Raw genomic sequence first — 71,508 nt, forward strand, 5'->3', positions numbered from 1 at the left:
AGGGCCAAATCTGCCCTCATCAGGATGTATTAATACATACAATATATTCGATATGGGACATATTATATCGATATTTTGATTTTTAATTAAAGAGGATATGAAAAAGAAAAAAAGATAATAGAAACTAATTTTGTGTTTGGTTTGATAGAAAATGGATGGTTGCAATGATATGTAGTGTATCAAAAGCAGACCAAGCCAAACACTTAGACCACTTGAATTGGGATCGAGCAGTCAAAATAGTTTTTGGGTAGCTCGGTTTCCATCAGATGCATGTGTTAATAGGTGCCATACCCTTTGGTGTTGATGTTTTATGTTAATTTTGAAGTAAAATAGTTTTAAAAGATATTTTAAACTATATTTTGGTCAAATCTGATGGTTGAACCATTCAAACCATAATCCACTGTCCAAAACGGTTTTACATCCAACCCCCTTCAAATTAATTACTCTATGTACAGTCGTTAATAGAAGACTAAATTGAGTTTTCTTTTTAAATAATTTGGATTATATTGATCGACATACCAGATACCTTAGGAAGACAATAAGATAGTGCTGCCAAGGGATTGGATTTGGTCCGAGTCAAGGTAGACCCAGTACAAACCAATAAATAAATGTGCACAACCAGTTCAGACCAGACCCTTATGTAGAGTGTGTACAAACAGTGTTGTAAGACTTTGAACCAGAATGGTTGAACCAATAACCCTTTCAGGTCTTGGTTAACGATTTATTTCATAGTTTGAACGTGTTAACTGGTAAAACAATGACCCAATGATAGAGGTGTAATATGGGCAGGTTTGCGTTGAGGTTTTGTTAATTAAAAGGAAAATTCCTTATTACTATTCTGTACTTTGTGTACTTTGGGCTTAGTGCTATTTTGGTCTCCAAACTTTAAAATACGACAATTTAATACCCAAACTTTTAAAACGTGACAATCCAGTACCTGTTATTAACCACCCGTTCAGTGGAATTTGAAAAAGGCACAAATGCCTTTCAAGTGTTATTTAATTTTCTTTATCAACCATCTAAACGTTGACAAAAAATTAACAGTCCCAAATTATTATTTTTTCCATTCAAGAAAGTTGGGGTTTCATTTGAGTGGGCATTCTGGTGATTCCAACTTTCTTGAATATAAGAGGTAAGGATTTGACACTGTTAATTTCTTGTCAATGTTTGAATAATTGATAAAGAAAATTAGATGACATTGGAAAGGCATTTATATCTTTTTCAAATGCCACTTAACGATTGGTTAACAACTATTAACAGTAGGTATTGAATTGTCATATTTTAAAAATTTGAATACTGGATTATCGCATTTTAAAGTTCGAGAACTAGAACGGCACTAGACCCAAAGTACAGGGTCTAAATTGGAAAATTTCCCGTTTATATATTTGAATGGGCATGGTCCGATAACATGGATCCGATACATTGTAAAATCTTCAAAATTGATATATGCCCAACTTGGCCCCCAACTTGATTAGTCCAACTCTTACAACATTTGTAACGACAGACCCAAAATGGCCCGGGTCTGATGCATTAAAAGAGTCTGTCATACCCATAATTCACATCTCTGCTTTGAACTTATAATTGGACATCGAGTTTATAATGTTATTTTTTTTTTTTTTAAGTTGACACATTTGGACAATATTATGATAATATTACAAGTACATTACGAAAAAGACAAAATAAATTATTAGAGGCATTTTTGTAGTTGGTTTACGTCTTAATTAATCTGAAGTTAACCAAAGCGGACCAATTATAATTGTAACATAGTACCAAAACCCAGAGCCCACCCTAACAAGGACACATAACACAGATGAAGACCTTCGCTTCGATTCTACTTAGGGTTGTAAATGGATAAAATCAAATCAAACATATATAGGTATCCAAATTTAATTCATTTATATAAAGATATTGAATAGTATAAATAAATTAAACTAGTCCCTATTTGATCCAAACAATCTGAAACCATTTGTCTCCATTCAAACCATTGACTCATATTCATCACTTAATGGATCCTCGAAAATACGAACATGATCCAACGGTCCAACCCCAGCCTTGAAGACTTTGCAACGGGTCACACTTCAATTGAATTCGGACTTGGGAGTGGGAGAGTGGGGGATTAATAATGACAAGTCTGTAAATGGGTCAGGAGAGGATGTAGCAGTCCCAAACTTAACTTACTATAAATCGTTCAATATGATAGATTCATAATTCTCCCAATTATTTTATATATCATTTTAGACATAAAATATAATAAAAATTAGAAAAAATTAGAAAACCTTTATACATTATTTTGGATATTAATTTATTTCAAATGAGCATTTTCTTTTCAGATTTTGAGAGAAGGAAAAGTTGATCAATGGGAATTGGGATTTTGATTCCCAATAACCAAGAAAACGTATGACCTTTTATTAGATTTATATGGGGATTAGGGGAAGTTTATTTTCCTAGATATCTTCTAGGCGCATAAATAATTTTCCCACATAAAAGCCAGGAAAGTTGTCAATACTTGAATGGAACAAAAATATCTCTTTTAATAATAGATTTTTTTATAACTAAAATAGCTATTGACTTATTTACATAAAAAATAAAAAGAAAAGAAAAAAATAAGTGCATAAATAACTCACGGAAGAGAATGGAGCTTAAAAGATAAAAATTGGTCCCAATTCAATAATTAATCGAAACAAAATCACATAACCAAAACCGTCGGATAGAACCGATCCGATCCATAAACAACCCTAATGATGGACAAAAATATAGGTCAGTAGTGGATAGCAAACAAGTAAAGCATTTCAACGTTCCTTGTGAGCTGAAACTTGAAAGGCGACAAAGTACATGAAAAGGCCAAGCCTACGAGCAGCTCGTGAAAAATTTGTCAGCACGTTGATCTTTTCTGATCTTTTGGTTTTGGACTTACTTTTAACGTGTTTGCGTGTACTGCTTACTACAGACAAATCCCATTCTAATGCCCGTCCACGGATTAGCTTCTAACAAACAACCCTTGGCCACATCACACTTTCGTACCACCAATGTTCAAATATTCATGTACCAGCAAGTGCAAAAGCCTATCAGGTACCTAAATGTATAATACTTACTGAGGGCCTATTGGGAGATCTTTTGCAAGGTAGGCCCCCTACAGAAAGCCAAGCCAGGAAGCTGTGTTCGGTTAAAAATTTGGCTTTACAATAAAAACCATTTTCGATAACCTTTCAGAGAAGTAGTTCGGTCAACTTAAGTTGGTCCAACCTGAAGCCGATTCATCCAACCCAAAGAGATTAGGTTAGGGTTAGGGTTAGGGTTAGGTTGCAAACCAAAATATCAATCTGATAAAGAGTTGGATAGGGTTCAAGGTTGATGCTATTAGACCAATGTATCACACATGCAAGTTGTATATTCCTTGTGATTGATATGTGTCAACCGTCCACTATGAGATCAGAAAGGCATTATACCTGAAAAGTTGATAGTCAATCAATGTGATAATCAATCAGCTGGCATTCATCAAAATTCATTAGTGCTATGTTTGGTTCGAAGGAAACCTTTATAAACTTTGTCTAAATTTCCCTACCTAATGGTTGTGATTAGGGATTGAGTATCAAATTATGATAGGGTTAGAATTACTCAGTTATGGTTCATTTTATTTGTTAACCCTCAAAACATTTTATAGGACTAAAACTTTAAAGACTTGAGGACCTGTTTAATAAAAACTGAATTGGTTGAACTGTTGATGACCTACCAGCAGTTGAGTGTTGAGATGGTCACTTGGCATCATTCCAAAAACAGAGGTGTGGGGTTTCCAAACCTGTGTGCTTCACGTGCACCATGCTCCATCCTTAACCTTACATCGCTATAAGCAAGGTTTGGAATATCGAAAAGACCACTAAAAATGACTTCTAAGGGTCAAAATCCCTTAGAATTGGAGCCCGAATCATTTATTCCCCTCGCCTGTTTGGTTCAAATTGAAATCGGAATTCAAACCCAAATTGATTAGAATAGATTCTTATTCTTAGGGGAGGGGGAGGGAAATGGCCATTCTTCTATCAAGATTGGAAATGAAATTCCAATTCCACTCAATCAATTGAAATCAAAATAAATATCATTTCAATTCCGATTACAAACCTTTATTTCTACAAACCCTAACAACTTAAACATTCAAAAGCCCCAAACGTATTTCGGCTTCGGGTATCGGTGGCGTTCAATACTAGCTTCAGCTTCTAGTCTTCCACACCTACGAAACGTTTACTTTGCCATGCACGCCGTTGTTGGAATTGAATAAATGTCAAAAGCAGTTTCAAACAATCAAAGGTGGCCCTACTTTCTCCAAACGGTCGGATTAGAATTCACTTTAAATGGGACAGATCCAAAAACAAAAGGAGAGTCCATAGTCCACACATGAGAATGGGCTGGTGGAGTCACTTTCCCTTGGATGGATTTTTCCACATGAAGATTTTTATAGGCAGGCCCAATAAAGTGAAACATGTTATTAAGGATTGATGTTGCCCATCAAAATGAAGAAGCTGGATTCTTTGAAGAGGAATAAAAAAATTATATATATTCTGTATCAGATCAATAACAATCTATTATATTATTTAAAAAAAATATCACTTTAATTTTAAAACGAGAAGAACATCCCGGCCTAGTCCATGGTTTAATATTCTATGGTGGCTCTTCACTCTAACCACTTGTTTGGCATGTGTCTGTTCAAATGTTTTTTATCAATGCTTATAAAATTTCATTGACCCAAGCGGTTGAATCATTCGATTCAGGATTTAATCATCTTTTCAGGTCTGTTTTTCACCTGATCCATTATTTTGTAAAAAAAAAAAAAAAAAGAAACATTGATTTGGTCAACAAAACCATTTGTCGGATGGTCTAATCATCAAACCGTTTGGCTGATACCATTTTAGATTTTAAATATTTTATTATATTGGTTATGATGTAAAAGGCCGACCAATTCAAACAAGATGGTTGAACCAGAACCACTGACCCAAAACGCAGAGGCAAAAATTATTCTATTTTAAGTCAAATTTTTAATAAATTTTATTATAAGATTTAGGGTTCAGCAATTTAAAATTTTGGGATTTAGAGGTTTAAGATTTAGAACTGTAGGAGCAAAACAAAGCTCGATTATCATCATATTAATTCAGCTCCTCAATATCAAAGAATTTTGAATTTTTTATTTGAGTTGTGCTTCAACAGTAGTAAACCCACATTGACCCGACCCTATCGGGTTATGGTCAGATCATCCCTGACCAAGTTTTGATTGAAATCGGCCTATGTCAAACCCAAGTTGTTGATATAATAGCATTGAAACAATTTTCAATATAACCGGTATACCGATCTGATGAAGGAAGATTTGGCCCGACCTCACTGTTACGTGACATGTGGCAGAAACAACAGCTCGGCAAAAGGGGGCCAAGCCTAAGGCGGGAACAAGGGGACACCAGCGGACCGAACTCCCTACGGGGGGCCCGAACTCACCCTTTACCCAAAACCAGAGTAATCCGAACTAGCCAACCTTGTAACAGCTCGGGATACACCTCACCGAACTGACCAACTTTGTAACAGCTCGGGATACACTTCGCCGAACTGACCCACCTTGTAACAGCTCGGGATACACATCGCCGAACTGACCTTGTAACAACTCGGGAGACACTTCACCGAACTGACCCACCTTGTAACAGCTTGGGATATACCTCGCCGAACTGGCCACCTTGTAATAGTTCAGGATACACCTCGCCGAACTAACCTGCCCTATAGATACCTCCGAGCTCAAGACTTCGCCTCGCTCAGAACTCCACATCACCTTCTGGGCACCAAACCAAACAAGTCGTACCATGCCTGACACTGAGGAAGTCCGTGCCCGAGGGCGCCTCGCCTGACTGACTTGGGATCTGACGTTTGGTGACCGCACTCTAAACGGCCACCTACCACCACCATCTCCAGTTAGAGAGACGGTTAGGCAGTGACGGTTCTGTCCCAGCAGAAAGGACGACGGCCAAATTGACAAGCACAAGGATAATCATACCCGACCTGACAAGGGCATCGGGGCGAGTGCACGAAGTGATTATAAGAGCCCCCTGCCCCCAACAAACAAGGTATGCAAACTTTGCGCTATTTGGTATTATCTTGCTTTTGAAGGATTCTAACTTGAGCTTCGGAGCCTCTACACCGGGTTCCCCCAGGAGCTTCCCCATCTCCTCCGTTTCAGGTTCCCTGCTACTCCGTTCAGAAGCAAGGTCGTGGATAGCTAAGACCGGCCGGATCGCGCTCTATCAATTGGCGCCGTCTGTGGGAAAAGCTTCAAAAAGCCTCCCTCCAAACTTCCATAACCCCTTTTCTTCAAAAAAACCCAACACTCATGGCCTCCTCCATCAACACCGGATGTGGCACGGAGACAAACACCACCGTGGAACAACTTCAAGTCCCCGTGGTGTGTGTTGGACAGTTCACCATCCCCCTTTCGGTGGATGGGATCCCCAGCTTGAACGCGCCACAAGTAGTGGCGCCCGTAAACCTTCCTGCCACAAGCATCCCCTTTCCTCTCCCCATTGAGACAACCTTCACTGAACCGACTGTCGTCCCCCTGGCAGCCAGCCAAAACCGGTTGGACGACCTGATGCAGTGCATGCGGGCAATGCAAGCCCAAATGCAACAGTTCCAGCAGCACCAAGTACTGCAGAACATCTCCCAGTATCACTATCAACAGCAGTTCCCCCAACTGCCACTGAACCAACCACTACTTCCACCTCGCCACCCCGCTCTGAGGCCGGTCAAGGCCTCCCCGCAGGATGGACGCCCCCACCAGGCGAAGGCCTCCCAGCCCCAGAACCCCCCTAACAGCCAGGCCTCATCCCCAGGCCGAAGAGAGAAAAATGTCATCCCTGCCTCGCAACCCGCAGGCGGGTCGGGAACCTCGCCCGCGAGGTCGGCACCCCGGCGCTCCAAGCCCGAGTTCTCACTCACCAAAAACCAATTCGGCACCCTGGCGGCAGACTACCAGCATTCCAGGCCCATCGAGCTCGGTAACACGGAGGCCAGCAGCGCCAGTACAAGGCCCGCTCAGCAACGAAGACGCCAGCGAAGTCGTCGAACTGCCACCCGTGCCTTGTCAAAACTCAGATGCAAAGAGACGAGCTCGGACGAGGTAGGAGCTGCCCCGATTCTCTCGGTTCCTTCCCCCCTCGCATCAGAACTCCTGGCGGTCCCCTTACCCAGAGATTTCAAGCTCCCACCTCTGGACAAGTACGACGGGTCCTTCGACCCCAACGACCACGTTGACACCTTTCAGTCCCAAATGCACCTCGCCAGGGCCAGCGAATCGTGCATGTGCGTGGCCTTTACCACCACCCTCAGGGGGGTAGCCCGCACTTGGTACAGGAACCTGGCCCCCGGGTCGATAAAGTGTTGGGCCCAGTTCGTGCAGGTCTTCACTGCACACTTTGTCACCAGCCAACGGTGCCCCAGAACAGAGGAAAGCATCTTCGGAGTAGTCCAAAGAGAAGGAGAATCCATCCGGGGCTACATCAAGCAATTCAACGAAGCATGCTTGCAGATACCGTGGTTGGACCCCGCAGTGCAGCTCGCGACAGCCAAAAGAGGGGTGACGCACAAAGAATTCAAATGGCACATGGTGGCTAACCAGCCCGCAACCGTGGCCGAATTCCTCAAGCTCACGGATAAGTTCATGAGGACAAAGGAAGAAATCAACCAACGAACCGAAGGTGGGAACGAGAAAAGAAAGAGAGAAGGCGAGCTCTCCAACCCGGTCGATAGAAAAAACCCGACCCGGGAGCCGAAGCCGAACCAGTCGTTCTGGGCTCCCCTAGCAGTTCGGACAGACTACACGCCGTTAAACACGAGGCGGACCGAGATCTTAATGACGATCAAAGACGCCCCGTACGTGAAGTGGCCACCTCGCCTAAAGGGAAATCCGAACGAGAGAAATGAGAATTTGTATTGTAGTTTCCATAGAGACCATGGTCATAGTACCGAGCAGTGTAATAACCTCCGGGACGAGATAGAGGGGCTCATCCGTCGCGGATACTTGAGAAACTTTGTACAGCACAACAATAATAACAATAAGGCAAGTCGACAAGGGGAGCGCGAAAAGGATGCCCCCGAGTCTAACAACAGACCTGCCGAACCGTTGCAGCGACAGCCTCTGGAAGAGAGGCCAGTTCGGGGAACCATCCATGTAATTGTGGGAGGTTCGGTGGTAGCGGGGTGTACCTCGACAGCGGCCCTCGAAGAACGGAACCCCCCAAAGAGATCAAAGACCGAAGAACCATACTTCTTCACGGAGGACGACACGCGAGGGGTCCACTACCCCCATGATGACGCGCTTGTCATTAAGCTAAGAATCAGCGACTTCGAGGTCAGACGTATACTCATAGATTCGGGCAGCTCAATAGACATCATCTTTAAATCAGTATTTGACCAGCTACAGTTACAGAGGAGCGAGCTGAAGCCCGCGAACACTCCCCTAGTGTGTTTCAGCGGAGAGGAAGTCAGGCCCCTCGGAAAAATAACAGTACCTGTGGAAGTCGGCACATGGCCTTGTGCAGTCAGACTCAACCATGATTTCCTGGTAGTCGCGACTCCCTCCCCATACAATGCCATAATAGGGCGGCCGATCACGCACATCCTATGGGCGGCGGTCTCCACCTACTATTTGGCCATGAAGTTCCCTACGGACTTCGGTGTAGGGGTAGCGCGGGGCGACCCGCTCGAGTCCCGCAAGTGTTATGTTGCCGCCCTGAAGGGAAAAACCAAGGCGGCCGACGACCTCAAACTGGAGTGGCTTGCGGAGCAAGGTGAGGAACGAGCTTCGCCCACAGAGGAAACGGTCGCAATCCCGACTTCGGCTACGGACCCAGCTCGCACACTTCAGATCGGAGCTTCCATCGAGGATCCCCTACGAACCAAACTGGTGAGTTTTTTACTTCAAAATTTAGATATTTTTGCCTGGTCCGCGGCCGACATGCCCGGCATTAGCCCCGGCCTGATAACTCACAAACTTAATACTAACCCTGTAGTCAAACCCGTTAGACAGAAGAAATGCAACTTAGCCCCAGAACGCTGGAGGGCGGTCGACGAGGAGGTCGAGAAGCTCCTCGCAGCAAACTTCATAAGGGAAGTCCATTACCCGAGCTAGGTGGCCAACCCGGTGTTGGTAAAAAAGGCAAACGGCAAGTGGCGCATGTGCGTCGACTACACCGACCTGAACCGAGCTTGCCCGAAAGATTGCTTCCCCCTCCCCAGAATTGACCGCCTAGTAGACACGACCTCGGGAAATGAGTTGCTAAGCTTCCTGGACGCCTACTCGGGCTACAACCAAGTCAGGATGGACCCATCCGATGAGGAAAAAACCAGCTTCATAACCGAGTTCGGCCTATATTGCTACAAGGTCATGCCCTTCGGACTAAAAAATACCGGGGCGACTTTCCAAAGACTTGTAAATAGGTTATTTTGACCCCTGATTGGCACGAAGATAGAGTGCTATGTAGATGACATGGTCGTCAAGACTCAGTTTTCACAAGAATTAATACAAGACTTAGATTCTGTCTTCCAAATCCTGCGTCAGTTTAGCATGAAATTGAACCCCAACAAATGTGTCTTCGGCATCACCTTGGGCAAGTTCCTAGGGTACATTATCAATCGGTGCGGTATTGAGGCCAACCCGAACAAAATAAAAGCCATTCTAGATATGAGACCACCTCGGAAAGTAAAAGAGGTTCAGAGGCTAAACGGCCGCATAGCCGCTCTAAGCCGCTTCATGTCCAAATCAGCAAACCGCTGCCTACCCTTCTTCAAGGCAATCAAAGGCAAAGGGTTCGAGTGGACCCAGGACTACCAGCTCGCGTTTGACGAGCTAAAAGGTTACCTCGCTAGTGTGCTGACCTTAGCCCGGCCCGAGGTGGGCGAGGTCTTAGAATTGTACCTCTCGGCAAGCGACGAGGTGGTCAGTTCGGTACTAATAAAAGAAACAGACCAGGTTCAGCGACCCATCTACTATGTTAGTAAAATTTTGTAGGGAGCAGAGGCAAGGTACCCGCAGATAGAAAAACTAGCATACGCCCTAGTGACAGTAGATTGGAAACTCCGCCCATACTTCCAGGCTCACACTGTCATCGTCCTGACTAACAAACCTCTGAGACAAGTTTTATTCAAACCCGAGGTTTTCGGTCAACTGACGAAATGGGCCATCGAACTCAGCGAGTACGACCTCCAGTACAAACCAAGAACCGCTATTAAGGCCCAAGCTTTGGCAGATTTTATCGCCGAGTGCACTTTCAGCCACAAAGCCCCATAGGTCGAGCCCGAGGTCCCCAGTTCGGGCGAACCCGGAGCTCCCGAGCCCATAGAGTCTGAACCCCATGAAGTAGCAGCCAGTGTGGCATCTCTCCTTGTCAGGCGAAGCGCGAACTGGGATGAGGAGCCCTGGATCCTTCACGTGGATGGTTCCTCGAACCGGCAAGGCAGCGGAGCTGAAATAGTCTTGTGCGGCTCGAGCGGCACAAAATTAGAATACGCACTATGCTTTGAGTTCGCGACATCCAACAACGAGGCAGAGTACGAAGCACTAATAGCCGGGCTGGAGCTAGCGCGAAAGGTAAAGGCAAAACACTTGGTCATCTGCAGCGATTCTCAGCTCGTGGTCAACCAAGTTACAGGCGAGTATGAAGCACGCGAGCTCTCCATGATCGCATATTTGGCCAAAGTAAAAGAAGCCCTGCTCAACTTCTAGTCACACTTCATCAGGCAAATCCCGGTTAGCCAGTACAAGTCACAACAACATGAGAACTGTTTACATAGAGGACTTACCTCGGCCTAGTATTCTCGGGGGGACAGAGGAGGTCGCTCCCATCTTGGAGGCAGAGTTGAGCTGGATCGACCCACTCGCGAGCTTCTTGATAGATGGAACCCTCCCTGCAGAACGCAATGCCGCCAAGAGGGTGCAGCGCTAGGCAGCCAAATACGTCATAATAGACGAACGGTTATACCGACGGTCCTACACACTCCCCTACTTGCGTTGCCTGCGACATGCCGAAGCCGAGTTCGTACTCCGCGACACTCATGAAGGCCTATGCGGCGGACACTTGGGGGGCAGAGCACTCGCCCAAAAAGCACTTCGACAAGGATACTACTGGCCAACGATGAAGGCAGAAGTTGTCGACCTCATCAGAAAATGCGACGTGTCAGAAGCACGCCAATATCCACCATCAACCTGCCCCCGACCTCAAATACCTCGCCAGCCCGTGGCCCTTTGCACAATGGGGCATCGACCTCCTGGGGCCATTCCCACCAGCAACAGGTGGAAGAAAGTTCCTAGTTGTTGCAGTAGATTACTTTACGAAGTGGATAGAAGTCGAACCCCTGGCAACTGTTATGGCTCGAAACATACAGAACTTCTTTTGGAAGAACATAGTATGTCGCTTCGGGTTACCTCGAGTACTAATCTCCGACAACGGCAAGCAATTCGAGGATATCAAGTTCCAAGAGTGGTGCCAGAACATGGGGATTCGGCAAAACTTCACGTCAGTCGCGCACCCGCAGGCAAACGGTCAGACGGAAGTAATGAACAGAGCCATCCTGGGCGGACTGAAAGCACGTCTGGATCGAGCTAAGGGATTGTGGGCCGAAGAGCTACCAAGTGTCTTATGTGCTCACCGAACTACCGAAAAAACCGCCACGGGAGAAACCCCCTTCAACCTCACCTACGGCACTGAAGCAGTGATCCCGACGGAAATCGAAGTACCAACATTGCGATTAGAAACATACGACAATCGGACGAACGGAGACGAGTTACGTACCAACCTTGACCTATTGGACGAGGTAAGGGACCTCGCGCACATCCGAACAGCGGCATACCAGCAGCAGGTAGCTCGCTACTACAATAGTAGAGTAAAGCAACGAAGCTTCCGAGTTGGCGACCTGGTCCTTCGTAAGATTATGGTGCCCGAACCCGGCGTGGGCAAACTTGGACCAAATTGGGAAGGGCCCTATAAAGTAAAAAGAGCGCTCAGGGGGGGGGGGGCATACAAACTCGAAACCTTGGAAGGCAAACAAGTACCTCGAGCGTGGAACATCGTGAACTTGAGGCGATACTACCTATAAACCACCAAGCGAAGTGGACGAAATCAGGTCCTATGTGCCACGATGCAAGCCAAGAGGAACTTCGGCGTAACACAAGCAAAGAAGAGCATATTATCAGCTTGGCAAAAAACCAGTTCGCTGCAAAAAAAAAAAAGCCTTCGCGGCATAACAGGTCGCGGAAGTATAATAACTCGGACAAAGTGGCATCGACAAAGAATCAGTTCGGGGAAAAAGAACACTTGGGCAAAAAGACTATCTATTCCATTGCAAGAAACAGGAGTACATTGGCCATCAGAAAAGGACTTACAAAAGAAAAATTACATGCCCGCAGCCACTTCTTTGCCATCAGAAGGCACTTCAACAACACTCGAAGGCCCTGCCTCTCCTTCAGAGTCCGGCTCGCCATCGGCAGCATTGGCCATCTCCTGAGTTATACGCGAAGTGGATATGGCACTAACATCGAGGTCGGGGTACATATTCCGAATCATCCACCTGCTCAATTTGAACCCCCTCCTGTAAGAATCCACCATCAGATCGTCAAAACGCGGAGAGGTAATGTAGTCCTCAACTGCCTTCTTCTTGGCGTCTTCAATGCCTTGGGAAAAAATCTGTGTTCTCTCCCTGATGTCCTCCTGAAGATATTCGACTTGATGCTGCAAATCCAACTTCAAGTCTGCCATATGCTTGACAACTACCCCCATGGCCTCGGCGTCACATTGAGACCTTGCCTGCCTAGCCATCGCGACGCGAGCAGCCTCTTCAGCAGCGTAAGCAGCCGCCTCAGCAGCCCCGGTATTTGCCTCTGCAGCACGGAAAGCTTCTTCAGCAGCATGAGCGGCAGCCTCAGCAGCTCGCGCCTGTCGCGAGCTCCTCTCCACTTGGGCCGCGAGGGCATGAATTGAAGAATTCACCTACCAAAAGTAACAAGTGATCAATAACAGCAGAAGCGACAGAAAATGAAAAAGTCAGACGGAATCTAACTTACCACCATGGCATGTGTTACGGCGCGGCAAGCAACCTGATTCAAGGGAAGATCGGTCCACGCCGCGATCTCCTCAGGGAAAGTAGCCTCCCTACTCTTCTGAAGAGCATAGTTCGGCGTCAACACGCTCCTGAACTCCCCTTGAGCTCCCGAGCCCGAGGGCCCAGCCCGCGTATGAGCGGACCCGGAGTGAGCAGGAGCACTTGAGTATGTAGGAGCGCCCGTATGAGTGGTCTCAGCGTAAGGCACCCCGGTAGTTTCGTGCATCGATGGAGTCACCTCGGGCTCCCTGGGCAGATCCTCCAGCGTGTGGTCTGGGACTTGGGGCTCCTCATCTAGGGGCAGCTCGGTACGGGTTCGCTTGGCGACCCGCTTCCTCCTCTTCATACCTTGGAACAGACGCCCCCCACGAGTTCTCTCCGCGTCCATCACACCTGTAGAAACGAGTTCGACATCAGAAAAAATGAAAAGAACAGAGCAAGCAAGAAATCGCGTAGCTAGAAACCTACCCGAACTCAGGCCAGCCGCAATAAGCTTGGCCTCCGTTAAGTAGTGGTGGCACTTTAAACCTTGTCGTGCCCATTGCTGGAGGCCCTTCACTGTCTCTTTATCGAGGGTCACGCCTAAATCAGGAGCGGCCTCACCCCACCCGGTCTAAAAGGGCCATCCTTGTGCACTTCGCACGTCGAAGTAGTCCCACTTCCACGCCGGGACCTTATTAGGAAGATCGTGCAGAAGCTTAAAACCCTGGCGAGGAGAAAGGTAATATGCCCGTCTTCCCCCAGGAAGAGAACCCGCCTATCTCTTGAGCATCAAGATAGAGGAGAATTTCTCTAAGTCCAAGGGGAAGTTCTGCTCGCAAAAAAGGGAAACTGACCCCACCAGGTTCCGAATAGAGTTCGGATGAAGTTGGCCAATTGTGACACCGAAGTGGTTTATGACTTTGACGAGAAGGGGATGGAAAGGAAGTCGCAACCCCGCAGCGAGCTGCTCACGAAAAATCACAATCTCGTCAAGGACCGTGTTCCCAAGGAAAGCTACCCGAAGGAATAAAATATGTATACCCCCCAGGAAGGTTGTAAGACATAAGTATGGATTGAAGCCCCTCAGGCGTCATGGTCGAAGGACCAAACCTGTCTAGCATCCGACCTCGGCGGGAGGTAGACGCCAAACTGCCCGAAGTGGCTCGGCCTACTGGTTCATAGTCCTCAAGTTCCACCTCAGGTTCACTGAGGTAGTCGGGGGACACGGCTCGGTTGGTGGAACCTACGTCTGCCCTACTTGAAGAATCGTCTGAGCTATCAAAGCTAGACATTGGAGAAAAGATGGATTCAGGAAAGTACTCACCGGAAGAAAGTTTAAAGGCTCCGGAGACTGGAACAAGCCAAAGAACCGTGAAGGCTATATAACCAGCCTTGACACGAGCTGGAAAAAACTTGGACGCGAGCTGAAAAGTTGGACGCAAGCTCAGTAGACAAACCGCATAAGTGACAAACCGACTAGGGTCCCCCACTATTTATAGCTACAGTAACTAAGAATCGACCGTGCAGATCGAAGATGATCCGATGGCCCACGTTTTCACTCACCGCACGTCCCATAAGGTCGAGACATGATTGGCGCACGTCTTTCCGAAAAAAGCGAAACGTCAGCACACGTCTTTTTGAAACCGACGTCGCTTCGACATGCGTCTTTCCGAAACTAATGCGCCGCACGTCTCCCGGACAGTCGCCCGCGCACGTACAGCAGTGGCACGCCTTTTTGAATGACCCGCTGTCACGTCCCAGCGGCGCGAATTTTTGAAATTTAAAACATGCACTGTCACAACCATCAGCATTCTTGAGTAGGCACGTTTCCGGCCATCTCAGAAACCGAAGAACCCTAGCAAAAGCAACTCGCGCAATCAAGATTTGAAGGATGAGACAAATCCACCTGCTACCTCGCGAAACTCCCCGCACCATGGCAAGACCCTTGGCGCGAGGAGTGGGGGGCAATTGATGAAGGAAGATTTGGCCCGACCTCACTGTTACGTGACATGTGGCAGAAACAACAGCTCGACAAAAGGGGGCCAAGCCTAAGGTGGGAACAAGGGGACACCAGCGGACCGAACTCCCTACGGGGGGCCCGAACTCACCCTTTACCCAAAACCAGAGTAATCCGAATTGGCCAACCTTGTAACAGCTCGGGATACACCTCGCCGAACTGACCAACTTTGTAACAGCTCGGGATACACTTCGCCGAACTGACCCACCTTGTAACAACTCGGGATACACCTCGCCGAATTGACCTTGTAACAGCTTGGGAGACACTTCGCCGAACTGACCCACCTTGTAACAGCTCGGGATATACCTCGCCGAACTGGCCACCTTGTAACAGTTCGGGATACACCTCGCCGAACTGACCTGCCCTATAGATACCTCCGATCTCAAGACTTCGCCTCGCTCAGCACTCCGCATCACCTTCTGGGCACCAAACCAAACAAGTCGTACCATGCCTGACACTGAGGAAGTCTGTGCCCGAGGGCGCCTCGCCTGACTGACTTGGGATCTGGCGTTTGGCGGCCGCACTCTAAACGGCCACCTGCCACCGCCATCTCCAGTTAGAGAGACGGTTAGGCAGTGACGGTTCTGTCCCAGCAGAAAGGACGACGGCCAAATTGACAAGCACAAGGGTAATCATACCCGACCTGACAAGGGCCTCGGGGCGAGTGCACGAAGTGATTATAAGAGCCCCCTACCCCCAACAAACAAGGTATGCAAACTTTGCGCTATCTGGTATTATCTTGCTTTTGAAGGATTCTAACTTGAGATTCAGAGCCTCTACACCGGGTTCCCCCCGGAGTTTCCCCATCTCCTCCGTTTCAGGTTCCCTGCTACCCCGTTCAAAAGCAAGATCGTGGACAAGTAAGACCGGCCGGATCGCGCTCTATCACGATCCATTGACAATCCTATATGGGCTTCAATGGACATTACTACCGGAACAGGCATATTGTAGCCTTAGGGTATGATGGGCCAATCAGAATCGCCCACATCAACTTATGTTTGGGAGAATCTTAAATTTCACATAATCACATCATAAGAGTATAAAAACATGAGTGATCTGGTTGCTTTTGATTGGCCTGCCTGGTCTTGGATAAGTATGCTATCATCTCATTTGTCATTAGGGTTGAAATAATATCTCTTTTAAGTCTTATCTTTATGTTTTACCCTATTTGAGCCAAATGCTAATTTTCCTTTAATAGCATAGTCAAAGTTTATTGTGTAACTCTTTTGGTTTAGGGCTTTTTATTTTTATTTTACTGATAATACCGCGGAGAGCCTGCAATAACACGGGCATCTTGCGCCTCCATAATTAGAGGGGTGCTGAATTGGCAAGGAATTGTGAATTCTTAGTTAAGGCTTCATTTGTTTTGGTCTGAAATAGGAAAAATCTTTTCCAAGCCGAAATATTTGACCTAGACTTTTTGGGTTTTAACATCCCCTTCTAAGACCTCAACTCAGATGAGTGGAAAACAAAATTTCTATTGTAAAATGGACATAAATAATAGCTGAAAACAATTTCATCCATTTCCCTATAGGCGGTTGGGACAGGGTGCAATATGTAGGGGTGGAAATTTTTCACCTAACCAGCTGAATCCACCCAACCCTCTAAGCCACCTAACATTGTTGGAAATGGGTTGATCACCTATTGGACCAATTTAAATGGGTTGGGTTGGGTTGGGTTGGGTTAGGAATAATCATTGGATTAACCATTATAGATATAAGTATTAATTCCTTAGCCTTTTTTTTATTTTCTTCATTTGAATGAAATAATTTATAATTAATACATTAATTTTTTATTAATTATTGATTAAAATTAGTTTTATCTCGAATAAATGCACTTCACCCAAATCGACATAAATCCAAATCAACTTCATCTAAATATGAACAGACATGATCACCTTGTTTTGGTTCGTTTGGGTCGGTCAGTCGGTCCAAGTCAATCTGCCATTGACTGAATTGGTTTGATCAGGTTTGGCTAACATAATCCAAATCTAAACGGTTCAACCACCCTTGATGTGATTAGCTCGAAAACAATCCAATTAGATAGTTCAAGTTGGTCTAACCAGTTTGAACCTAAGTGGTTTGGTCAAACCTGAAACCCGAACATAGTCAAATGGTTTTGCCACTTGTGTAAAGATAACATACATATAATGTGATTTGAACATTTACCACTTGTACAAATAGCAACTACTATTACTACCAAGCTATGAGCAATTTATTTGTCAAGAGAGAGTTAGTTTTTTGTTAAGTACATAAATATAAAATTAATGGATTTGGGCGGATTGGATTGGATTAAAGCAGGTATGGGTTGAGCCCAACCTATTTAATTTTATATAAATGTGTCATTAATGGGTTGGCCAACTAAATGGATTGGGTTGAAACTCAACCCAAACCAAATCCAACCCAACCCTCTCAATTGCCACTGCTAGCAATATGCTAGATGCATGTGTAGGCCCATTTGTTTAACTATGTAGAGAACCTATCCTCCAATGGGTTTGAACCTACACCTCTTCCAAGGGAAGGGCATCAGGTGACCAAGTGAACTATGAGCACGGATCTTCTACCCACACCCTATCCACACGACACTACAGTCATACATCAAAAACATTTCTTATACTTTGTTGTCATTCATGGAGAGGTATTCACCGTTTGTGGCTGTAGTGCCTTGTGGGTAGTATGATTAGCGTTCTAGTGGGTAGCAGGTTTGGACTCTTGAATTACATGACCATTGGCAATTTTGCTCGCTTCAAAAAAAACCAAGGCTCAGTTTGGAAAGAATATGTACAATACAAATACATAAAAAATAATATAAATTACAAGATTTTGCACTCTATACATTTACATTCGTACTTCTTCCAAAATAATAGATGAAATATTTCTGCCTGAAAAAAAAATTCCATCAATTTAATGGGTAACATATGCAGCCTCAAAGAAATCAGGAAAAGACAAAGAACCCAAGATTTGCAACCATGTGCTTTGTCCATAGAAAAGAAAAGAAGGTGTCAAAATGGAATAGCAATACAAATTGAACACATTCACAGTAGCATCCATATAATGTATTAATTAATTCACAGTAGATGTATATAGCATTCTTTTAAAATGCTTAAGCTTTGAGGTGTGAGACATACGTCATGAAATGACCTTGAGGTGAGGCGCATAAATTTTGTCTCAAGACTTAAACCTCACAATTTTGATCTGAGTTTTCAGTCTTTGTCAAAATGAAGCATAAGTCTCAAGCTTAAGGTTGAAGTGTAAATAGATGTAAGCCTTAAGCCTCAGTGATTACTTTGTGATTTTATGCAAAAAAAAATGCATTTTTATAATTCAAAACATAATAGAAAAGTGACCCTCTGAAAGTGACCTTAATTTGTCACATGGGGAGAGAGGGTGATATGAGATATGTGAACCCACTTGAATTGTTGGTTGTGGAAATGACCCTCTAAAAGTAAGATTTCACACCTTACCAAATAACAAATTCACATGAAAGAATAGCACTTTCAGGCAAGTTTGGTTTTGCTTAAAGAAAGGCTTTGTCTCTTTCCTTGCAATTGACTGAACTATTTTAGCTTTGTTTGGGCAAACTAAAGGCCATTAGGCAATGTTGATCCCAACTAGGTAAAGACTAGGGATCAAATCCTTGTCACCAGGGTTGGGAGGTTATGGGTATTGGGGTATGGTCTCCCCCCAGTTGTGTAGTCCAATAAACCAACCAAAAAAAAAAACTATAGCATTATTTTCATATTTTGCACAAAGTGACTACTCTTAGGCCCCGTTTGGGAGTATTTATTAGATAAATGTTTGGTGAAAAAAGCACTCATATCAGGGGCTTATTTCCCAAATGCACATAAATGATTATTGATGTGGTTGTGGCTCAAAATAAGTGTTTATTTGAATAAGTACTCCCAAACGGAGACTCAGACTTCAATCAACATTGAATAAAAGAGAAGACTAAAGCCAAGTAAAATGAATGATTGGTCCAGACTCCAGACTGAAACTATTTACCACCTAACCATCATGTTAATTTTGACAAAGATTAGTCATGCTTTAAGTGCATTTATTTTTTTATCAAATCACTATTAAAATTATTACATTTTAATAATATATTACTAAAAGGTTGAAAAAATGTATGCTTTTCAACAGTCTTTTGAACCTGGGTCCTGAGTGAGAGAAAAAGAAAAATGGAAATTTGGGACAAAGAGACTATGAGAATGAGAGGAAGCAACGCAGCCATGACCCATAATCAGTAAAGCACAACACAGTTTTAGGTTTTTGTCTTTTCCTTCTTTAAAGGTGAATGACTCTAACAGATCAGCACTCAATAAATGTGTTCTCTGTTCTTTCCATGTTCTTGTGCAATAAATCTCTCTCTCTCTTCATTTCTTCATTACCATATTGGAGGGTTCAAGTCTTCTGATGAAAGGCTTCCCCATAAATCATGATATCAAAACTGCCCTTCTATTTTTCTCTCTCTTTACCAACTTTTCTCTTTTATGATTTATTCTTTTATCACACTTTGAATCAATTGGTTTTGAATTTGAAAAATCAGACCGGATTGCATCAGTAAACAAAGAAAACTGAGAACTGGGCAGCTTTTCCTTTAGGCTGTGTTTAGTTTATAGACGTTTCTTTACCTTTTCCTTCCTTTCCCTACATTTTTCTTCAAACCAAACACAGCCTTACTGTTTGAATGGTAATTGTTAAACCTTCGAGTTAAATCAGAAGAGGAAGGACATCAGAGAAATAACTCGAATATTTAGGGACCTTTCCGTCGTTCTGTTGATAAAACAGTGTCATTTTAATCGAACAGCAAGTAAAAAACCCAACACAAAACGAGTCTATCGTCGTCAAATTGCGAGTTCTGGACAATTTCTGTAAATCCTGGAAGAAATAGAGGGTAATGTCGTAAACCGAACAAAGAAGCGCCTCTGTTTCTTCGTCCGCCCGCCTGAAACAGCCGTTACAGCGTCAATGGAGTCGTAGGGATCAGAACAGGAAAACGGAGAGTTGAAGAAGCAGAAAGAGGGTGGAACCGGGGAGGAAGAGAATTTTCTTCGAATTCCCTCTCAAATCCTTGGACGATTTCTGAAATTTCTACCTTTTTGGCGGGGTACGTTTCTCTTTATCTCTCTTACTGTGAGCTCCTTGTAGGCCATGATTACAGAGACCGATCTCTCCAATGGTTTTGTTCACGGAACAGAGAACTCTCTGAGCAGACTGAAACAACACGTCTCCGTGCAAAACCTCGAGACCCCAGATGGGAAAATCGGTTTTTCTGAAAAGGGTTCCGATTTTCTGCGAGGTTCGGAGATTGGTCATAATGGGTTTCCGTTAAAACCGTCGAGAAATGGAAATTCAGGTGCTCAGGAGCTGACTCTGAGCTACCTGTGCGATAATTCTAAAATGGATTTTCAAGACAAAGATATTTCTGGGAAGAATTTGTTGAGTTCTTTGGAGAAAGGGAGATATAAGGGAAAGGAAGTGGTTCCGGAGAACCAGACTGAAGAGGAGAGATGGGTAGAGAGGGATTTTCTGCAGTTGACCGGTGCTAGGGGAGCAGGGTCGAGGCGAGAGTTCGAGGAAGAGGAAATCGACAGAGACAAGAGGGAAAAGAAACCAAAGATTGAGACGCTTAATCTCTCTCTAGCTTTGCCGGTTGTCTCACTATCCCTCAACACTTCGAACCCAGCTCCGAAAGCTGACCCTCCTGTTCATCTGAAGTCGGTGAGGAGCACTCATTCATTGGCGCCGTCATCCTCCGATGACTATACGGCGGCATCACGTTCGTACTCTTACTCCCTCCCCTTCTCTCACAACCCCAGCTGCTCACTCACGCGAAACTCGACCGAGAATTATGAGTACTCGATGGGAAGCCACCGAAGAGAGACTGATCAGTTTTGGAATTGTGGGGAGGGGACTAATGGCTCAGTTCACAGTCGGTTCAGGCCATTCGGCGACGGAGTTGGTCTGTCGAACCATGGTGGTGGTTTCAGCCACCCCTTGATGCAGGGAGGCCGCCCGATCAATAAGGACTCTTGCAACAGTCTTTACAGAACTACAAGCTCCGATAACCATTCGTTCTTCCCGTCTGAACTACCTGCGAGGCCAAGAAAGGATACTTTATCAGCCAACTCGAGAGGAAGAGCTTCTGAGCAACAAATAGGTTTGGAGAACTCAGACGGAGGGAGAGCACGTAAATTGACAAGCCCCGAGAGGATTCTACGAGAAATTGTTTCTGAGTCTATTCCTATAATGGCTCAAATACTTCACGAACTTCCTGATGAAACAATTGAATCGACCAAAGAGTGTCTGAAGGGTCTAATTGAGGCGCCTGAAAAGAGAGAGGAGTTGGCCATCTTACAGACTCAGCTTGAGAAGAGATCAGATCTTACTTTTGAGACACTTTCGAAGTCAAACAAGGCGCAGTTGGACATCTTGGTTACAGTAAAAACAGGTCTTGTGAACTACTTATCGGGAAAGAACCGGCTACCAACAGCTGAGCTGGTGGAGATCTTCTTGTTTATGAGATGCCGGAATCCGAACTGCAAGAGTTTGTTGCCTGTCGATGACTGTGACTGCAAGATATGTTCGACAAAGAAGGGATTTTGTAGTAGTTGCATGTGTCCTGTCTGTTTGAAATTCGATTGTGCCAACAACACTTGTAGTTGGGTTGGCTGTGATGTCTGCTCTCACTGGTGCCATGCCATCTGTGGCCTCCAGAAGAATCTCATTAAGCCCGGACCCAGCTTGAAAGGGCCCAAGGGATCGACGGAGATGCAATTCCATTGCGTTGCTTGTGGTCATGCTTCTGAGATGTTTGGATTCATTAAGGATGTGTTTATGCATTGTGCAAAGGATTGGGGAATAGATACCCTGATAAAGGAGCTCGAGTGTGTCAGGAATATCTTCAGAGGAAGTGAAGATGTCAAGGGAAAGGAACTACAAACTATGGCCATGGAAATGCTCTCAAAGCTTGAGAATAAAATCATTGTTCCTTCAGATGCCTATGACTTGATGCTTCAGTTCTTCCAATGTAAGTTTCAGAACTCGGGAATTACTATCCCTTAATTATTTTTTTCCCTACCATTTTTTTTTTCTATTTGGTAGTTATTATCTTTCTTCTGTCAACTGAAAGATTCTCTATTTACTAATCATTCTTACTGAACCAGTTACATGAGCTGTCAATTTGGTCTCAGTTGCATGAATTTTCAGGGGTTCTCTATCCCCAGTGTCACTGTGGTTAGCTTTTTTTCCATGGTCATAGTGTACCTGTGGATAGATGAGAATGGTTTCTTAATATGATGTAAATTGTAGGTTTATATAGTCATAGGCTTTGATTCTTGAAAAGCATTCCTAGTTTTCCTTGATATACCAGATACTGCATGGATACTTCTAGATGTACTCTATAGTGTTAACACTTTTAAATTATGTAAAGTGGTATGTTTTAACAAATTATACAATAAAAAAAATCTCATGTTAGAAATTTAATTAAACTTGGCAAGACATAAGTCTTGAGAAATGACACTTAACTTCAAAAACTAGATAGAAAACACCATGATATAAGCATAGTCCATGGAATTACCAGTGCTTGTATCCGCGTCCTAGATTTTAGGAAATGGAGAGTTGTATCCCGTTTCCCTGTATCTGTGTCCATATCAATATCTATATCGGGGTATCATAGGTTTCAAAGCGTGATGGCAGTTTCCTTGTTAATGTTGTCAAGATTGATCATATTGAAGAGTAATGGAATAAAATTTTAGATGGCATTCTAACACCTAGTACTGTTCTATCATTTATGATTCCTGGATATGCTTTGAATACAAAATGGCTTACCATTCAGGAGTAAGAGCCTTTTATATTGTTAAAACAAATAAATATGACTTGAGCCTTGATTTATTAATTTTACAAGATTGTCTTTATTCAGGTGGTTCCAAGGAACAATTGCATTTCTTAATTTAAAAAAAAAAAAAAAAATCAACTTCTTTTGATATGCAATTAAAAACTTCTTGGTGACAAACTTACCTTACCAGTTACAATCAAAGATTGTATTTTGTGATATTGAAGATGTAGAAAATTTTTGACTGGGAACTAAAGATTCATTATCCAATTTAATAGTAAATGATCAAGGTTCTCTTATTAGGTAATTACTTGTTTCAGTGCTTTTTTCCCAATCCTAGTTGTAACTTGATAATTTGTTATTAAACATAAAATCACACATACTTGAAAATGTTCCTTAATTTTGAAAAGGAATTAAGATAAATTGTTTTGAAGAACATTGAGTTGCTGCATCTTGGTTGTGATGCATTTGCCACTGGCTACTGCATTGATCACTGACCAATGGAGTGATTGTAGAAGACTATGTGCTAGAATATATGTCCTCTTGTGGTTTAATAATTGCATGATGCCACCAATGTCCACAATTGTTCTGGTGCAGTCTGATGGTACATTATGCAATTTAGGTCTTTGCTTGAGCCTTGGGAAGGCTTTTACTATGTTAAATATCCTATTGGTAGATTGGTAACATAAGCAAACTGTAGTATGTTGGTGAATGTATTTTGAGATGCTGTCTTTACCTGCAGATAGTGGCATGGTTGCATCCTTAATCCTTTGAATTAATTGTCTTCTTCATTTTCGGTCAGACTCAGCTTTCTATGAGGAGGGTTCTTGATTTTTGCTTAGCCTTAATTTGATATGGTCCTTCATGGTGGTGATAAATCTAACCTTATGGTCCAAACCATGTGACTGAATTTACTCTTTCCATGTTGGTATTTTTTGTTAAGTGATCACATGTAACCCATTGGTGATAAATCTGACCTTAGGATCCTAATCAGACAGTTAGCACTCTTTAATTGTCTGATAGGGATAAGATATTTGAACATGTTAACTCTGCTGCTACATAAATCCTCTTTCATTGACAATCTCTGTAATATATACATTACAGATGGCAGCATATCAGAGATTCCTGCGTCGAAAGGTTCTTCCCAAGAATTGATGGCATCTCAGTTATGTCAGAGTGATGTTGTCTCTCTTCCACCTCCAACTTCACTCTCCGCAAAGCCTACAACTTACAATAGTAGCTCCTCAATCATAGGAAGAGATTTGCAGCCATGCGATGTTCATTGTAATGGCCTTAAGAGCAATGTCACTGTTGAAAATGAGTTGCGGTCTGGGATGTCATTGAAGGATGGCTTTGACAGCTTGGAAGGCATTGTTCGGATCAAGGAAATGGAAGCCAGAATGTTCCAGAGCAAAGCAGATGAAGCACGGAGAGAAGCAGAAGAGTATCGACGAATAATCCAGGCAAAAACTGAGAAGTTGGAGGAAGAGTACACAAACAAGCTCTCCAAACTGTGCTTGAAGGAGACAGAGGAGAGGCGGAGGAAGAAGCTTGAGGAGCTCAAGCTCTTGGAGAACTCACACTGTGACTACTACAAGCTAAAGGTCAGAATGCAAGCTGAGATTGCAGGCTTGTTGGAGAGAATGGAGAAAACAAAACAGATGTGGGTGTAAACCTTGTAGGTAACCATGGTGATGTCTAATGCGTATGTTTCATGCTTGCAGTGTTGGATGTATCTAGATTTTGGATAATTTCTTTAATTTGTGAAAAAGGAAAATTGTAATTTGTTTTAAAAGTTTTATGATGACCCATTGGAGCATTTTTTTCAGTCTACCAACTTTTTTTCTTTATTTTGCCGGGGGGGGATTGGGCTGAGTTGGGTTCGGATTCTTCCAACCCATGTTGTATCCCTTGTACTGATCATAGATTCATAATCAGGCAGGGGTCAAAACCATAGTACATAGTACCATTGAATATTTCATGTCTAGACTAACCAATGAAACTACGGATGAAACTTAGGTGGGCTGGGAATTTGAATGGGAACCGGGCCCAATGCTGTGTAAATTCTTCAAATTGGATATCCAATTTACACCCCTACTGGAAATATGGGCAGACCCGATAGGTCCAAACCGAACCGATCTAACCATATAGGGTCTGGATCTGCAATTTTTCCATATTAGAATTGAGTTGGGATCAGTTTTGGTTGTTTTGAACCAACTAATGCTGCAGTTTCGGTTGGGCTCAGAACGGGTCCACCTTAACCCGACCCAAAACAGGATTAAGGTTGATCCAACCCTAACCCAATCCACTTACATCTCTAACCCAAATCACTCTAAGGGTGGATACGAACCAAATTTCTCATGAGACATTTGAGCTCAACTCATGAAAAGTTTGATTCGATTTGGTCGAAATTGAATTTTATATGTATAATTTTTATATTTTATATGAAGCTGGACTCACCATCAAGCTCAAACCTCATGTTTTTCTGTCGAACCAAGCTGGAATCCATCCCAACTCCAATTAACAAAAACCAACAAAACATTAAAACTAGTTATTTAGAAACTTTAAATGCACAGAAACAAACACCCTCTTTTATTATGTATCCTTTTCAAATAATTCTTGTATATAAACCAAATCAAAAGGAATCTTGTTCAGTTGTATCAATGGAAATTTCAATTATAAAGGAAAGGAAAGAAAATCCACACATTAGAAAAACACAGAAAAATTAAATCAAATAGTTGATACTCTGACGCTGATGGTGAAATCCACTGCAATGCCAAAGAAAAGGATGGCTAGTCCAGTGAAGTTCATCAGGCGAGATTCAGTGCCATGCCTCAAATTCATGACTGTTGCTTTCTCCATCAGCCCGCTCTCTGCTGTGCACACCGCCATGTATAACAGAGTCCTACCTCCAACCTTGTGCCATGGAAGCATCCTCCCCCTCGTTGAAACTTCTGCTCCGGGTAAAAAGAAGGTGACAAAACTATACAACCACTGCAAAAGTAAGACATCAAGATCAAGATCATCCAATTGATCAAAAGTTTAAGCTGCGTTTGGCGTGCTGCTACAAAATTAGTTATGGATAGGTGCATACGAGGTTCATTGACATTACCAAGGAGAGCCTGCAGTCATGCGGGTTTGATCCCATGCCTCCAAGGGATGTTAAGAGACCATCTTAGGGAATCGGGATTTGCTCCTCACACCAGCCTAATAGAAAATCTCACCATGTATTGGGAACATCTCCCATGAATAAAAACACTAAGTGTGGGAGATGTTCTCGATGTGCAGCTAGGACGTGTTGTGAGGTTGATGTGAGGGGTAGATCCGGGCTCCATCTCAGGCTTCTTAGAATTACTTTATGGAGCTAAATAAATTAGCTCCATATATAGAAAATATTTTCTTAAACAGTGATTCTTGGCTGATTCAGTTGTAGCCACAAGGCATCCCCCTTAAAATGATGCAAAATTTAGCATAGGGTAGTTTAGGTGGTGGTCCACCGTTCGAAAACAAAGCTGAGGTGGCAGCCCAGTAGATTCTCATGTTTTTCCATTCTACCCTATATCTATGGGTAAATTTCTGCCCAACAGCCCCTACCATATATTGTAAAAGGTCCTCCATAAGGGTAAATAAATACTCAATTCAACTCAAAAAGCCTTACCCCAACTAGTGAACTTTTTTTTCTGTGATTCCTCTCTGTTCTACTGTGTTAGAGGGTTAGAGTGTAAATGGTATTCAAAAATTTGAGTTCAAATTTGAAATTTGACGTAAACTTGGCTTAGTCGGGCTGAACCACCCACCTAGTCACCTACCCCCACACAAGGGCAGGTAGGTTTTGACTGGCTGGCCCAACCACCTTACAATCCATTGATTATCCCCTTCTTTTCAGGGTCATTACCCAATATTGGTCCCAACTATTCAGGGTCTTGAAGATGTGGACTAAATACAAACCTAATCTTTGGCATGTTATTCATAAAGCAGCTACTCTCAGAGTCAAACCCAAATTCTCACCCTTGGCCCTTCTCTTGTTAGAATTCTCAAAAGATCTTCCAATGAAGCAAGGGAACATGAAATGCATTTTATAAACAGAACCAATGTTCAAAATATCGACACTCCAATACAGCAGAAGGGGTGTATCAGTACTTTTCACCACACGCACATCATTTTTTTAGTTATTTTTTTCTCAAAAATAGGGAGAGGGGTAGGTTTAACCGTTTAAGTATTACTTCACATTTAAAACAGTCAGTTTTGGGATTAGCCTTAGAAAAAGGCAGTCGATACAATATAATACACCCGATATGAAGTGTATCATGTCCATACTTTGAACCTTGGACTGAACACATTCAGAGCAAGCCCAAAGTCATGTTCATTTCACTGGCTAAAGGCCGATATAAACCCATTTGCTTCACTCTGACTATCTCAATTCAGAGCACAACCTTCAGCAAGCATTAGATTAAGCCCATCTGAATTCTGAAAGTGCCCATTGGCCAGCCTACCCCATGTGCATCAGTAATTAATGTTCAGGAACCAGACTCAATCTAATCCACAAAACAAGACAATTCTAATTCAATCAGTTTCAACCCAAAATCAAGCAATGTTCACTATGGACCCCTGAAGTTTTAAGGCTGTTACCTGCAAACAGAACAAGCAGAAGGTGCCCATGCCTAGCCATGAATGCAAACTATACATGTTTGGTATCCCAACCTCATTATGAAACTTGAAGGCAGCATTGATTCCCACAATTCCCAGAACAATAGCAACAAGGTGAAGCAACATGTGAATAAACTTCCGAACCTTCTTCTCCATGGGGAATGTTTTATAGGCCATAATTGCTACTCACACAACCAACACTGTCAAATTTATGGACTTATAATTAACCAACTACACAGACACAAAATCGGATTCTTACCTTCTCCGGCGAGAAAAACAAATCCGGCATACATTAGAAATGGATGTACCTGCAGTGTTTTGTTCCACAAGAATTATGCCAAAAATTACAATTTTTTTTTCTAATGCCAGTGGAAAATCAAACAAACAGATTTCTAAGGAGTGTTTGTACATTGAAAACTTTATCCTTGTTATCCGAATCTAGATCAAGACCGCCACGAAAATGCAACAGCCAGGTGAGCAAGAGAATTGCAGCCAACACGCCGAAAAAGTGTCCAAATGCCGTGGCACGGGAAGGCCGCCGGCGAAGGCTGGATCCCTCTATGTTGTCCATGGAGGGTAGGAGAAGGGAGCTGGGGTGGAGTGAATGCTGTAATGAATGTGTGAATGGGTTTGTTTAACATTGCATTTAGGGGGCGGGGGGTATTATATGTGAAGGTTCAAGAAGGTTGCTTGGTTGTTTCGGTTTGGTATCATACAAGGAAGAGAAATTTAGCAAGGCATCCTATGAGTAGCAGCATCTACAGAACCAAAGGCTAAAGCAACTGTCCAAACTCCTGAGCCCTGAGAGAATAGTTCTTTTCTTTATGGGATTACCTAGCTAACCATCCTGTCCAAGTACAGACATATCCATCAAAACCATCAATTTGTCCTTTCATTGAACAATCAAAATCTGGATGTTTAACTTATTCACCGAGCTTGATCACTTCCCATGGCTTTATTGATGGTTGACAAGCAGTTTGAGAGATGGACCTTGGATTAGATAGCTCAGATCAAGAGAGATGACCCTGACTGATAAAGATGGTTTAGAAAGGATTCTTCCTAGGCTGTTATATTCCTTGCTTTGGAATCATTCCCATATTTCTGTCCATTTGCCAAATGAGTCGGGCTTTTCGTACACAACCAGGCCATAGCAAGAGTTGAAGAGAAACGAATAGATGAAAACCTGCAGAAGGTAATAGTGACAGATGATAAAAGAGTTCTTACGACAAAAGCCTTTATGAGGTGAATCACTGAGCTATCTAAACAGACTTAAAACTTTTGATGACAATTATCTAAGCTAAAAGGAGTTGTTTTGATCCTTGATCTATGCCTAACTGCCTATCTTGGAGGTGATCCTTGAAACAAACATGAATAGAGATATGTCATTTGAGGATTATGTACATCTGGGTTATTAAATTGGATTGGACTATGACATGGAAAAGATATAATATCAGAAAAACAACTGACCAATAAACTAGAATCATAAACATGGAAGCGAATCATGTGTGATTTATTAAAATTCATGGGTGGATTTTGATTGGTCAAAACTCTTTCCATATCATAGATTTTCCCTATTAAATTAATAATTATCAAAGGGGTCATCCAATAGGAGGGGAAGGAGAAGAGTTTAGGAAAACAATGTTGTGAGACTCAGAGTAGACAAGATGGTCGGACCATTTGGACCAGGAACAGACAGCAAAGGCAGTGTGGGTTGCACAGGGGTGCAACTTGGGTTGGCCCGAGTCAGCATTTTACACTCCTTCAGGCTGGGCCCATTCAAATTTAACAAAAGTCTAACCTGAGACCACCCAATGTTATCAGCATTTTACCCAGTGTTGGGTATCTAGGAAGTCTTTGGGAGGGGTCGAGTGAATGCGGAACTATACCTTTTGGCAGCTTTTTTGCACAAACCTTCTCACTCAAACCCATTTTCTCACTCTTGTCAGCATGAAATTTTACCATTACATCAAACAATAGACCCAATTTTTGGGTTGCCTATTTCTTACAAATGTCAAAGGCTGGATACGGTCCAAACCTGCCTTTTTTTTCTTTTCTTTGTTTTTTTCACAAAATAGCCATACTCAGACCCAAGGTTTTAAAAACAACTCGGAATGGAACCAGTTTCCAGGTCAACAGTTCAACCACCTGGGTCAATGGATCACTGACCATATCAACAGTTTTTGGCCAAGGATCAGGTTGAGGGTGAAACGGCCCAACCACCCGGGCCACGGGTCCAACTGCCCAGGTCAACGACGGTTTAAAAACACTGCTCAGACCTAGACCTGCTCATATATATATATATATATTTGCATTTTTATTCAAGTCAAATGGTTGAACCAGATTTTTTTTTTTTTATGTAAGAATCAGACAGTTAAACCATTCAAGCCATGACCCAGTGACCAAAATGGGTTTATGCCTGCTCGAGTCTGATAACATTGTACTAAAAAGTTACAGATCATGAACCATGTGGTTTTAATGTTAATCAACAACTTAGCCCATTCATTGGATGAGCTTGATTGACAAATTCAGCACCTGAGATTAGAGACTTCCCACAAGACCTAAATGAAAATCACTCTAAAAAAATAATTGAATTTATTTGATATAATAAAGTTGAAGTAAAGAATGTGATCTTGGAATATACAGAGCAGAAACAGATCGTTCCAATAAAACCCTTAGCCCAGATTAGCTTCTTTCAATCCATAATTGAACAAGTTACTCGTACTTCTTACCTGAAAATGAAAATCATCCTCACAACTGAGCTAAATAGGGCCAGTTGCCCCACACAGCAAATGCAAAAAATTTATCCAGAGGAAATCTGTCTTCAGTTATTTTTTCCCCGAGTACAGTGGTAAGCCACTTTGGATCTGCTACAAACAAGGCGTGTGCAACAGGCTATGTAACCCAATCAAGAATGAACACACCAGTGCGCTGTACAACTGGCACCTGTACGGATGACTGACACAAACTCTTGATTGGGTTACGTAGCCAGCTGTACACGTCTTGTTTGTAGCAAACCCTTCCCGTGTAAAACACAAAAAAGTAGGCCTACTACTGCATAAAAGAATGAGATCTATTCCTGCCTAATATATGGTGAGGAGCTAATTTCTGTACTGTAAAATGAATCTTCTCCATTAATAACATATTTATCATCCTTCTCATCTTCCCACTTAAGAACCTCCCTTGTATACTTGAATGCATCATCAACAGTACTTCGCTCATGGGCCCTGGTCTGTGCCACAAACAGCTTCCCGTTAGTGATAGAGGTATAGAGATTCTTAAACTTCATGGCAACATAGAAGTAAGCCTGGTTGGCTAGAGATTGATTGTTGTGATGGGGCTTCACTGGACTGAAGTCCCCAAACCACTCACAAACTGTTAAAGGAACCCGTTTGATCTTTTCTTCAAATGCATCATACTTGTTGAGGAGGAGAATAAAAGGGGTATCCCTAAAACAAGGGTGTCTCACAACACTCTCAAACAGGTCCCTGCTTGCCAACATCCTGTTGCACACTGGACCCATGCCCTGGGCCCGCAACTGATCATAGTCACTTAGGGCAACACAGAAGAGAACAGCCCTTACATCTTCAAACATTTCCAGCCATTTGCAGCCATCACCTAGTCCCTTTGAATTTACTCGAATTAGTTGGTACCTTTGGCTGTAATGGAAGTCGGAAAGAAGAAAACAAACAAGATCAGTCAATGACAAACACTAGTAGAAAGCACTAACAGAAGGATCATGAGGTTATATCATGTTAGTAAAAAAGTGGCACTAGCATTAAGCCACTTGCTAAAGTTTCAGGCATTATATAGTAAAAGGTATATCAGAGAGAGAGAGAGGTTTTACTTTGTCTGAGGGCATTCAAAGTTTTCATTGTATATCTCTGACATGGGACTATGATCATCCAGCATGAATTCAAGAAAGGCTACACCATTGCTCTGCGTAACTCCTTCAGCATATAAAATGTCTTTCTCAGATGGTTCATACTCATTGCTTGATATCTCAATAGCCTGCAAATTTACCAAAATAGGAAATCAGAAAACATATATGATTGTGCCATCATGGTAATTAAACCCCTCCCACTAAAAAAAAGAAAAAGAAAATAGAATTTCTTTTAATAAAGATCATACCAACACATCGATCGCTGCATGAGTGGGGGCACATATACATGCATGGCTATGCTATCTGAAGGCAAAGGATAATCAAGAAAGAAGTAACAATGCAGTTCCATAAATGCAGACCAAGCTGTGAAAGATATGAATTTCCTATGTATGTGGGGGGAAATATGAATTCAGATCCTAAGTGGACCTGAAAATTCTCTCTTGCCCTTATGGTGGTGTGGCAACCAAAGGAACTTCTTGGATTGCAGTCCGCCAGACCACTTTTCTCTCGGATCTAGGCTGATTTCCTTAGATTGATTTTAACGGTCAAACCAGTATCTAATATTACTTTCAGTCCTAGACTACTTGATGCAGGAATTCATTTCTTTCTCTACTTTTTCTTTTATCAGTCTTCCTACTTAATGCACTGTTTATGAAAAGGAAACTAGACATAAAATATTTGGGTTTTTCTTGACCGATACCAAATGCTGGAATGGATGACTCTCTGCTTCAGCAGTTTCACCATTCAAATAATAAAAATTTAATGAAAATAAGGAAAAGGTTACAAAAGGGACGAATAAAAATAAAATAAACCAAAAAGTAACAACTTCAGTATTTGATGAAAACATTAAAGGGTTTCTCAGACTGGATATGAACCTAATCTTTGAAATTTTTTTGCATAGTGCTTTCTCAGACTCAAACCCACATTATTTTTTTTTGGAAAAGGTAAAGTAATATTTATTGAGATAAGAAATACACAATGGAGGCTGAGATCAGTCCCAGAAAAGGCCGACTGATCAAATCAGCAATTACACATTCCACCAGAAACTAGAAAGAAAAACAGCTGACACATTACAATTTCTGAAATCTTCAGACGCAGACACCCAAGACATCAGTTTGCCCACTGTTTTCTGAATTAGCTCTTCCAGACTTAAAACCTTGTTACAGAAAATCCTTCTATTCCTCTCAGACCATATGCACCAAAACATAGCAATAGGAATCATCTTCCAAACAATCTTCTTTTTTCTTGCTCAAACCCATGAGCTTCCAGCAACACAACAGCCCCGTAACTGACCTCGGCATGACCCAACTCAAGTTCATGGAGCTGAGGAAATGACTCCACAGCTGAGCAGAAAACAGGCAGGATGCACAAATGGTCAGTGGATTCAGCACTACTCCCACACAGGCTGCATGACAGGTCCAAAACATAGCAATAGGAATCATCTTCCAAACAATCTTCTTTTTTCTTGCTCAAACCCATGAGCTTCCAGCAACACAACAGCCCCGTAACTGACCTCGGCATGACCCAACTCAAGTTCATGGAGCTGAGGAAATGACTCCACAGCTGAGCAGAAAACAGGCAGGATGCACAAATGGTCAGTGGATTCAGCACTACTCCCACACAGGCTGCATGACAGGTCCAAAATCTAAATGCCCCTTCTCACAAGGTTAGCTCTAGTAAGACATTTATTAAGAGCCATAGTCCAAACTAGGAAGTTAGATTTAGTTGGGCTGGTGGGATTCCACACTTGACGGCAAGGGAAATCAGGAACACCCCTACTACAGAGGTTAGAAGCCAGAGACTTGACAGAGAACACACCATCTGAGTTCCACTTCCACTGTCACTTATCCTCTGAACAGTAATCCAGCTCATGATTCTGAAGACAGGTCAACAGATTCAAAACCTCATCCACCTCCCAATCAAAAAAGTTCCTTCTAAATGAAGGAGACCAAAGAGCTGAACCACCAGATACGCTATAGCACTCTGCAACTGAAGCCTCTTGATTCAAAGCACACTGGAAGAGGAGAGGAAAGGAATCAGCGAAGGGTTCATCCGAGCACCAAGAGTCCTTCCAGAATTTGGTCCTAATACCATTGCCAACTTTAATTGAAACCCCAGCAGCAAGAGCTGAAAATTTCTTCATTATCCCCTTCCACAAAGAGTTACTCCAATTGGGAGGAGGGTCCCTTGTTCTCCAATTACCCCATTCCACACCATATTTGCTAGCAATGAGCGATCTCCACCAGGCATCATTTTCTGCAGCAAATCTCCAAATCCACTTGCAGAGGAGAGCAGAATTAAAAGATTTCAATTTCCTTATGCCTAACACCCTTCATCTTTGGGGAGGCAGACTTGCTCCCAACTCACCAAATGCACTTTTTTCTCCTCCTCCCAACCTCTCCAAAGAAAACTCCTTTGAAGCTTTTCAAGCTGATTTGCAACACTGTTTTTTGATCAATGCTGATTTGCAACATTGTTTGGGATATAGAAAAGAGACAGGAAATAGGTGGGTAAATTGGAGAGAGTAATCTTAATCAGAGTCACTCTACCCCCAAAGGAAAGGTATTTTGCCTTCCAAGAGGCCAACTTTCTCTCAATTACCGAGTCCCAAATTGCAGAAGAACCACAACTCACTCCTAGAGGGGGCCCCAAATATTTGACTGAAAGGGACTCGATCTGACAAACCAAGATTCCAGCACAATCTGCTAAATTGGAAACCTGACCCACTGGGATAATTTGACTCTTGTTCCAATTGACTAAGATCAGAAATCACTTCAAACCAAGATAAGATCCCAAGAATTAACTCCACCTATGAGGGGGAGGCATCCACAAAGCATAACGTATCATCTGCAAATTGGAGAATATTCACCTTCTCACCCCCTGGAGCAAAATTGCAAAACCTTCCCACTCATCGGAAACAACAGCCTTTTTATAGAATAAAGTGAGGATCTCCATTACACATATAAAGAGTAGGGGAGACAGGGGATCACCCTGTCTAAGACCCCTGGAACTATCAAAGAAACCTGCGGACTGTCCATTAACCAAAACTGAGAACTTTGGAGAGGTGATACAAACTTTTACCCAGTTTCTCCATTTCTGCCCAAAATTCATCTTCTGTAACACAAGATCAACGCATCTCCAATTGACACGATCATAGGACTTTTCAATATCAAGTTTGCAAATCAGCCCTGGGGAACCTTCTTTTTTCCTGGAATGTATGAGCTCATTAGTAATGAGTACAGAGTCCAGCATCTATCTACCCGGAACAAAGGCACTTTGGTTATTTGAGATGACACTACCTAGAACCTCTTTCATTCTCTCATCAAAAACTTTAGCTAAGATTTTGTAGAAGCTATGCAGAATACTAATTGGCCTGAAATCCTTGATATTCACTGCACCTTCAATCTTTGGAATGAGGGTTATAAAGGTAGTATTCAAACTCCTCTGCAAGGAACCACTTTCATAGAAGTTCTGGAAAACATTCAGAATATCCTGTCTCACAACATCCCAACATTTAATATAGAATAGGTTTGTAAGACCATCAAGCCCTAAAGACTTCTCATCAGCCAACAACTTGATTGTTGCTTTTATTTCCTCCTCCGTGAAGGATCTTTCAATAAGAGATGACTGCACATCACTCAACTGACTAAAGGGAAGGGACCTAGGAAAAGGTCTAAAGAACCAAGGCTCCTTATAAACTTTTTATAAAAGTTGGTTGCCACTAACTTCATATCTGCCTCAAAGACACCCACCCTGCCCTCTCCCTCCAACCTGGTTATTACAAAGGCTCTAGCTCTTGCATTTGCCATTTTGTGAAAGAAGTGTGTATTCCTGTCCCCCTCTTTCAGCCAAGCCACTTTATCTCTTTGCCTCCATTTAATTTCTTCCGACACTGCCAATTTATCAAACTTCAGATTTGCTTGAGATGTTTTTAGTCTATGCTCTTCAGAAATAGGACCCAACTCTTCTGCTGAATCAATTTCCTTTATGATAACTCAGGAGAGCTTTCTTTTTAGTGTCTAAACTCATATTTTTCTCCAATTTCCAAATCTTTAATCTTGCTTTGATGGCCCCCAATTTTTTTTCCAGAATGAAAGAATTGGTACCCAATACCTGCAGATCATCCCACACAGACTTCAACAAAGGAACAAGAGTGGCATCCTCAAACTAGAAACCCGTCCAGTCTCACAAGAGTGGGGTTGTCTTGGTTGTTGGTCCAAGTAAACTGGCTACCATGAAGGGGTAAGTCTTGAAGCTCAAATCTGTTGATGAAATCGGCAAACTGAACCATATCCCTGGATCTTCTCCCTCTAGAGCTTCTCTCATCAGCAGACAATGTGACATTAAAATCACCAACAATAACCCAAGGGTAAGATAAACTTCCCCTCGCCACGGCCAGCTCCTCCCACAGACTTCGATCATTAGGACCATACACATTAGTAATTTGACAAACATTACCATCTGCAAACTTCAAAACTAGGGAAATTGAGAAATTTCCAATCTGATAGGAAGCCAAACTACAAACCGTCGGATCCCACATACTCAGCAACCCCCCTGCACTCCTGACTACTAACTTCTCCCTCCCCCCAGATGCTTCTAACCACTGCAGCCTCAACACTATCCAACTTGGTTTCTTGGAGCAACAAATTTTTTACCCTGACTTCTTCAGAGACTCACACTACAAGCCTCCTACCCGACCCCAAACCCCTAACATTCCAAGAGAGCAATTTTAACTCCATTACAAACCCCTGAAGCAAAAGAAAGCTTGGCACTCAAGACTTTCTCCTCTCCCCCTCACACTCCCCTCACTACTGCCAGCTTTGTCATTTAAACTCCATGTCAGTCGCATCATTTCTCTGCTTTTCTTAGATTTGTTACCTCCCTTCTTTGCTGCAACTTTCCCCCTTGCCAAAAGCACTCCCTCCAAATATTTGATTGTCTCCTCTTCCAACCCTTCTAACGAAATCCCCAGAAACTTACCCAAACCCAGCATCTTTGATGAGACCCAAGAAGAGGCACATGAACTCACTAGTTGTTTACCTACCAAACTCGACTGAGCCAACACCAAACTACTGATCTCCTGCGTCTGAACATCTATTTCAGTACCCACAGTAGTAGCACAAAACTTACTTCCTTCCGCCTGGGATCCAACACCGTCTTGATCATCTCCCCCACCTTCGGCCTAAGAGTCTGAAACCACCATCGCAATCGGATCCAACTCAATCAGCTCGTCTTCCACTCGCAGTACAGCAAACTGATTGGTCTCCAACTGAGACCCGGAGAAGTAGGAGGAGGAGGCATAGGCTTCAAAGTAGGCGAACGGAGGTCCAAAACTCCCTCTTTCTCCCACCACAGAGCGATCAAACACTGGTCCTGAGAACCCCGGTTGGCCCTGAACCCATTAGCGGGTTGGTTGAACCAGGTAGGGATTCTGAGAGATGGGCTACTGTGTGCCCTTCGACTAGGAGGGGACCTGGGCTCACTATTGCTTTGGGCCCAGGCCCAACATCCGAATCGAAGGAGGGAAAACCCGACTGGGCTGGAGGGGACGAGCCAAGCCCAGATCCTTCTTCTAAGTTGTCTTTGGCCACGTGGGACTCGGAAAGAAGGAGCTGGTGGTCCACATTCTGATTTCTTAACGAGCAGCCCTTACTAGGTGCCGGGTGTAGCTCGGACAGGCACTCTCTGATCAAGCCTTTAATATCCTCCGCTCCCAAGGTCTGCCCTCTATCCCCCAAATTTGAAATTTGAAATCCCTTCCCACCGACTTCCTCTGCAAGCACATCTAGACCCTTCGTTGTCTCTGAGATCGAACAGCTCGAGAGAAAGCTGAGATCTTCACCATCTTCTCTACCACCGGCCGCCGGGGAGCTTGACCTAGCACGAGTCTTCTGCGAAACCCCCGTAGGCATCCCCTATATCTCTTATTACGCTTGGACACCAGAGAAGGAGAGGAAGACCAAACACCCTGATCCAAACCGACTCCAAGTCCTCCCCTTGAACAAAAGGATCTAGATAGCAGCAACCCGCACTCGCACCCCACCAGTCCAACAAGAGTGGATTTCTTCCCAGCTGCCATGGCCCGTTTCTTAACACCCAATCCGCACCAGCTCTCAAAGGGCAGATGAAAAGGAAGAGGCCATCTGCCATTTTCTTCACTTTCATTCCCCCCACCTCTCTCCATTGCCTGTTTGCCCAAAGCTCCACTTCCCTAGTCCCCTATCCCCACTAGAACCTTCCCACCAAACAGTTCCGCAAAAACTCCCTTCTTGCATTCACCGCCTGAGAGTCAGTGACTACCACCCGTTTACCGCCGACCCTCTTCACCTCCAACGATCCAAAAGCAGGCCAGGCACCTGCTACTGCCGCATCACTGTATGAGAGATTGACTCTTGTCCGCCCTTCTTTCTCCACTTTTTGGTACCAGTTGATAGCTTCCCATCTTCTCTTCCCTCCAACAGATTTGCTTGAAGGGAAGTAGCGCGCCATAGGAACTAAGAAAAAAACGAAGGTGCACACCTCACTAGAACGTACACCAACGTTACCAGATCCCTTCACCAGAGATCCATGGTGGTCTTGAACGTACACACCTCACAACCTACATCAAAATTTTGATTCTTCAAGGTCTATAAATTCCCTCAACATTTTTTAGGATGCTTATGACACCTAGCTAATACAACACTAACTATCAAAACATTAATTGTTGACAATTTTTAAGCACTTTAAAATGTTCTTTGTTTTTCATAAAAGAGTTTTGACCAAGTCAACACCATTGGCATTGAATGCAATCCGGGGTCAACCAATTGACATAGAATGGATCAAAAATCAATGCTGCTGATCAATTCATTCAGATCACACACAAAATTACAAAATTTTGTAATTACAATTATAACAGTGAAGCACAAAGAAACCATCGCCGAAGAGATGATCTCTAGCAGGTCAACACAACTTGTTTCTGCTGTTGTTAGGAGCAGAAAATAGTTGCCTTTCTATTTCTGGAACAAAAATGTTCCATTTGAATATTGATAAATATTACCACCAACCATGGTTCCTACATAGGTAGAAAAAGTTGTATTCCTTTACATTGGACATGAATTTCCAGAAACAATTTCCAATAGTGAGACTCCTTACCTTTCAAGTTTTATACAGAATTAATAAGGTAAGTCCTAGTGTGAGAATAGAACAGATGCTAGCTATGTAGATGAACAGGAATGCCAATTGGGAAAAGGGACATCAGCCAACCATTTCAATCCTAAATAATGAGAAAATATAGGAAGACAGAGATTGTCAATATAAAGGTGGGGTCAAGTGGGGCAAATTTAGAAACAGTATGCTATTGTTGCCAAAATAGTCTTCAATTGTGAAGAAACAAGGACTAAAGATCACTAGCACTGGAAAATAGCCACTGCAGATTGGGGAATGAATAGATGGAAGTGACTGCGGTTTATAGAGAATATTTTAGGTTGAAATCATAGAGTATGGGTAGCTGTAATGTGTACTTCAACTAGCATATAATCAAAACAACACTAATGAAGACACTGAACAGAACAAAAAGAAGAAATGTGAAAGGAGGATAAAGGCATACTGAAATCCGAATGAGATTCTTGCCACATTGTAGAATGAGCAAATTGATTGGTCTAATGCCTACGCATTGTCCACTATCTATAATTCCCTATTGTTCATCCTTGACTTGTAATTATGAAGGTGATCTCTGTTTTTCCTACAATATTTATTAAGGCAGTTGTTCATATTCCATTTTGATTGTGGGGTGGATTCTAGTAAAAAAAACAAGCAAACCAAGAAAACTGTGGTTCCTTACGATAGCCTACTCTGTGTTGTGGCCAAAAAACACCAGGGAACAGAATGGAAGGAAAACTCTGCCCTGGATAATTTAACCCTATGATCATTTTACGATGACTGAAATGGCAACTTAGTAAATAACCACTAAAGCATCAACACAAGGCCTGGATTTCTATCAACCAAACAAGTATCTGAGCCTACAAAGTCAAGCATCCAATATAATTCTTGCCTTACAAGGTGATGCATAAAACAAAATGGCTGCAGCAGACTCTATTGCAAATTATTTCAAGCATAATAATTCTAAGCAAGTATTAAAAGGGCAAAAATGTTAGATTCCAAGCTTTACAAAGTCTTGACATGGGATACAATCATGCAAGTCATTTTTCTTTTACTATAATAGTTTGGAAACCTTTATCTTATCAGCATTTTTCAACTTGGTTGGACATAAAATACTTTCAAGGTCCTACTGTCTCTAAAAATTCAGACCAAGACCAGCTAAGACACATTTGCCAAGGGTATCTTCATCTTCATTGGCTTTGTATTTTCTTTCTTTGAGATATTCAAGGAAAAGAGTATCTCTGAACTGGTGAAAAAAAAAGAATCCTGCAATCAGAAGGGAAGTTGCACAGTATCCCTGAACTAATTATGATGAATTTCTAGTACTCTTAAATCATCATGATTACTTCACATATTTTCCAAACTCCTATTTCTTTACCACTCATGAATCCTTTATTTTAAAGGTGAGTGAAAATTTGCTTCAATAGATTCCCCTTATCACATGATAAGATTTATCAATTCCCTCGTATCCTTGCAAAGAAATGGCAAAGGAACTTCCTAGAAGTGGCTTATATTTCAATGCTTCCATAACTCCTCTCGTAGAAATCAATCATATCAAACAAACAGAGCCACCAAATTAGAAATTAATGAAGATTCCATTCTAATCTTTTGTACAGACGAAACAAATATTTGAGATGAACTTCTATCACTTTTTAGATCAAAAATCTTGTCGAAAGTCAGCTCCCCTATTACAAGTCTGAATAGCAAATTTCTCTTTAATTATAAGTAGCATAGCAATTTTTCATTGATCCAGAATCACTCATTTGCTTGATAGCCCACCAAAGCCGGGCTTGTTATTGTTACAATTGTCCTACAAGCATGAGTGCACCATAATTTAACAATGGACAACTGCACTGACAGAAGGGAATAAAACAGGATTCATATAGCTGACCCCATAAGGTTGGGACAAGGCCAACCATTTTCAGAACTATTCCAACATCTATGGTTTTAAAGAATTATAAACTTCTCCAAAACAAAAAAGAATAAGAATTTGCTTGTCAACTTATTTATATAGACTCCAAACCCATTTATTCTGTCTTTTCATAATAATGATAAGGGTTTGACTATGATACCGGAAAGACATGATATCGGAAAAACATACATCCAATCAACCGGTACCATAAAAGAGGTGATCAATTAGGTGGTGTTCATCTCAATTCACAGGGGTGTTTTGATTGGTTAAAGCTCTTCCAATGCCATGTCTTTCCAATATCATAGGTTTTCCCTAATGATAATATCAAGAATTTTGGACATAAATAAGATGAGAAAAAGAATCAGACAAAATATGCAAAAAAAAATTATGGGATGATATCATATCCGTTCACTTCAATAAGAAATGCTGCACAGACTGGGCCAGTGCCACTTATATATACCAAAGAAAAAGACAATTTCCAAGACAAGTACACATGGGTATTATATGGTGAAGAACAGATTAAATTCATTCCCTTGCCAAATCTTTTCCTTTTTTTTTGATAAGTAAATGTAAAGATTTCGTTAAAAAAGAAAAAAGTAGTACATTCTAGTCAGGTGTTAAGGCAACACCTACAAACATAACAAAAAATGAGAAACCAAATCAAAACAGGTCATCCAAGCAAGTTACATATTTGTAACCCCAAAACTTCCCCAAGACTGTCCCCTATATCCACTTTATTTACTTGATCAAATTCTGGTAAAACCAAGGCTCACTCCTGACTCATATCCGTTCACTTCAATAAGAAAAGCTGCATAAACTAGACCAGTGCCACTTATATATACCAAAGAAAAAGACAATTTCCAAGACAAGTACACATGGATATTATATGCTGAAGAACAGAAATTAAATTTATTCCCTTGCCAAATCTTTTTTTTTTGATAAGTAAATGTAAATATTTCATTAAAAAATAAAAAAAAAGTAGTACATTCTAGTCAGGTGTTAAGGCAACACCTACAAACATGACTAAATTAAAACAGGTCATCCAAGTTACATATTTGTAACCCCAAAACTGTCCCCTAGGTCCTCTTTATTTACTTAATCAAATTCTGGTAAAACCAAGACTCACTCTGACACAGATTAGCCAATAGCTGCCACAAGCCTATCCCGATTCCAAGCTTTATCCTCATTCTGGTAAAACCGAGACCCACTCTAATTTCTTCTCTTTAGTAAAAATAGGAAGCCTTCAAAGATTTGCGCCAAATCTTTGAAGGCTTCCTATTTTTACTAAAGAGAAAAGAAATTAGAAAAAGAAAAGAAATTATGTTTAAAAGGATTTCAGGGAAGTCCCCATCTATTTTGATTTTGAGAAAATAGATGTTTAAAAGCAATTCCTTTGCCAAATCTTTGTTTCTTCATCAAATAATGATTTTCAAGATTTTTATTTTTTCTTTAGAAAAAAAAAATACATGATATAAGAAAATACATCACTTCTTGTATTACTTTAATTGAAGCTACAAGGAGCCTTAATCTACAGAACATGCCAAATGTACTATGAACGTACTATGCCATTATCTATTTCTATCAATGAATCAAATAATGAAATCATCAGCAGTAAATAAATAACTAATTAGAAGAATCAAATAAGTGTCTCTTAGAAAAAGGAATCATTACTGGTGGAGAAACTCAACTAGAAGTATAACAATATCCTAGAAACTAATCTACCAACCAATATTATATGCCAGCTTGCTGGTAATGCCTACATCTATCACAGAGGAGATGAAACTATCACATCCATTAGCATACTAACCAGTAACCAGTAACCAATTTCCCACCAAAAAATCAGATAAAGAATAAGCAAATGAAGAAAATCATATGCCAACTATGTAAAATATGTTTAGACACCAAAATAGCATATAATCCCCAATTAGAAATGATTATTTTCTTTTTTTCTCCAAAAAATAGACAATGATTCATAAAGCATAAATATAATAAATTCAATATTCTAAATGAGCGTCAATTGAGATGAGATGTAAGTCAACAATTACAGTATTAAATGTAGTAAAGAAATGTCATAAAGGGAATCATATTGCAATGCACAAAAGGGGAAAGAATAAATAAGGAAAAAAGTGGGAAATTCTAAGTTAAATAAGAGCACTTTAGCCATACCCGATTTAAGAAATAATTAGCAACATCAGGAAGAAAATGCAATTCATCTCTTCTCTTGTATGTTTCCTGAATTGCAGGGTCCTTCCAAACTTCATCTACAACAGGGGCATACTCACGGGTTGCAGCAGGGAAGAAAGCATCCAAGTCCCCCGTGGCCATAATTTCCAGTAGCCAGTCAGAGAAATGCTTCAACCGTTGATTAATTGCATAGATGCACTGCTTACTTTCATCATATCCACTTTCTGCTGCATCCATTCATAATTCAACCATTATATTAGTCTATGCCTCCCAGCATCTAGGACATCATAAACTGAAGTTGAAGTAGTAATTCAAGGCTTGAGCTTTTCCATAAAGGTCCATACAAGGGAGCAGGGTGTTGAAGTTCCAAAGAAAACCAGAAATATTAATGATATGAAATTGTAAACCAAGACCAGCATCAAACATTGCACACTTAGGATGGTTGTATGTTTTTAATCCCATCAAGATAGTTATTGGGGCAAGGGTATAAAAATGTTATAGAACAATCTGCTTAGAACCTCCACCCCCAATCCCAGGGGGGGAACTCTTTATTTTTCCCTCAGATGCATATTTTATATTTCATTACATTATGCTTTATTGAATCATTTATAAGGAATAAAGAGACCAATGTCACAAATCATCCTATTCAACATGGACTTTAATTGAAATATACCTATACAAAATGATAATGTTGAACCAAAATCTGTGTCGGATGATAAAAATGCAAAACCCGATCATGTTTCCAAAGAGCACTTTTTTTTTTATAAATGATTTTCCAAAGAGAACTTTATTCTAATTCCAAATAACCATAGACAATCATTGCATGAATCGCCATATATTCAGACATATATACAATGGTTATTGTTATGGATAGGCATTGAAGAACTGGAAAAATTAAGATGTAGATTGAAATACTCTGGAATCATCATCATCATCATTGTCCATGCCTTATCCCAACCATATGGGGTTGGCTACATGAATCCCGTTTTGCCAATACACTCTATTTAAAGCCATATCCACTGTAAGATTATTAGTGCTTAAATCATTTCTTACTACTACCCATATCCTTTTTGGTCCACCCCTAGCCCTTCTAGCCCCTTCAACTCATAGCAAACCACTTTCTAACTAGTGATGTTCATGGTCTTCCATGCACGGAACCAAACCATCTTAGTCTACTTTCTCCCATTTTTATCACCTATCAGGGCTACTCCTAGGTTCCTACAGATAACTTCATTCCTGATCCTATTATCCTTTCTAGCTTTTCCGTTCATCCATCTAAGCATTAACATATCTGCCACCCTCATTTTCTGGACAAGTTTCTTGACTGCCCAACACTTTGCTCCATACAAAATAGCTGGTTTTACAACTGTTTTATAAAATTTTCCTTTCAATCTAAGTGGTATTCGCCTATCAATACTAAATTTTCATGTCATATACTTTGTTTAGTCCTACTTATTTTAAAACCTCTTGTTTCTGAGGCATTTGTGTTTAAGTACTCTGGAATACATGTATAATATTTCAAACGGCTATTAGATGTTTAAAGAGCAAATCCTGGGGATTTCTTTAAGAGAAAATGATGAGTTCCACAAAACAGCCAGTTATGCAAGGCATCTAATAATTGACAATTCCACCATACAGATGAGCAATTTGTTGAATCTTCAATGATTTTTGGAAGATATAGGTGGTTAAGTGTACAGAACCAGAAAAGGGAGGTGGTTGATGGTCCAAGCAGTCCAACCATCTAGTCCAGGCCAACTTTTAAAACATAAGAAAAAGCAATCTTATCAGATATTTAAGAACATATAATAGTTTTTATTTTTTTATTTTTTTATTTTTTTATTTTTCTCATGTATCTTAGACCTTCTTGATGGGATCAATTACACAGAATTCTGTGTTTTTGCTGAATGCTGATAGAAAAAAAAAACACAGAATTCTGTATCGCATACCTGAAACTAACAAATATTGTATATAAATGTGAAATGAGGAGCCAGGTTTTCCTATTCTCTCTTCTGCTAGAAATTTAACTTCTACCCTTCAGAATTCTGTGTTTTTGCTGAATGCTGATAAAAAAAAAAAAAAAACCCAGAATTCTGTATCGCATACCTGAAACTAACAAATATTGTATATAAATGTGAAATGAGGAGCCAGGTTTTCCTATTCTCTCTTCTGCTAGAAATTTAACTTCTACCCTTCACTGTAAAATTTTCTGGTGCCCAACCCTTTCACATTATTTTTCTTCAATGTTGTATCCACGCATAAATGAGGCAATGCAAGTACATGTATATGGAGTACTTTTAATAGTTTATACTTGTCGATAGACGTGTCAGACTCCTGACACACATCGAATTCTTGTTCTCATATCCATGTCCATGCAACACTTCTTACTGGATGAGGCAACAATATGATGACCCATGACATCTAAAAGCACTACATATGAGAGGCAAGATCTTTAATAACCAGTATGAGCAGCTCATTTGGATGGATTTAAGGTCAGACAACAATCCAGCCAATAGCCTAGCTAGAGTGGTGGTGTGTCCAAGAGTAACTTGGCATGGACACATGCTCAGGAATCGCAATCCAATGTGTCCAAGAGTGTGACTTGGCAAGAGGATAAAACGAGGACTATCAGACATGTCCACATAAAAGTTTAAACTATTAAAGTAGTCCATATTTTTTGAATTCTAACATTATATACCTGTAGAGAACATTGATGTGGGCCCCACAGCTGTGGTCCCACTCTGTCCATAGGGTAGAATGTATCTAGTCACAGCTGTGGTTATTTTGCTGTTCTGTTATTTCTAGTTTCAGTTTTATATTGGTTGTTATTTGTTAGCAGTTATGATGTAAACACCAAGGGCAGATATGTCCTTTCATGTAACTAGCATAACCTATATATATTAACTTAAAATGGCGGTGGTAGAATATTGACATTCTGTTCTCCTCAAAATCTGTGTTCTATTGCTCTTCCATCACTCTTTCTTCTACATCTTCTTCACTTTCTCTTCTCATCGAACCTGAAATCTCTTAGTGGTCAAGACTGAATAGCAGTCTTGAAAACCTACATGGTATCAGAGCCAGGTTAGGGTTTTTCATGTGAGTCTAATACCAGCCGACCACATGAGAATCTCCTAGGACTGAAAGCTGAAAAGGAGTTCGCAGACTGATTCTTGGAGATCACCAGAGGTACTAGCAGCTGTTGGAAACTTGCTAGGGTTGCAGAGTGTTGGTGGTCAGGAAGGATCAGAGAAGACTAGGGTTCAGGTAACCCTAGAAGGCAGCGAACTATTTTTCCTTGTAAGTTGTTACTTTTTAATAGAAGTTCTTTCAGAGAAGATAGGTTGGACCTATCTGGAGGGGAAGGCCGAACCATTCTAGCTTTTTCTCTCTTCGATTTCCTAGGGTTTTACATCAAACCTTGGACCGAACTGTGTTTCTCTCTACTCTAGGGTTTGAAAGTGATTTGCGGCAAGCCCTAGTGGTTGACTGAACCCTGTGATCTACTTAGAGCTACTCTTAAGTTGATTGGTAGGTCCGATCAGATTCTAGGGTTTCTTATTAACCCTACTGAAAGCTCATCTATATAGTTTGGACTGTGCGACTGAATTGCTTCCTTTCAGGACTGATTAAAACCCTAACTTTCCCTAGCATATCAGTTTTGTTTTAAAGTTGTTCTCAGAGTTCTAAGGGGATTAGAGATCTACGGACAGCTACTGTTGTGTTGGCTAGTTGGTTTCAAATCAGAATTACTTCAGTTTTGTGCACATACACTAAGAATACAGATCAGGCCGATACTGTTTTGATTGTGATTGGTGATTCAAGTACTGTTTTGAGACTTGACAGAAATGGAGTCTAAAATTCAAGCAGAAGGCAGTCTTGGGAACATCAGTTATGGTGGTATTTCTGAGATGGGTGGTCAGATTACGACCGTAAAGTTTGATGGATCAAACTATTTGGAATGGGCCCAATCAGCCATGATGGCTATTGGTGGAAGAGGTAAATTAGGGTACCTCCTGGGAGATATGAAAGAACCTTCCAAGGGAGACCCGACATATACCAAGTGGATGCAAGAAAACTACTTGGTTATGACATGGCTGTGTAATTCTATGCAGCCTCATATTAGCCGGAATTATTTGTGGGCAAAGACAGCTAAGGAGATATGGGATGTTATGAAAGAAACTTACTCCCAACCCCTTAATGTTGCCAGAGCATATGAATTGAAATGTGAAGTGAACACCCTTAAACAAGGAGAGAAACCAGTATCGGTCTACTTCTCTACCTTGAAGTCCCTGTGGCATGAGATTGATCACTTAGAGACTCTTGAGTGGGAGAGTCCCAAAGATGCTCAGACCCATAGAAAGCACATCGAGACAAACAGGGTGTTTGAGTTCCTAGCGGGACTGAACTCAGAATATGATATTGTGAGGCAGCAGATTTTGACTAGAGACAGTGTGACTCTCTCTCAGGCTTACTCATTTGTACACAGTGAAGAAACCAGAAGGAAGGTTATGATGCAACCCATATCAGCCTTTGTAGCGGCTACACCCAAATCAGGGGGTGATTTAGAGAATGACAGGAAGAAGGAAGACAAGAAGGATGTAGTATGTGAACATTGTAAGAAACCCAAACATACAAAAGAGACATGTTGGAAACTGCATCCCCACTTGGTTCCTGCGAAGTTAAGAAACAAGAAGGGCACTGCTCATGTAGCCATGAACACTGATTCAGCATCCTCATCTGGCACAAAAGGAACATCTTTGGAGACCTTAACTGCAGTTCGGGCTGCCCTAATACAGCTAGAAAAGGAGGTTGGAAATTCAACTCAGCCACCGCAGCCTCCATCAGCCCCTATCACATATGCCTTTGCCCATTCAGGTACTCGAGCTTCAGCCTATCATGCCTCAGCTTCAAGTACTACTGAACCTTGTTGAGTAATCGACTCAGGTGCATCTAATCACATGACTAGCTTGCCTTCACTGTTTACTACTTACCATTTGTCTTCTGGTAGGGATAAGTATCTATTGTTAATGGCTCCCTGGTTCCTATTTCTGGGAAGGGTGACATCAAGCTTTCAGATACTATCTCCCTATCATCTGTTTTGCATGTGCCTAAGCTTGATACTAACCTTCTGTCAGTCAGTAGTATTACCAAGCATATGAACTGCTCAGTAACCTTCTTCCCTGACCGATGTGTTTTTTAGGACTTGGAGACGCAGAAGGTGATTGGGACGGTCTGTGAGACGAATGGGATCTATCTGCTTGGGGAGCGGTTCCGTCAGGAAGAGTCAGTAGAGAAGTTGTCTTTTGTTTCTAAGAGTGTGAGTCTTGTTATGCTTTGGCATAACCGATTAGGTCATTTGTCTTTTCGATCTTTATAGAGTCTGTTTCCTACTTTATTTGAGTCTATTGAGTTGTCTCAGCTACAGTGTGAAAGTTGTGAGTTTGCTAAGCATTGTAGAAAGCCTTATTTATTGAGTAATAAAATGAGTGATAATTCTTTTGATATTGTGCATACTGACGTTTGGAGGCCTTATCATATCCCTTCTATGGGTGGGTACAGATATTTTTTGTTATTTGTTGATGACCATACCCGCTTTTCTTGGATTTATCTCATGCGTTCACGAGATGAGGTACCTTCCCTGACTCAAAATTTTCACCAAATGATCCTAACCCAGTTTGATGCCAAGATCAAAGTTCTCCGATCTAATAAAGCAAAGGAATACTTTGCTAAATCATTGACATCTTATCTTCTTCATCATGGGGTTATCCACCAAAGCTCTTGTCCTCATACACCTCAGCAGAATAGAGTTGTCGTGAGGAAGAATAGGCACATTTTTGAAGTGGCTAGAAGCCTCATGTTTACTTCCAATGTCCCTATTCGCTTCTGGGGGGACGCTATCCTCATGGCAGTATACCTTATTAATCGGGTCCCTTCCAGGGTCCTTGATATGCGATCTCCTTTTTCGCTTCTACACCCACGTGAGGACTTGTTTTTTATTCCCCTTAAGACATTCGGTTGCACTTGCTTCGTTCAGCTTCTCGGACCCCATCCCTCCAAGTTCGAACCCAAAGCCTCCAAATGCATCTTCCTTGGTTATGCACAAACTCAAAAGGGTTATTGCTGTTATGATCTTGTCTCCGGGAGGAAGTTTGTCTCCATGGATGTCACTTTCTTTGAGGGGACACCCTATTATCCTCGGGTTGCCCCTTAGGGGGAGAGTAGTGAGAGTGGGGGTTTGAGTTCTTGTCTTCAGGGGAGAGCAATGAGAGTGGGGCAGTTCCTTTACCTATTCCATTGGGTGATGAGAATTGCAATGGTGAGGGTGGTCAGAGGTATCATGAGTTTAGGGTTTATCACAGGCGGTGCAGGCAGGTTGATCCTGATCATCAGCAATCCAGACCAGCTCCAATCTCATCTACAGCTCCAGGTCCAGATACTTCAGTCCCAGAGCCCACAAAGACTTCCCCTACAGATGATCTTGACCTTCCAATTGTAGTCCGTAAAGAAAAACGACATTCTACCACATCCACAGTCCACTGTATTTCCTATTTTTTATCCTATGATCACCTATCTCCTACCTACAGGTCCTACCTTAGCTCCATTTCCAATGTCCCTATTCCAAGAACAGTGCAAGAAGCCCTATCCGTCCCTGAATGGAAAGATGCAATGCAAGTTGAGATGGATGCTCTGTTGAAGAACAATACCTGGGAGGTAGTTGATTTGCCAAAAGGAAAGAAACCAGTTGGATGCAGATGGGTATTTACAGTGAAGCATAATGTAGATGGATCTATTGAGAAGTATAAAGCTCGATTAGTTGCAAGAGGGTTTACACAAACTTATGGCATAGATTACTTGGAGACATTTGCACCGGTAGCCAACATGACTACTATTCGAGTTTTCTTGTCCCTTGCAGCAAGTCACACTTGGCCTTTATACCAAATGGACGTGAAAAATGCCTTTCTGAATGGAGATCTGCAAGAAGAAGTTTACATGTGTTTGCCTCTTAGATTCTATGATGCAGAAGTAGGTAAGAAGGTCTGCCGGCTCAACAAGGCTTTGTATGGTTTGAAACAGTCACCTAGGGCTTGGTTCGATAGATTTAGACTAGCACTTGTGAAGTTTGGATATGTACAGGCCCAGTCAAATCATACCCTATTCATCAAGAGGGTGGAGTCCTCTTTGACACTGTTGGCAGTATATGTTGATGATATTGTGGTCACAGGGAATGATAGCCATGAGATTGAGTCTCTTAAACAGTTTCTTCACCAAGAATTTGAGGTGAAGGACCTTGGTGTACTCCGGTATTTTTTGGGTATTGAGGTTGCTAGATCCAAACAGGGGATCTTTATATCTCAAAAGGAAATATGTCCTAAACCTGTTGGTAGAAACTAGAAAGTTAGGTGTCAAGCCTGCAGATACACCAATTGAACAGAATCACAGGATTAGTGCCGAGAATGGGGAGCTTCTTGAAGACAAAGTTATGTTCTAGTAACTGGTAGGAAAGCTCCTAAATATCTGCCTCACTCGGCCAGATATTACTTATGTTGTTAGTGTTGTCAAGTGCTGAAGCAGAATACAGGTCCATGGCCAATGGAGTGGCTGAAATCATATGGTTGATCTCTACTTGTGGAGTTGGGTATTGAGTATGAGAAGCCCCTGATGCTGTATTGTGATAATCAAACCGCCATTAATATAGCACATAATCCAATACAGCATGACAGAACCAAATACATTGAAGTTGACCGCCATTTTGTGCGAGAGGGGGTCTCATCTCAAGAAGTATGTCTCCCTTACATCACATCCAGTATGCAACTAGCCAACATTCTTACTAAAGCCGTATCAAGAAAGAAGCTAGAGGCGGATCTATCCAAGTTGGGAATGATGAGCATATACTCCCAACTTGAGGGGGAGTGTAGAGAACATTGATGTGGGCCCCACAACAATGGTCCCACTATGTCCGTAGTTATTTTGTTGTGGTTATTTTGTTGTTCTGTCACAGCTGTGGTTATTTTGTTGTTCTGTTATTTCTAGTTTCAGTTTTATATTGGTTGTTATTTGTTAGCAGTTATGACGTAAACACCAAGGGCAGATATGTCCTTTCATGTAACTAGCATAACCTATATATATATTAACTTAAAGTGGCGGCGGTAGAATATTGACATTCTGTTCTTCTCCTCAAAATCTGTGTTCTATTGCTCTTCCATCACTCTTTCTTCTACATCTTCTTCACTTTCTCTTCTCATCGAACCTGAAATCTCTTAGTGATCAAGACTGAATAGCAGTCTTGAAAACCTACAATACCTATAAAAAAAAGTCTGGAACTTTATCTTTTTAACTTTATGATGGTTTCTATAAAAAATATTTATTATGATAAGCAAGTAGATAAAGGACAATGTTATATTGAAGACTTGAAGTATCCATTAAGAATGGATGGAGTGTTGGAATCCAACACATGTCTGACATAGATATTTAATCCATTTAGGAGAGTCCATGCAGCATCATCTCTTTGTCTTCATGAATATCAATGAGTCTTTTCAATCTTGCTACTGATTAAGAAAAACATATATATGTGAGTCAGATACAGGATCCAGTCCCAACTTTCATTGCAGTGGTTCATGTAAAATTGCCATGGATACCTGATCTCAACAAAGTGATTTCACTAAAAAAACTAGATTATAAAGATGGAATGCAAACAGCAAAGGGAAAATGTCTAATTGAAACCTTGGCCAGACTCTTCAGCATCAAAAGTAGCATCCCTTCTCATCAAAGCCTCCTCTTCAAAACGCTCTCGGCCTTCGAGCAATACGCTGAGATATTTGTACATGTTTCTCTGTATCATAAGTTTCATATCATGCTGCTCTTCTGAAGTAAAGTTCCCATGCAAAAACTTGGCCTGTTCCAGGAAAAGGCAACACAATATATCTTATATTCAGGAGTTACTTATAATTGAATAACTCCACTATTTGTTAGAGAGAAAGAAAACATTAAACTTTTGAGAAGTTTGTTGCCACTTTCCAGAAGGTGATCATTGAGAAAATTAGGCGGCTTTCATTGTTTTCTCATGCTTTTGTAAAGAGCTTAATTCAGAGCAATTTCCTTTTTTCCATTCATAAAGAGCTTAATTTAGTGAAATTTCTTATTTGTGCAGACAATGACACCATAATTCATGACAACCTTGTAGAGGGAGATTCACAGGTTGTTATTTGATGGACAGGAGGATACTGAACAGATGGTTGGATATGATCTCATGCACTAAGAGGGGCCAAATCCTTGGCATCTAATTTGAAGTCCTTGTTCAGATGGATGCCTAGATCAGCAAACTCCATAGCTGATTCCTTACAAAGAGAAGGAACCAGATTTATACTGGGGTCTTCTATAAGGGGCAGACTATAGTAAGATTCAATAGTTCTTTCTATTATTGGGTCTTTCATGAACCTATTCTAAGCTAGCTAAAGATAAGTTAGCTCTTCGCTATATTTAACTGATAGATTTTATTACTTATAAAATGTATAGGATTAATATGCAAGAAGTGCACTATTAATTACAAAGTAATGAAAGAAACACATTTACTACAATGCTGACCCTTGTTGATTTTCCACAACAATAATAGTTGATTTATTTTCAATCAAAAAAACCTTTGTCTAGCAACCTATAATACAAGGGTACCTATACAATGGTATCATATCATGTAGATACTGCAATTTTTAGTGTAAATTTCGTATTCGATACTGTATCCATGTGTCCTTGGTGTATCCAAGTAATAGATGGCAACTTAATTGTTTTCAAATAGGACAAGTATAGATATTGCTCATGTGAAGGTTTTTTGCATGTTCCCTCATCATGACATGCCTTTCATGAAAATAAATTTATGTGACAAAAATAAATTTGCAACACAAGATAACTGTTGACTTTTATACTGACCAGACCATGATCAGCTTGATTATATTTCAAAATGCAAAAGAAAAAGAAAAAGAGGATGCATGACATTTATTGGAAACTACAAATGTATTGTTGGTAGAATGCCACAACTTGAAAAATATTTAAAATATGATAAGCAGACCTGCTTGAAGATAGTGCTGGTTCCAGAACCTTCCAAGCCATGTAGCAAAAGTTTCTGAACTTTTCTCTGCTCCAAATATTCAGGCACAGACCTACTTGAGAAATTAGCTGCATCTTCTCCTTGTCCAGTAGCATTTCCAGGGGGCACAGGCAATGAGAATAGTGAACAAAGAAAGCGAGTTGATGCCTGCCCAGAAAATCCCATAGCTGGATTTAAGATTTCAAAATTGAACCAGGTCAAAGTTACTTGTATTAATAGATGGAAGTATACCTTTTCCCATATTTTACCCTTTATGTTATTCTGACCTTCTTCCTCATAAGACCCATCAGCGTACACCCAAAAATGAGTATCTCGGGGGCATTGCACCTTAGCTAACTGAAATTAAAGTCAACAAGACCATGCATCAAGTTTGCATACAAAAAATAGGACCAAATCAATGGCACGACAACTGAATATATGATCTGACAAACAACCGTGCCACTTAAGGAAGCATAGTAAATGAATACATACACATAGTACTTCAGTCAAAAATTTTAAATAACAGAGAGATCATGCATTCCAACAGCATAGAAAACCCAAAAAAAGACCATACTGCTCCAAGAAAATGAACACAAATGTATATGGATTACAGAGTGTAAGCTAATTGAAGACATAATCAGGTGAGTAAATACAACAAAATTTTAGCATCCAAATGCCACTCAGAAAGATGGAAGATATGTCAAGTATAATTGAAGTGAGTGTGTCACTAACTAATGCAGCCCAATGATACTTGTTCCCTAATTAATGAATATTTTTTTCATCTGCTGATAAAAAAAAAAAAACTAATGCAGCCCAACAATCAAACATCCAAAGATCCAATACATAATTTTAGGGTGCCCTAGATGCTAAGGCATGAATATAGAAATTTTAAATAATTAATATATGAAGGACATTTTGAATCCCAGATCTATAGATACCCAACACTGATAATCTATGAAAGCATTCCCTAATTTGAAAGTTGAGTGTTTCCTAGGGTTGATTATAGGTCATGCTGTGCCAGGCCTACAACCTTAAATGTATTTTGTGTATTATATAAATTATATAGTATATATAAAATATATGTTATACTTGTAATATAAAATACTATATATAGTATATGATATGTATAATATCATAATATTTATATAGTATATAATATACAGGCATATATGTTTAAGTTTAATATGTATGCATATTCTATCCAGGCCTGGACAAAGAACCTAAGTGTATTGGTATTTTAAGTGCCATGCCTTTTTTTAGTTTTTTTTTTTTCAAAAACTAAGTTCCTCTTCAAAAACAAAGTTTAATTTTATATATATTATATAATAAAAAGGGGTTCCTGAAATGATCACCCCTATTCCTATCTTGATGATTGAGTGATTCCCACCTAAGATTGAGTTATTCACTTATTCCCCCTTCTATCCATTTATATGGTCTTCTGTTGATTGCACTCCAATATTTCTGTTTACTTAGTAATCATTGTTTTTTTTTTTTTCTTTTTATTGTTCAAGTACAGATTATGTTTCAAGGCTAAACTTAAGGATAGATAAAACTTACAGAACACACTACATGATATGTTAATTACTCCTCTGCAGATATTAAAAACTTCGCAACCTCACTGTAGGTTTCAGAAAACCCTTTTGCATGGATTTCACAATATCCTACATGTTCAATTTTACAGAAATAGGCAGATTAACTGAGATTGTCATTTGCAACTTCAAATGGGAAAACAACTAGCAGTTGTAGAAGTCTCATGATAGAAGGTAACTTAACAGTGTAGGAAGTAAAGATGTTCAAGTAGATCATATCTGGTTCATGTGACATGGGTTTTCTCATGCCTTAAAGGCCTGGTTGGGTCGAGTCCTACTAATAGATTTAAAAGAATTTACAGAAGAAAAGGTTTGAAAGATGTGCATAAGTCTAAGTTGGGACCTGAGGAGAAGGGGAGTTTGGACGATCAACAGCTGTTGAGTTGCAAGTTTTCTAGTAAGTCGACTATGTGCACTCAAGAGAATGAAGTGGTGGAGACAGGTTCGTCTAGGGACAGTGGGGGTGGTAAGGAAGTTGAAGGAGGCACAACGAAGATAAGAGAGGATGCCTTAGCAATGTTTGTTAAAGACAATTTGGCGGAGAAAAGGATTGATTTGGAAAAAATGGATGACAGGGAGGTTCAAGTTGGTAAGATGTTGAGTTTGTTCTTCTTAGGTGGGGAGGAGTTCACTAGGAAAGTCTTTTTGGCTTGGGAGAATAAAAACAAAGAATGGACAGTGTTTCTGTTGATGATGATAGCATTTATGATGAAGTTTTGGAGGATATAGAAGAGTGAGCTGTTGAGTTTGGCAGCAGATCAGTAGGGTGGGTGGGCAGGGATTGGCTAGCCCAAAGTAGAAGGGGTTTCTATGGTTTTGCTCTTGATTTGTGGGTCCTAGGTTTCTTTTGTGTTCTGAGGTTCTTAGATGGAGTTCTTCAGTTCAGTTGGTGTTGATCCATCGGAGGTTGTTGGTAGTTGTCTTTTTTTTTGGGGGGGTTCTTTCTTTCAGGTGATGTCTTATCACCTTCCTATCGTATTCTCTTTTTTATTTTTAATAAAATTTTGTTTTATGATAAAAAAAAAAAAAAGGTATACATGAAAGAATGTATATCAAAGAAGGCATGACAGTCCTCTTCCAAGGCTTATGGAGGTAGCTAACTATCACTGTGAGAAAAGCAATCTAGAAGTTCAAATCAAGTTTTTCTTTTCTATTTAACGTAATGTGTATGTTGGGGTCTTTCAGTGTTTCTGTATCAAAATCTTACCTTCAGCATCCTGAGCTCTATTTTTGGGATTTCACGCCCATTAATATATACTTGTGTATTCCCATTGCTTGCCTCTGACTGTAGCTTCCCCCCAACATTCAATTTTGAACTTATGATCTTATCAGGCTTCTCTCCCTCCTGGAATTCAACTATTAAAATGTAATCGCAACAAACTAGATTTAAACCATAACAAAGGAATAACAATTCCTTATTTGTATAAGAAATTACTTTTACCTTTCCCCAAAGTCCAGAATCCTTATCATACCAGTACCTCCCTGGTTTCAGCTTCTGAGGAGGATATGCACAACCCAAAATTTCAGCCAGTTCTTCTTGTCTAAGTGGTCTGCCATTCACAATAAGCTGCTCAGGCCGGAGCTGATTTGCTGAACATTCCTTCTCTGCTTTCATGATCTGCCTTACCTCTAAAGGACTACACAGTCTGCACAACATCCTCGAAGACTTCCCCAAGCTCGATCTTTTCAACTCATTTATTGGCTTTCCAATGCAGCTCACGCACTTTCGACCCTCTGGCATCGAACCCATTGCCTTAAGCACGCAATTACTGCAATACCTTGCATCACAGACCAAACAAGCCTCCCTCTCCTTCAATATGTTCCCTTTCCCACACCTGCTACAAACACCTCTCTTCCTTTGAACCACAACTGGTACCACTTCTTGATCAACAACACTGGACCTGGTCGAAGCCAACTCATCCTCCTCGTCTACCCACTGGTCTGCAGTATTGAATGCCACCACTGCAGTTCTCCTCCCCACAACTGTCGTCTTTGGCGAACCAACGAATGGTGAATCAGATGCTGAATTCCCTTCCCAAAGCGATGGAGATGACGCAGGACTCAACCCTTCCTCTGCTCCTTCACCCCCCCAATCCAATTCTCTTGACCCATCTCCCCGAAATTCAGTTTGCGCCCTCGTGGACCCCAACGACCTTGGGCTCTCCACCTGAGGAGACTTCCCCAGTTCTCCACTGCCCTCTCCATTAAGAATCTCATTAAACCTTGAAGCCTTTGGAGCTGCCAGAATAACCGGCGCGACGACTCTCGCCACCGGCGCATACTCCGATACAGAAACCAAGGACGAGCTCCGAATCGAGAGAGAATCGAAGTCTAGTGGCTCAACCTTGGGGACCTCGTACAGCACCGGAGGCCCCTGGTACTCCACGGCAATCGAGTAATCGAGGTGCTCCTCGTCCGGCAGTGGCGCTCCGGCAGGAAGCATTTTCCTTAGCACCTCCTCCCATTTCTTCTCCATCTCCGGCTCTGCTGCCATTGCCGCTCTGAGTGGTCCTACAATGAATCTCTCTCAGCAATGACCGTGGGAAACTGAGCTTTGAGGGGTCCAACGCAAGAGCTTCACTTCCACCATTGAAGAGGAAACTAGGAAGCAAGGGTTTCTGTAGAGCCAGAAAGAAAGGGAGTATTTCACTATTTGGTTAGAAAGGGAGTATTTCACTATTTGGTTAGAAAGGAAGTGAAAGGAATCGACGTCGAAAGGGAAGAGAATCCATGGAAAGGTGTCTCGAAAGGAGATTGGACGCCATTAGAGAGAGAGAGAGAGAGAAGGTCTGAACAAATCAAGAAATGTGGTCGTTGGGTTTACAGTAGTTCAAGTTGCAGAGTAACGGACAGAAGTCAAACTAACGGAAAACGTCAGTCAGCCGGTTAGGTCTACGGAGATTCCGTTAGCTTTGACGTCACAATCGCCAAGAGAAATATGGATAATATAATAATTTGAGGAGCTGGCGACAGCCGTTGACATTGGAAGTTCTGGACTTCTGGGGTCGTGTGAAATACAGGCGATCTGCACTGCACACGTCTAACTCACTGAGTTCTGATAAATTGTATACACTGCTATTTTACTGCCTTCTGTTTGATTGATCAAACGGTGAGGATTCGAATCGGTGGGTCAATTCCTACTCTGTATGGTATCTTTGTCCATTAGTGCATGATATGAAATAAATCGTTGAATTATATTTCGAACTTTTGGAGTCCATTGACAACCTCTAATAGGTTGGGCTGGGCTTAGGGCTGGGATATGCCCATCTAGTGTACCCAATAATTAGGCATAATGTGGCCCATGATGTTTACTGGGTTGGGCCATTGGACATATAAGCCCCCTGTCTAAAAAGCCATATTTTGAAAATACAAAGGGTATATGCATGTCAATGAATATGTATTGTATCGGCAGATCACCAATACTATAAATAAGGGTGTTTTGGGGTTTAAACCAGTTTCAAGGGATAGGCAGGCTAAAACCAATCCCCTGACCAATTTAAAAATAATAAGAAATTATGTTCAGCAGCAGATATACAGGTTTGTGCGTTTCAGGTGCATCAATACTTTGAACCTTATCTATTTTTGTTGAAATTATTTTGTTTTTGTTTTACATGAAAATAAAACAAAATGATCTTAAAAAACATTATCAATGATATATATTAGAAAAAACATGAACCCAAGTCAAAATACTAACATAATCCAGACAATACTAAGCACCAAGTACCAACTGCACAGGAACATAATCTCCCATATGTATTCATAGAAGAGGCCTATTGATTAATCACATATTTAAAGAGACAAAATGTACTCCCCTCTATAACTTTGTCTTTGAATCCATGCACCCTTATTATTAATGTTAAACATGTATCCTCTTTATCAAAACGAGTCCGGATATGCTGACCACAATACCTTGCTGACCAATCATACACCGGAAATACCGGCCGGTGATATAAAGTATAAGAGACGTTCCCAATGTGTTGTTGGGTCAATGTGGCCAGCAATGTGCTGTGGTTAGGGGATGCCCTAGCATTGGACTTTTGGGCTTTAGTTGGGACTCTTATCGAAAAGACTATTATATGGTGTAATGGTAAAATCTCAAGTTGACAAGTGTGAGAATGCCGGTTTAAATTTGAGAGTAGTCGCTTTATACAAAAGAAAATACCAAATGGTAAATCCGCATCCAATCCATCCTCCAGTGACCCAAGAAAGGCAAGATCAACATGGAGTGATGGCCTTTTCAGTTAAAGGTCTTAAAAGCATAAAATAAAATAAAAAAAATCCCTAAGATAATAAAATACTAAAATCCTAGGGAAACCTTTACAAACCTTTTATAGGTTTGATTACCTTCCTTTCCTTACTTTTTCCTTCAAAACAAACACAGGCTAAGGGTGTGATAAAATTTGCAAAGGAAATGGGAAAGGACCAAAGGGGAAACAAAAAGCCATAATTATCCCCAAATAAATGTCATGAATTGCCTCAAAATAAATAAATTTGCGAAAGACAAAGAAAATGTGGATCAAATTTGCATTAAACCGTGCATGCATGTGTGTGTGTGAGAGTGAGAGTGAGAGAGAGAGAGAGAGATTTTACCCCATATAAGAAGCAGTCATGAAATGCTATAAACAGTGACCCCGAATCGACCATTGCAATGTGAAAGAGTTGAAAACATTTTGTTTCCTTTGTAAAACTTACTGGACTGATGGGGTTTATATAGGCCATAGGGATAAGCTTAACATTCAAAACCAGCCTTATCTTCTTACTAGAATTAAGTCATTGTACTAAATATGATAATAAATGCAAAATATTTCATAAATGTAAAAGTTGACCGAATCTTTTCAACTCATTTGAATTAATGGTCATGGAAGTAATGGACTAAATTTATTTCACTCAAGGCTCACTGAAACCTACCATATTGATAATACTTAAACAGAATTTGATATCTAAAAAACTTGCTTTTTAAAGATTGGATCTCGTTTGTATTGTAATCTCAACCATGCCTCTAAAAATTGGTATATATAGGTCTGGATTGGTAAGAGCCTAAGGTGCCGTTTGATAAATCTGAAATCTGAAATTTTGAAAGTTAAAAAGATATTAAAAGTGTCTTAAATCTGAAAAGAGACATAATGCTTTTCTATTTTGTAGAGGTTCTAAAATTCCATGATTTTACTATTTTATCCCTAAAACAAATTATTTGATAATTTTGGGTTCAATTTGCACTATTTCATAACAAATAAATTATTAAATTAAAAAATAATATTAAAAATATGAATAAATTATAAAAATAAAAAAAAAATTTATTAAAATAAGAATAAAATTGAAAATACATATAAACGTATAAATTAAAAATAAATAATTAAAATTTAAAATAATAATGAAAATAGTAATAAAGTCCATAAAGCAATGAGAAAATATTTAATAATTAGAAAATTAATATCTTAAAACTATTAAAATATTTAAAAATTAAAATAATTAATGCAAATAAAAATTATAAAAAAATTAAAAAATAATAATTTATTAAAATAAGAATAAAATTGGAAAATATGTATAAATTTGTAAATTAAAAATGAATTATTAAGAATTAAAATAGTAATAAAATAGTAATAAAGTCTATGAAACAATTAAAAAATATTTAATAATTAGAAAACTAGTATCTTAAAAACTATTAAAATATTTAATAACTAATTAAAATTAAAATAATTAATAATTAATTTTACATCAGCATTTTGTTTTACATTAGTTGCAATCTTGTGGAGGAAGCAAATGGGACAAAAACAACAGTAGTCGAGAGTGGTCAAGATGGAGAGAGAGAGAGAGAGAGAGGGAGGGAGGGAGTTAACCGCCATTGTTGAGAGTTGCAGCAGTGGTGGCGGGAAGACAAAGGAGAGAGACCATGGCTTCATAGAGGTCAAGATTATGCTTGATAGCTTCACAGGGAAGAGAGACCATGGCTTCGCTACTTCAGGAGAGAGAGAGACTCGAAGCCGAATCGGATGATCCGGAGTCCACAGCAAGGTCGTCAAAGTCAAATCTCCACCAAAGATTGACATCGGAGAACATGCCAATAGAGGCACAGATCAACGATTTTTTCTCAGCATTAGAGAAACTTGAACATAAATGATTAGCGGACTAGTCCACAAAAACCACATGCGTACTGTGGGTGCTCACTAAGGCTATTCGCGGGTTGGGTTGGGTTGGTTTACTAGTGTTTTTCCAACCGACCCTGTACTAAGCAAAATCGACCTGGTCGGTTTGAGTCGGTTTGGGTCGGTTTTGTGAGACTTCTAATCTAAGAAAAAAAATGACACCTATTTGTCATTGCCGATTTAGTGTAAAGAACCTTAGAGAGTAGGGATCATTTCTTTAAACTTTTCCAAGAAAATGCAAGAAGCTATCAAGCTAATATTTCTAAAGGAGTAAAGGTGTAGGGAGTAGGACTAGGGATTCCTTGCCTTGCAATGCTTGCCATTAATGACATTACTAAAGAGAAGACTAGAAAGTTAGGTTGTAACTAGGATAGAGACAACCTAATTAAGTAATAAGTAATAAGTAGTTATATAACTCGATTTGGGTCAGGTCGGTTTCGGTTTTCACACATGAAAACCGAAACCAAACCAAACCGTCAATTTATGTTTTTTTGCAACCCGAAACCGATCGATGCTAAAAAAAAACTAGCTGCTGACTCAGGTTAGGTCGGACCGGATTGGTTGATTTGGTCGGTTTGGGTCTTGTTATGAACAGCCCTAGTGCTCACTCAACTCAAGGAAACGAAACAGGAAAAAAAAAGAAATGGAAGAGTGGGAGAGAAAGAATGGAGGTTACTAAGAAACCTTTAGATTGCAAAGATGTCTTCAACCGTGCATGTCGTCAACTTCTGGATGTTTTCAACCGTGCATGTTACAAAACCTAGTACAAAGTGGAGGTTACTAATTGAGAAACTTCAAACCATACATTTGCACCATGGAAATTGGTATTTTTCTCTAGGAGGTGAATTGTATCTTCGATGACCACTCTACTTGCCGCCCTCATATTTGGATTCCAGTTGTTGAATCATTGAACAACCTCTATTGCATTAGATTCCACCTCAAAATTAGGAACACCCCATCTTAAAGCTTCCAATACTCCTAGTCTCAGTGCCCTGCACTCTGCATCATCTACCAACAAACATTTCGTTTTTTGTCCCACAACTCCTAAGAGGGAACCGTTTTCATCTCGGATTACGACTCCTAATCCTACAAGCTTTCAGGAGGGAATCCAGATAGTTTATTTTAATGGTTCCTTGATTAGGATCGAGGAATCCAGATAGTTGGAATTTGGTTTGAGGTTCTAGAAGGGATATGTCTTGATGATGTTCTTAACAATTTATTTTAACATTAACTGCAATAGCATTGCAGTAAACCCTCCAAATAAAGTTCTTAACCTTTGGGATGGTATTCAAACTCCAAATGCCTTTCCAAAGATTCCTATTAGCCACCATAACATTCATGTCTTGATGATCATCCTGAGCCAGCACCCATGCTCTATTGATATCCCGATTTAACTGTGTAGATTCCATCTCGATGATGAGCCCAAATTATCTTGTCTTCAACTTCAGTCCTAGGCAAATGCCAACAAAAGGATTTGGTAGACATTAATTGGCACCAAAGGTTGGGCCAACTTTATTACCAACAAATGCCATATAATAAGAAACTTGCCTTTTGTTGTCCTTGTCAACTTGGCAAGGAGGTTAATTTGTCTTCCATATTCTCCTAGTATATAGGCCAGTTCTCCTTTTTTATAGAAAAAAAAATGTTAATACTTTTAAAAGCCTTCCCTAGTCTAATTGGGGTTATAGATACATTTATTCTGTTGATTGTTTTATAGATTTATATGGATTTATACCCTCTAGTTCTTTAATAATTTTAATGCACTATGTGTTTTTATTAAATCCAAAACAAATGTGTAGAAATTATGTTTGATGTTAATATCAAGTACTCTTAGTCTAATAAATTGTTTCTTGTTGCTAATTTCTCATAGATTACCATGCCCCTTTATCATGTAGAAGAACAACACTGCTAAATGATGGCATAGACATTGTTGACATGGAATTAAATTGATTGGATTAAGCAACTACTCCAACATCTTATTGGTTTAAAGCTTTTGAAATATTGGTGGTTTTTCTTTTCAAACATCTTTCTAAACAAATAATGCTCAACCTTATATCTCCTTGGGTGAAGCTCTTTCAAAAGAAACCAGGTCAAAATTTTCCTTGTTTATTGTGAGTGTTGCAACTATTTTCTAGAAATGACACCATAATACAAATATACAAACTCCAGCCTAGTCTCTCTCTAGTATATTCCTTGGGTACCCATAAAACCCCATAAGGGTTATTAATGTCTTCATCAACCATCAAGAATTCAACATGTGTGTCTATGTGTTACCTTTGACACATTTTTTTGTTACATCTATAGACAATTCTCTAAAGTCTTTCAATGATGCTTTTCCATGAAATCACATCAGAATTGGGTACCACCTAATGTTCATATAGTCGACTGTGGTTGGGTTTACTATGCCTGGTATCATTTGACAAAGCCTTTTTAGAAAGATATTTCAAGCTCAGATGGCCAAAAGACATATTGAACTTTTAGGGTATTGTCTTTAAAGACGAAGATCGTTTGGCAAGTGGCTCAGTCTACCTGGCTTTTAAAAACACATTAGAGGCTATTTATCACGCCAAAAAAAAAAAAAAACCAACAAAGCTTCATTTGAACCTTCTTGAAATTCGGTTTTCTGGCTCTTTCTACACATGCATCTTCTGGCCTTACTAGCTTTTGGTTACCAAGCAAAAAAAAAAAAAACACCAACTTTCAATCTTCTAAGCTTACTAAAGCCCAAAAAACCATACAAAAAAAACTTTCCAAACATTGCCTATGTTAATAAACATTAGATGACAGTGAGTGGATGGTTGAAAGCATGTCAAATAACCAAAGGCTTCTTAGAAGAAGGCTTGGGCACTTTGAATAGGGATGCTAAAGAAGATTAATTTTCACTCAATTCATACATGAAATTACAATATCGGTGCAAATTTATATACAACTAGAACTCATCTAAAATTTAAAAATATAATAGAACAAAAGATCAGATTGCATGGTTATCAGGTCATTATGGCATCCACATGCATGAGATAAATGTGATCATGATCTAAGTTACGTTAACATCCCCTTACAAATTGAACGAAGCAAGGTAGACATTTAGTTTGTCACATAGACAGAGTTGACGAGTAAAAATCTTTAAGAGAATATCATCAACTATCTGATTTACATTTGGAATGTATTGAATAAGAAATTTAGTGCAGCTACTTTATCATGGACAAAATGAAGTCTACTTTAAGATGCTTAATCCATTAATGGAAGACTGGATTCAATGTGAGATATGTTACACTCAAGTTGTCACACCAACAATTAGGGTTGATGGAAGAAAACTTCCAAGTTCACACAAGAGTGATTGTAAGCATGTAGTCACCTTAGAAATAATAGTGGAGAACGAGCAACCACATTTTTGTACAATTAAAGAATAAAAAACCACTCTTTGGTTTTTTGGAACACCAAAATATAAGGTTATCTCCATAGTAGATGGTGAAACTCATATAACGAGCAATCTAGTCATCTTCCTTAGGAGTATACATTCATTGACAGAGTTGGTTCATACAAGAGATACTGAGCCTTGTAAAGAAAGTATTGCAAAGTGGATTTAGTGGTGGAAGGGGTAGACACTAGTTTAGTGCCATCCATACGAGTGCATTAGAGTAAACTAAGAATATACTTACATTGGTTGAGTGCAAGCCTGAAGGTGAGTCATGGGCTTTGTAGAGAAAATGATTGATCAGCTTGTTGTACTTTATTTTAATATGTGTCCGATACAAATAGCATCTGGGGTGGTAGATCAGAATTTTAATTTGCACCCATTTTTCCTTCTATTCTTTCTTTTCTACTCTCTTCTTCTCTTCTCTTCCATCTCTGTTCCTTTTCTTTCTTCTTCTCTGATTTCTTTTTGTTAAAATAGATTTGAAACTCATCGATTGCAAACAATTGGCTTCAATGCCAAACGAAGAGGGCCTAGATCCTTAAGAGTAAAATGTTGGGCCAATAGTTGATAATACTTTTCATTGCATTAGAGTAGCCACCTATCACTAAGATGTCATCAGCACATAAAAGTAAATACAATATAATACCTTTGTTGTTGTAGATGATCAAGAAAGAGTTATCAATTTTGGATCCATGAAAGTCCAGTAGAAGTAGAAGAGTAAAAAGGTGTTGAAACCAAGCCCATGGGCTTGTTTTAGCCCATAGAGTGACTTGCACAATAGACATACATAACCTAGATGTTTAGGGGTCCACACATCCTTGTGGTTGGCACATATAGAACTGTTCTTGTAAAAAGTCATGCAGAAAGGTATTTAAAACATCTAGTTGACAAGTCATTGCACTTTGCAATAGAGAGAACAAGTCGGGTTGTAGTTGATTTAGCTACAAGACTGAATGTTTCCTTGTAACCCAATCCTTCTCATTAATAGAAGCCCTGGGCCACAAGATGAGCTTTAAAATGATTTACAAATCCATCAGCCTTTTGCTCTAGCTTGTAGATTGCTTCTTCATTGAGATAATTAACCCCATTAGTTGTTGGTTGTCATTTGCATAAATGATACTGTAATCATCAATTTTAATGAAAAATCTATTCTTCATCTTATCTCCATTGTGAACACCAAAGAATATAGGAAATCTTTCTTTATGGAAATTGAAGCCATTCAGATCAAAGAGGTCCCTTTCATCCCATTGCAAGTATATTAGTGATTTCTAAAAAAAAAATGTAGTACAAATGGTGTGGGTCCTCTTCCACAATAATGTCTTCTAGTCCTCATTCTCAAAACTTAGTAGTTAGTTATTATCTAACCAAATTGGATATCCTCTACTAGTTGAAGCTTTTCAACATATTACTATCACTCAATTTTATTATTATTATTTTTTTTTTTGCAAATAAGGTGTGCCAATTTGTATACAAACTCCAACTACAATTCATCTTTTGCACAAAGCACATTTTGCATTATCTCAAGAACATGTTAGGTCTTGAGTTGCACTTCAAGTAAAACCCTTCCTTTTAACTTCATGCCTTTTTCTTGATATTGATTGAATTGGTTGATTAAACAACCATTGCTCTCAGTGGGGGTTCCTTGGCAACAACCCATCATGGAAATCTTGAAAGTAGTCCATTGTATTAGAATCAAGCATAGAATCTGAATACCAAAGTTTCATTATTGCTGATTTTGAATTCCTATATATGGATTCACTCTATGCTTTAAGAACTTTATTGTATCGATAACAAATCATTTGTAACACATCTATCGCAAATTCTTCTTCTTCTTCTTCTTCTTCTTCTTCTTCTTCTTCATGCATTCCCATAACCACCCAACTTAGGTGACAATAGCATTTGATCTAAGTCTCTTCTACAACTAGCCAAAGACCTTATCAATTGAGCCAGTTGGCACTGTCACAAATTATATTGTATCACATTTATAGGATTGGATAATTAGTATTTCTGGAGTTTTTCTTGATTGTAATGCCCCTATTTGTGAATGTAGTCTCTCCCTTTTGTGAGAGTAGAAAACTAATTTTCAATTCAAACTTTTTCTATCTACCTGTCTATCTGTCTCTCTCTCATTAATATTATCTCCCATTAAATCCTACATTTAAGGCATTTTGTTTCCAACCATTAAATTCCCCTAATTAACTCTATACCCATAATTTTAATAATGTAAAAGCCCATGTCTTTAAAACCAATTTTTATATGAAACCATTTTTCCCATTTGCATGGTGTGTCATAGCGATTCAACCATATAGGTCAAAAATCATTTTTTTTTTGCATGGTGGGTCGATGGTTCAACCATTCTGATCAAATGGGTCAATTGGTGACATAATAATTAAGCATAACAATTTAAATCAGATAAAATACAAAACATTATAGAAAAGTATGAATTTGTTCTAGAAAATTTGGGTGTTTATCTAATATTATATATTCATCATATCAAAGAAAAATAAATGTAATAATTAAGAATTATTTATTAATAATAGATATGTAATACAAAAAATTAGGTGGATTAAATAATTCAACTATTGGATCATTACCAGATCAACAATCTTTTTGCAAACAAGAAGTTTGGTAGAGAAATGGACTTACAATCCCAATTGGATGACAAGTAAATTGGAACAACTAGTTTGGACCATGGGTTGAAAACAATAATAAAAAAAATTAATGCTTTAAAAATAGGTTGGACTGCATTTCCCCTAGGTAGTATATTAGTAATTTAACTGTCCAAATCAACAACTCAACCTATGGATGTCAACTGATTAATTGGACCATGGGTTGAAAACAATAATAAATAACCAATATTTTAAAAATAGATTGAACTGCATTTCCACTAGGTGGTATATTAGTAGTTTAGCTGTCCAAATCAACAATTCAACTTATGGATGTCAACGGGGTCAAGTTCTGTATGGGTTTGCGTCAACCTTCCAATGTTCCCACTTAAACACATGATCTATTTAATTTTTCATTAATTCATGTTTTATACATTTGTAGGTTAAAGAATGGGTGAATCACATTTAGATACATTAATTATTTTTTTAATGGATAGATAGATAAGATTCTAACTCAATTATTTCAGTTTCTTAGTAGTGTCTAGCAATATTGTCAGAACTGAACCGGATGTAAAACCGAAAGAAAATCTCATTGCTTCACGGTTTCTCAGTTTAGCCACTGGTTCAACCATGGAAAAGAAAGCTGAGAGCGAGACGGTTAGACCTAAAAAGCTTATAGAATCACCACACAACATATATCACACAGGTTCACCGGTTCAACTATACCTGGTGCAGTCTGAGCCTGACTCTGACGCCACTGTGTAGGATAAGATTCCAGAGTCCGCGTTCTGTGCGCCCGTGGGTGCACTGGACGCGTGAACCCGCGAATGGGAGGACACGTCGACCATCGCAATGTTAATGTGCATTTGGACGTTAATGTGGTCTGGTCTGTTCAATCGTACATGAACTGGCCATTTTTCGATTTTTTTCCTGGTCATGATAAAATGCATTAACATGCGTTTAATCAAACTCCTTGTCACCGTTGATGAACCACCGGAGTTCTGTCTCCACCGATGGAGGAAGGGTTAGGGTTCGGTGGAAGGAACTCTCCAAGGAAAATAAAAAAAAAAATCAAAGAAATGAGGTTTAAAACCCCTTTTTGGCGTGACCGGTTCGTGTCCGACTGAACCGATCAGACGACGTTAACATTCAAACGCACATTAACGTTGGGATGGTCGACTTGTCTTTCTCCCATTCGCGGGTTCACTCAAGATTCGAGATATATAAGCAGTGGGTTCATGTTTCCGATATTCATATTTGCCACGTGTCATTTCCGCTGCTGAACCCAAGTAATTAATTCGTTAGAATGGTATTTTTCAAGGCAAAAAAATTAGGCCACAAAAGAGAGACTCCACTCAGAATGAAACGCGTATGCTTGTAAAATTCGTATCAAACGCGTCATTCATGTCGACCTCTAACCGGAAATACTGTGGGTCCCACTTCCCCTAATCGGGAGATTTCGCGGAGAAGAGTTCTAAACGTTGACGTCTGATATTATCCTTCTCCTTAAAAAGATCTTCGCGGCTCACGGCGAATTACTAAATTGACCTTGCTCGTTACCCCGCTGGCACCCATGCCATCAGCGTAATTTCCCTGCATTTCCAGGGGTTTGTTTCCAGTACTCTTCTCCAACGACCGTCGCCATAAGTAAGATTGACCCGCAACCCGCAAAAGCCTGAACGTAGACGAGACGACTGTCGTCTGTCGCAACTCCTCGCATCAAACCCTAGACCAGGAATCTCTCTCTCTCTGGTAATCTATTTGTCTTCGCGCTCTAGTGGGATTTCTCTACCGGGGTATTGCAGGTAATCGATCTGCGCCGGTTCAATCTTTCTGGGGTTTGAGTTGGAGTCTGTGGGCTTGCTTTTGCTTGAAATTTAATGGAGGATTTGGTGTTGTAGTTGTGCAGATGGAAGCAGTAGCGGTTCTTCGATCTTCTTCTGGGATCGGCAAACACCCAGATTTTGTTGCTAAATCGGGTGTTTTAACGGCCAGTGCGCCGCATTTTGTTTGTTTGAGCTCAAAGCTTCGTTTTTCGAACGTGTGGATTAAGGTAAGGGAAACTTTTGTTACTGTTTGCCTATGAGATCTTCTTGGTTTTCTAAATTTAGGGATTATGCGTGGTTTTTGAATGATGGATCAGTGTGGTCTTTCGAGGGCTTTGTTGGTTCTGATCTGAGATGTTTCAGCTCTTTGAAGCTTGTGGTTTTCATGTATTGGATAAAATTTAGGAATTTGATCATTAGTTGTATCCATCAATCAACTGAATTAGATTATGGTTGTAGAATTAAACTCGGAATTTTCAAGTTTAGGTTCCCAAAACTTAAAATTTTCTATTTAATTAAAGTTTGGTTCTTTTTTATTTTTCCCTTCTACCAAGAGAATCTGAAGTTTCGCTGAGGATTTCTTTCTGTAATTCTGCTCTACTGATTAAAAAAATATTCTACTGGATTAGGTAATTTGTTTTGTATAAAACAGTTGATTGGAGAATTCTTCTGCTTCTCTGAACTTGTTTATTTATTACCAGTAATTAATGTTAACCTTTCTTTTTTCATTTAATGCTTGGCAGCATTCTCCGTCAACTTATCTCCCTAAGCAACGACAAAGTAGATCAGTTTCAAGAAGCAGGAAGAGCACCATTGTGAGGGCATCAGCATCTCAGGACTCTACTGAGTCAGCTGCTCCGATTGCGCCTCTTCAGTTGGAGTCTCCTGTTGGGAAATTCCTGGCTCAGATTCTGAGAAGCCATCCTCATCTGGTGCCTGCTGCTGTGGACCAACAGCTCGAACAGCTTCAAACTTCTCGCGATGCTGAGAAACAAAAGGAGGAGCCTGCTTCTTCAGGGACCGACCTTGTCTTGTACAGGTTAGTGCTTGGTAGAAAATTTTATAGACCGATTTAGAACATGTTGCGTAGGCTTCAAGTGAGAAACTAATTGACTTTTTAATCTATTATTAGGAGAATAGCTGAGGTCAAGGCCAATGAGAGGAGAAAGGCTCTAGAAGAGATTTTATATGCATTAATAGTTCAGAAATTCATGGATGCAAATGTTTCGTTGATACCTACAATACTGTCATCTGATCCTTCCGGCCGAGTAGACACATGGCCAGATCAGGAGAAGAAGCTTGAGCAGCTCCACTCCACGGAAGCCTATGAGATGATCCAAAATCACCTGGCTCTTATATTGGGAAACAGAGTAGCAGATTCTAGCACCATTGCACAGATAAGCAAGCTCAGGGTTGGGCAGGTCTATGCTGCATCGGTGATGTATGGATATTTCCTCAAGCGGATTGACCAAAGGTTCCAGCTTGAGAAGACAATGAAGATTCTTCCATATGCATCAGATGAGGAGAGTGACACTGAGCAAGCTGTGGCAGGGCAGATGAATCCCAGTGGCAACAAGAGCAGTGAAGCGTCATCCCATGCAGAGCAAACACACCCTGAAGTTTCATCATCGCCTGGGAACTTCAGCTCCGGTGGGTTTGGATATGGGGTTAAGTCATCAAGACTTCGAACCTATGTGATGTCCTTTGATGCAGATACATTACAGAGGTATGCAACAATAAGATCCAAGGAGGGTGTTAGTATCATTGAGAAGCACACAGAGGCATTGTTTGGAAGGCCTGAGATTGTGATCACACCTCAGGGGACTGTTGATTCTTCCAAAGATGAACAAATCAGAATAAGCTTTGGGGGATTGAAGAGGCTTGTTTTGGAGGCAGTGACTTTTGGGTCTTTCCTCTGGGATGTTGAGAGCTATGTGGATTTAAGGTACCACTTCGTAGCAAATTGATATCTGCCAAGCTTGCTAGCAAGGACCAAACTGACCGACTAATCAAATGTAAATTTAAACTGCAGTATCATCAATCTTTCTAATTTTCTAATGTCAAGGAACTTACAAAGTTCAAACTTGAGATGATGTATTTACATGTAAAATTTTATGACTTCTGGTATTTTAAATTAAGAATATTGTTTCTATGCTACTGTATATTTTGATTACTTGTGTTTGTTTATCACATTTCCTGAGCAACTCTTAGTTTTGTTTTGTTTTATTTTTTTTTGTCATAACAAAAGGGTTGGGACAAAGGAGTTTCAGTCAAACCCCATCATAAAACTACCCACTCTCCTCCCAAAACCAGGAGTCGGCTGGGTTGGGCTTCAGAGGACCTAAATAGTCTGTTGAACTTGGCAGTTCTTCGCACACTGAATATCCAGTTGTCTGCGACCATCGGACCATGCCATTAGTTCGCTAACATTCACGTACTTGCTTATGGAGATTAGATGCTTGCAAAGTTGGATGCTTGCAAAGTAATGGTGAATTTCCCCTTTAAGGAATCTATGCCAATGATAATTCTTCAAGAATGACGCCTCTTACTAGCCACAGGTTGGATGTTAGATCATATTTCTTATATCCTTGGCAATTGTGTCTAACCCACCAATAATCACCGTTTTGATTTTTTTTTTCAGGTCCCAAGTGCAACCCAGTTCTTGATATAAATTTTAAGGGAAATTTCTCAATTAGTATCCTGTACTTTGGGCCTAATTTATTTTGGTTCCCGAACTTTAAAATGTAACAATTCAGTACCTGAATTTTCAAAACATCAGTCTAATACCTGTCGTTAACCAGCCGTTAAGTGGCATTTGTAAAGACACAAATGCCCTTTCAGGTGTCATCTTATTTTCTTTATTAACCATCCAAATGTTGACAAAAAATAAATAATCTCAAATCCTGTTTTCTTCTATTCAAGGAAGTCTCAGTGGACATTATGGTGACTCAACTTTTTTGAATAGAAGAGGCAAGGATTTGGGATTGTTCATTTCTTGTCAATATTTGGATGATAAAGGAAAGTATGACATTCAAAAGGGCATTTGTGTTTTTTCAAATGTCACTTAACGGCTGGTTAACAGTAGATAATAAATTGGCACATTTTGAAAGTTCAGTACTGAATTGTCGCATTCTAAAGTTCGG

The 71,508-nt window shown here is 40.4% G+C and overlaps 4 protein-coding genes across 7 annotated transcripts; 2 read left to right on the plus strand and 2 right to left on the minus strand.

Moving 5' to 3' along the window:
- Positions 1–19,533: 19,533 nt before the first annotated feature.
- Positions 19,534–24,767, plus strand: LOC148855322 (protein OBERON 3-like). The gene is made up of 2 exons (XM_088941795.1): positions 19,534–22,144; positions 24,053–24,767. The coding sequence occupies exons 1-2, from the start codon at positions 20,266–20,268 to the stop codon at positions 24,619–24,621; spliced, it is 2,448 nt and encodes an 815-aa protein (XP_088797921.1). The 5' UTR covers positions 19,534–20,265; the 3' UTR covers positions 24,622–24,767.
- Positions 24,768–25,517: 750 nt separating this feature from the next.
- LOC148855323 (Cytochrome b561/ferric reductase transmembrane protein family) lies at positions 25,518–28,291 on the minus strand. The gene is made up of 4 exons (XM_088982657.1): positions 28,005–28,291; positions 27,855–27,903; positions 27,578–27,777; positions 25,518–25,942 (listed from the first exon to the last, which is right to left on the minus strand). The coding sequence occupies exons 1-4, from the start codon at positions 28,164–28,166 to the stop codon at positions 25,679–25,681; spliced, it is 675 nt and encodes a 224-aa protein (XP_088838783.1). The 5' UTR covers positions 28,167–28,291; the 3' UTR covers positions 25,518–25,678.
- A 1,879-nt stretch (positions 28,292–30,170) lies between these two features.
- Positions 30,171–57,172, minus strand: LOC148855324 (extra-large guanine nucleotide-binding protein 3-like). 3 transcript variants are annotated; one of them, XM_088941948.1, is made up of 8 exons: positions 55,814–57,172; positions 55,580–55,717; positions 53,036–53,140; positions 52,766–52,951; positions 51,427–51,598; positions 42,691–42,932; positions 31,440–31,603; positions 30,171–31,251 (listed from the first exon to the last, which is right to left on the minus strand). In XM_088941948.1, the coding sequence occupies exons 1-8, from the start codon at positions 56,864–56,866 to the stop codon at positions 30,666–30,668; spliced, it is 2,646 nt and encodes an 881-aa protein (XP_088798074.1). In that variant the 5' UTR covers positions 56,867–57,172; the 3' UTR covers positions 30,171–30,665. The 3 variants fall into 3 exon arrangements, with proteins under 3 accessions (XP_088798074.1, XP_088798073.1, XP_088798072.1); XM_088941947.1 differs by having other exon boundaries at positions 42,691–42,935; XM_088941946.1 differs by having other exon boundaries at positions 52,766–53,140.
- A 10,909-nt stretch (positions 57,173–68,081) lies between these two features.
- Positions 68,082–70,527, plus strand: LOC148855325 (UV-B-induced protein At3g17800, chloroplastic-like). 2 transcript variants are annotated; one of them, XM_088985782.1, is made up of 4 exons: positions 68,082–68,344; positions 68,441–68,592; positions 69,109–69,404; positions 69,498–70,527. In XM_088985782.1, the coding sequence occupies exons 2-4, from the start codon at positions 68,449–68,451 to the stop codon at positions 70,330–70,332; spliced, it is 1,275 nt and encodes a 424-aa protein (XP_088841908.1). In that variant the 5' UTR covers positions 68,082–68,344; positions 68,441–68,448; the 3' UTR covers positions 70,333–70,527. The 2 variants fall into 2 exon arrangements, with proteins under 2 accessions (XP_088841908.1, XP_088841909.1); XM_088985783.1 differs by having other exon boundaries at positions 68,088–68,344; positions 68,449–68,592.
- The last annotated feature ends 981 nt before the right edge of the window (positions 70,528–71,508 follow it).

This window comes from Nelumbo lutea, chromosome 4 (assembly GCF_056320005.1).
Source record: "Nelumbo lutea isolate HS-2025 chromosome 4, American lotus-T2T, whole genome shotgun sequence".
In the NCBI taxonomy this organism is placed as follows: Eukaryota; Viridiplantae; Streptophyta; class Magnoliopsida; order Proteales; family Nelumbonaceae; genus Nelumbo; species Nelumbo lutea.

What these genes read in the sequence shown, in the direction of transcription:
- LOC148855324 (XM_088941946.1), bottom strand. Translation starts at nt 56,866, where the DNA reads ATGGCAGCAGAGCCGGAGATGGAGAAGAAATGGGAGGAGGTGCTAAGG. An exon ending in TGCTGAAGAGTCTGGCCAAG is followed by an intron (nt 42,933 to 51,426) that starts GTTTCAATTAGA and finishes TGGATGCAGCAG; the next exon opens with AAAGTGGATATGATGAAAGT. An exon ending in TTTGAATGCCCTCAGACAAA is followed by an intron (nt 31,252 to 31,439) that starts GTAAAACCTCTC and finishes CTTCCATTACAG; the next exon opens with CCAAAGGTACCAACTAATTC.
- LOC148855323 (XM_088982657.1), bottom strand. Translation starts at nt 28,166, where the DNA reads ATGGACAACATAGAGGGATCCAGCCTTCGCCGGCGGCCTTCCCGTGCC. An exon ending in ACAAGGATAAAGTTTTCAAT is followed by an intron (nt 27,904 to 28,004) that starts GTACAAACACTC and finishes AAAACACTGCAG; the next exon opens with GTACATCCATTTCTAATGTA. An exon ending in TCTGCTTGTTCTGTTTGCAG is followed by an intron (nt 25,943 to 27,577) that starts GTAACAGCCTTA and finishes TTACTTTTGCAG; the next exon opens with TGGTTGTATAGTTTTGTCAC.
- LOC148855322 (XM_088941795.1), top strand. Translation starts at nt 20,266, where the DNA reads ATGATTACAGAGACCGATCTCTCCAATGGTTTTGTTCACGGAACAGAG. An exon ending in GATGCTTCAGTTCTTCCAAT is followed by an intron (nt 22,145 to 24,052) that starts GTAAGTTTCAGA and finishes TATACATTACAG; the next exon opens with ATGGCAGCATATCAGAGATT.
- LOC148855325 (XM_088985782.1), top strand. Translation starts at nt 68,449, where the DNA reads ATGGAAGCAGTAGCGGTTCTTCGATCTTCTTCTGGGATCGGCAAACAC. An exon ending in TTTCGAACGTGTGGATTAAG is followed by an intron (nt 68,593 to 69,108) that starts GTAAGGGAAACT and finishes AATGCTTGGCAG; the next exon opens with CATTCTCCGTCAACTTATCT. An exon ending in ACCGACCTTGTCTTGTACAG is followed by an intron (nt 69,405 to 69,497) that starts GTTAGTGCTTGG and finishes ATCTATTATTAG; the next exon opens with GAGAATAGCTGAGGTCAAGG.